Raw genomic sequence first — 66,326 nt, forward strand, 5'->3', positions numbered from 1 at the left:
GTGGGGGCTGGACCTGGAGGAGGGGACGGGGGCGAGAAGATGGGGCGCCAGCGAGAGCAGGGAGGCGGACCGCAGTGAGGTCCGAGGTGGGGCGACCGCTTCCAGGCGTTTCCCGGGCTCCCGCTCCCCGTGTTCCGCCCCCACCTCCACCCCCGCCCGCCAGGAGCGAGGCCAGCGGGGGGGGGGGGCGACCTCTAGGGGAGGCGGTCGCCGGCGGGTACCGGCCCGGGAAGGCAGAGCTCCCCCCCCCCGCGGGCGCGCCCGCCGCCAGGCCCGGCAGGGCGGGGCCTCCCGGCGACCCCTCCCCGACTCCGCCCCGGGCCGCGCCCGCTCCCCACGTGGCCGCCGGCTGGCGGGGCGGGGCGGCACCTCCTCTTCCGCGCGCCCCGCGGAGCGGGAGCCCAGCCCGAGCCCAGCCTACACCGAGCCCAGCCCGAGCCTGCGAAGCCCGCGGTGGGCCGGCAGCCGCGGCCCCTGGCCCGACCCGAGCGAGCGCCGCCGCGCCCCCGTCCGGTAAGTCCGCGCCTCCGCGCCCCCCAGGAGCCACAGGGGAAACTGAGTCCGAGCGAGGGGGCTCTTGGGGCCGGGGAGGGGGTGTTGGGGGAGCGCGGGGTGCACCCCAGGTGGCGGCACAGGGCGACGGGCTCCCGGCTCCCAGCTCCCGGCCGGCGCCCCGGAGCCCCCGGCCCCAGGGAGCAGCCCATCCCGGACTGCAGACCACCGCGCGGTCTAGACGCCTCCCGCTCGCAGTGGCCGCGGTGGTGGGCCGAGGGTCTGCGGGCCAACGCCCCGCCCGCTGCGGGCAGAATTTCCCCTCCCCGCGGCCGCCGCCACATCCTGACCATGAATCAGCCACAGTTGGGAAAATAAACTTCAACTTCGGGTCGGCAGCCCGGTAGCCCCGCGAGGTGCGCGCCGGCCTGGGGTCCCCCCTATGCTGTTGTGTCTGTAGCTGCCTGGGCGCAGGTGGGCGCACACGGAGCCCTGGCACCCCCACAGGCAGGCCTTGGGGGCACGAGCCCCCATCACTGCTCTGGGTGCCTCCTGGCCGGGCTCGTAAGCCTGGGAGTGGGAGGCTGGTTCTGTGCTCCTCCTTCCTGGGGAGGGGCCTGAGGAATGAGCATGACCTCGGGAAGGAATTGGGGTTACCAGCGGTGCCCCATCAGCCTCCAGCTGCCCTTGGGAGCTCAGGCAGGCAGGTCTGTGTGCCTGGCCTCCTGAGGCTCTGTAACCTAGGGCCCCAGGCCGCATGGTGGCTGGCCTCCGTTGTGACCACAGCGTTGGTGCCCTGTCCTACTGGCCACACCAGGAGTCCTGTGGGTGGGGATGGCCATGACCCTGTCTGGGTCATGCACACCCTCAGTGTAGCTGGAGTTGGGAACTTCCCTTCCCACCAGCCCCGCCTCCTGCTCCCTCAGGCATTGGGATCTGGGCAGGACACTTGCCTGCTCTGGGGCTCAGTTTCCCCATCTGCACCCTGAAGGATGGGGACAGTGGTTCAGGCATGGACCTCCTTCCTGTCACTCTCAGTGGAGAGGAAGAGACCCAAAGCAAATGCCTCAAACCCCTTCACAGTGCCACCCAGAGCAGGAAGTCCTGCGGGGGGGGGGGGGGGGGCTGCAGCCCTGGTGCATCAAATATCTGCATTTGGTGCCAGGTCTGAGGTCTGGGCCTCGCACTGCCCCCACTCCCTCAGCAGGGCAGCACCAACTCTTCATTTAAAAAGCCAAGTTGGGCAATAGCCCCCAGCTGACCCCGGCCCCACCTTCCGTCTCTCCCGAGGAGCGCGGGGCTGATGGACAGGTTCTCACGGCCAGCAGACAGGCCGAGGGGCCCTGCTGGGGAGAGGACCGGTGTGATCAGGTGGGCTGCCCTCCTGGGACCCACCCAGGCAGCCTGTCAGGTTGCACTGCTTTCCAGCAGAGTTGACTATCAGGTGAGGTTTGTGGGGGTGTGGGTAGATGTCGGAGCTAACTGCACGCGCCTCACATGCTGGGACCTGGGAGCTCCTAACCTTCCATACACTCTGTTCGCCTTTCATCAAAGTGCGGTGATTTTCCAGGCTGGAAGAGTTAGCAGGTTCCCGAGGGCGGGGGAGGGATGGAAGGCAGCCGGAAAATGTTGGGCACTGCCGGCGGGTACAGGGCACAACGTGGTTGCCCTGGCTCTGGACTAGGGCAGGGAGTGTTCTCCAGGGCACCCAGAGGAGGAACCGGAAGTCAAAGTCCCCCCACAGTCTGAGGGATGGGGCCTGACTCAGCTGCTTGGCTCCTTCCCGCACTGGTCTTGCACACAGCTGGTGTCTAGTAGTTGCATGGTTCAGGGCCCAGTGGACACAGTGGATTGGGAAAGGCATGTCCACCGCTATTTCAGGACAGTGGACAGAAGTGGGTCTAGGGGAGACAGGCCAAGATTGGAAGGTTGAGGCCAGGCAGGAGCCAGTCTCTTCAGGGCTGTCCCCGGACAGCGCCACGCCTGGGGGACCCTGGATGTCCAAGACGAGGAGGCTGGTTTCAACCTATTAGGAAGGAGTGCGTGTGAGGGGGTGAGCTCCCCATCACTGGAGGTGTGAGAGCAGGGTCTGACCTTGTGGCTGCCTACCAGCCTCACCCTAGTAAGGAGGGTCTTGCCTGCTTCACCTTTGAACCAGGATAGCCTGGTCCTGAGCTGGTGTGGGGTCTGTTCACAGGCCATCTACCCAGTGCGTAGAGAAAACTCCAAGAGGAAGGGCAGCTCTTTTGCGGTGACCGCCAACCTCCTCCCCAGCCAGGCAGGGAGAGAGGCGCATGGTGAGCCTGTCCTCCCAGGAGGGGCCGCTGCTATTTGTCTGCCCGACAGCACTCCCAAGGTGTGATTAAGGAGGGGACTGACTGGGTGTGCGGCTTCTCCGGGCCCCTTCTGCCAGGGGCACAGCAGCCTCCTGAGAGCGGCCCAGAGGCTGGCCTGTGCACGGCAGCATTGCCCAGCGCCCTGAGCAGGGTCTGTGTGCAGAAGGAGGGACTGAGCGAAGGAATGAATGAGCCAGCCTGCCACGTTCCCGCCCCATGGCCTCCCACCCTTGCGCCCACCGGTGAGGCATGGGTACTGTGATTATCATCTATTTCACAGAAGAGGAAACTGAGGCATGGGGCTGTCGGGCTGTAGAATCAGCGGTGACGCCTGGCAGGACGCATTTATGAAGCCTGTACTGCGCGCACCAGCCTCTGTGCTCACCTCACTGCTCCCGTGGGCCAGAGGGCGGCCATACAGGAAGTGCTTCCCCGGGGTCACGGCGAGACCTGGCCGGCCCCAGGGGAGCACCTGGAGGCCAAGGCTAGCCCCATGTCCCTCGTCACCACCACAGGACCCTCGGGGTCCCAGTACCACCACTCTGAGAATAGGAGAGCTTTGTCCTGGCCAAGCGGCAGCCCCCGGGCTCCCACCAGGGGAGGGGGCAGCACCGGGGCCCCCACCTGTATGACTCCAGGCAGCTGCCACAGGCCTGCCGAGCTGGACCCCTGGAGTCAGTGGGCCCTTCTGGCCATGGGGGGTGGTTACAGGTGCTGGGATGACTAGACCACACAGAGGCCTCTCCCCCGGGGCTACCTGCGGACAGAATTCCCTCTTCTGCCTGCCACCCGCCACGGCCACCCTCCCACCCAGCCCCATCTCATCCCTGCAGTTTTCCCTCACCAAAGCCCTGGTCGGGGCGCCCTCCCACCCCTGTGCTGCTGCAGCCCCCTCGACCACCCCTCTCCCTGCAAGCTGTGCCCACATGGGAAAAGAGGGCCTGGAAGGTGGGCAGAGGGCCCCCTGCTCCCATGAGGTTGGCCTGGGCCAACCCCACAGGGAAGGCAGAGTCCGACCGAGCAGGGGTGCATAGCCAGGGCCGCTGAGGGTCATTGGATAGAGCCTTCTGTGGTTGGGAGACCAGTCAGGAACCACACTTGGGGAGGTGGAGGCAGACTGTGCTTCCCATTTAGCAGATGGGGCCGCTGAGGCCTAACCTCCAAGCCTCGCCTCAAGGCTAACCCAGGGCCCAGTGGGTCAGGGCGGAGGATACCAGTTCCGGACACACACACGGAGCCCTGGGCATTGGCTTTCCTGCACTGCCCCCAGCACCCATCACGCCCAGCCGGGGCTTGCCACTGCATGCACACACACACACAGCCCGTGGGTCCCGGGTTTCTCTGCTCCTGAGCTCAGTCCTGGCCTTGTTGAGTGCTAGCAGACATGGGCGTGGCTGCCAGCGTGGGCCCTGGCCAGCTGTGTCAGAGGGCCTTAGTCTCCCCGTCTGTGCCTGGTCCCGGGTCCTCTCGGGCCCCAGGTGTGGCCTCAGCATGCAGCCTATTTCCCCCGCTGTCCGTGTCCCCATGCACGGGTCCCTATTTCAGCTCTAAGTACAGCTTGGCACACAACGGCAGGGAGGCCAAGGTCCGCTCTTCAGCCGGCCAGAGGTGGGGGGCGCTCCCTGTCCCCCTTCCCTGCCTGTCTCTACCTCCCCACATGCGCAGACTGAGTGCCTGAGAACAGGAGCCCCACGTGCCCAGATGGGATCCTGCCCTTTTGGAGGCGCCTACGGCCCTGCCTGGTGCTTCCGGGCTGCTGTGGAGGTAGGGGCAGAGGAAGTGGGGTGTGCAGGCCAGGCAGGCCCGGTGGCCAGCAGGTGGGACTGGCCCTGCAAACCCAGCAACCCTGGAGAACATCTTGGCCGTTTTAGGATGAGAAAACCGAGTCCTCGATGGGCCTGGCCCTAGGCAACTGGCAAGGGATGCCTCGGGCACCTCGTGCTGGACGCTGAGGGTCTTGCTCACTGCCGAACCAGGGGGTCCGGGGGCCGAGTGGGGGCTGCGTCCCAGCTCGATGTTGGCCCCTGGCAGCCTGGCTGAGGAGGGGGAGGAGGCGGCAGTGGACCAGTGGATGCGCAGGCAGTTGCGCATGTCCAGGGCCGGATTTACAGATGGTGTCCCATGGATCTGTCGGCGGGCTCAGGGGTTGGCATTGACATGCTTGTCCCCATTTGAGGACTGGAACCAGGGCCCCGGCAAGTCCTGTGGGTTGTCCGAGAGACACAGCCAGTCCCTGGCAGAGCCTGATCTCACCCAGAAGCTGAGCCATCCTCTGCCCCCAGGGCCCTAGCCACAGCCCCTGGCAGTGCCGGGTGGCCCCTCCCCCACTCTCAATCCAAGGCTTTGTTCTCCCTGCTCCTGGGTGGGCAGCCCCAGCTGGGGCATGGGACAGGGCCAGGGGCAGGGACTGCCAGGGCAGGCAGTGGGCAGTCTGCAGCCCAAAGCCTGAGGCACCCAGGGTCCTCCCAGGCTGGGAGAGGCCTTTCCCAAGGGCAGCAGGGAGACAAGGAGGGACACGGGACCTCCTGGAGGAGGCATCTCTGAGCTGCGTCTGATCTGGGGGGCACAACCCAGGAAGGAGGGGTTCTGGTGGCCAGCCTGAGGTCTTCGTGGGGTTCAGGGGAGGCCCTGCGGGTGGAAGCTGTGGCGAGGTGCCGGGCCCTGTGGTAGAACAGCCCCAGATTCAGACGCCGCCCTGCCACCTGGGGCCCGGGCAGTTCCTCACCTCCCTCACACCCAGCCACGGGTCTCTACCCATCACTCCCCGCAAGCCATCCCTGACAGAACTGGCTCAGCCACAGAAGGTGGCAACAGACGTCACTGTCGTCCTCAGCCACCGTGTCCTCGACCACTCCGTCCTCAGCCACCGCGTGCTGCTCTCCTGTGCTGGGGCAGGTGGGCACCAGACTCTGGACCCAAACCCTGAGAATGTCAGGGGTGGCCAGGCCCTCCAGGAAGTCCCCTGGCCCTGCTCTTCGCACAGCTGGGGAGATGAGGCCTGGCGACAGCAGGAGGCCAGGGCCGACCCAGTCCCTATGAGCCTTAGTGCAGGTGGAAGCGAAAGTTCAGCTTCCTGGCGCGGGTGCCTCCGCCCTTCCTGTCCTCCCTACCAGCAAGCCATCCACTGGGGCAGGCGGGACTCCCAGACCACCCCCAGCCCTTTCTCAGAAATGCAGACACACAGCGGGCCCAGGGCTGCCCTGCAAGCACCCTCCTCCCAGTGAGCAAGGGGGCAGGGTCAGCTCCCACGCCGCCCACCGCCCTCTAGCAGGCGTTTCCTGTCCGCCCAAGTCCGTCAGCCCTCTCTGCAGCTTTCTGCGGCTTCCACCCGCTTCTATTCCTAACCCAGGAGGGTGGGACCCGTGGAGGAGGCAAACAGGTCAGGCCTGGGCACTGTGTGTCTGACATGACTCCCACCTGTCCCCAGATCCTGGGGCACAGTGGCCCAAGCCCAGGCCCGGCCTCCCTGACCAGCGGCGTCGCCTGGCTCTCAGCGCTAGCCAGCCCAGCCCAGCCCCCTCCATCCCCCTCCACCCTGCGTAGCCTTAGTGCCACAGAGGAGACCAGCTGTCAGCTCTGCCCTGACTCCCTGGTGACCTGCATGGGGGCGGGCCCCCTCTGAACCCAGTTCCCCTCAGAGACTGTGGGCCTTTTCTATCACTATGCTCTTTCTCTCTAATTATGAAAATGACCACATTCACCCCAGATGCAACTTCTGTTAGCATTCAGGCGTGTGTTTGGTGGGACATGTTTGATGGCTGAAATCCTACTCAGTACGACTTACTGTCCTACTTCCTGTCTCTGTTTTTAATTCAGCACCACTGTGAGGGTCTTGGTGCCCACCTGCCCCCAAGCAGCCCCTCAGTCTTGTTGCTGGATGCACACACAGTGGGGTGGGGGGTGGGGTTCAGGTGAGGACTTGGGAGGCACAGGCCCTGCACTCCATCCTGGGACTGAGGGCAGCGGTGGGCTGGAGTGCTCCTTGGACAAGAGAGCGGCCAGGGGCCCGTGAGGACACCACCCCTTGGCCAAGGCCCTCCGCACTGTGTGCTTGTGGTTGGGTGGGCGGTGGGTAGGCACTAGGTTGTACCTCCTTCCCCAAGGCCCACTGTGCATTAGCCCCCGACCTGGGATGAGCCCATGGTGGGTGACCCACGCAAGGAGGGCTCACAGCCTTGTGGGGAGGGTCGTGCGTGCACTGGAGGCTCGAAAGGAGCCAAGGTGATGGAAGGGAGGGGGATGGGGGATCCGGGTAGGAATCAGCTCCAGCGGCTTCCCCCAGTCCTGCAGGGCCCGGGCTGCCCCTGAGCTCCAGGGAATCGCTGCTGGAAACACAATACAAGGGTTGCCAGGCAGTGGAAAAATTTGGAGCTAAAAATACAGTGTGGCAGCCCCTGCCTCCCAGTTCCGGAACCCCGCTCCTGCCATTGTACCCGCCTTCCCCAAGGAAGACAAGCTCACTCTTTGCACCCCGCCCCCGCGCCCTCTCTGGCTCTGGGCCCAGAAGCACCCCAGCCCTGTGGTGACGCTGGCAGGGCCGCCCTGAAGCTGCCTCCCTACAGCAGCCACCCCTCTCCTGGGTGCCCGTGTCCCCAGCCGGTGCCTTTCCTACCCCTCACTCCCACCGCTGGGTCCCCCAGCCCCTCCACCAGCCCTCGCAGCGATCAAGGAACGGAAGCCCAAACCCGCTCCTCAAGGGTGCCGAGCTCTGGCACTTAGTCCGGGCATCCCCACCCCACCACACTGTTCAAAGCCGGGGCGGGCGGTGGTGGGGGGGAGCCCATGCAGGGAACTCCCACCAGCCATGCCCAGGACCCAGCTTGGCGCCTGGTGCCCACCTCAGGAGGCCCTTCCTCTCTGGCTCAGTTTCTCCGTCTGCATGGCAGGGGCTGGATTCTGAGGTCAGGTGGGGGGGCAGCTTCAACCCTGCCCCCTGCCCGCCCCCCCAGGAACACACTCTGTTTGACAGGCGGCTGCCAAGCAGGGGCGGTGGCTTCCCATGAGTCAGCACAGCTGCCTGGGCATGTGGGTGCCCGGATAGAGGTGCCGGTACTGCTGCGCGGGGCTGGCCAGGCGTGGGCTGGGCGAGCTCAGGTGAGCAGCACAGCCCGGCCAGTGGGCTGACCCAGGAGAGCTCTGAGGGGAAAGCGTGGCCCCGCCGCAGCGGGAACCCCACTTTATTGGTAGAAAAAATGGAGCGCTGAAGAAGCATTGGGGAACATGCCACTCATGTCAGAGCCCCAGTGTCTTCCTCTGCAAAAGGTCCCTGCCCACCAGAGTTGCCCTGGTGCAGGGGGACGGCCTGCCCATGCGGGGCGCTTGGGGCTGCTGCAGCGCCCGACGGACAGGGTACGCCCGAGCCGCCAGGTACTTGGACCCTAGGAGAGGGTCGTGCTCTGTGGGTGGTGCCGGCTGCAAAAAAGGCTCTGCAAATGCAAATTCATGCGCTGGCCCCGCCCCCGGAAGGCTGGCCTCGCCCCCGTCGGGGGGAGCCGAGATCACATTCCTGCTCATGTGGCCCCGCCCCCGGAAGGCTGGCCCCGCCCTGTGATCGCATTCCTGAGCATGTGGCCCCGCCCCACCCTGGCCAGGCGGAGGCTGGGAGGGTCCCTGCGACCCCGCCCTGTCTAGGCGCCAGGCCAGGCTTGCCTCGGGACACTCAACCCGCGGGTTGGGCAGGGTTGGGAGGGCGGGCGCGGCGGCGGCCGGAGTTACAGCAGCCAGGAGCGCTCAGTCGGTGCGGGCCGGGTCCAGTTTATGCCCTGCGAACCCCAGCGCACCTGTCACTGTACAGACGGAGAGCAGAGGGGCAGCCCCTTCCCCAGGAGCACACAGCCAGTAAGCCCAGCAGTCTGGCTTCTGCCTCCCACGCGGTCCTGGGTATTGCCAGGAGGGGTCATTCCCCACGCTGTTCTCCTGACGCAGTACATGCCTGGTTCTGTCTGGGGCTCCCGGCAGGACCGTCCAACCACCCCCCGGGGGGGTGGAGGGGAGCAGGCAGAGGCCGTTTCCTCGGAGCCGCTGCTCGCAGGGACCGGGTCAGCACCACCGGCCCTTGACAGAGTCCCCAAGCAGACAGGCAGGCGAGTGGGAGCGCGTTATAGTTTCCATGTGCGTGTCCGCGGTCCTTGTCACCGTGGCCTCAGTGTTCTGTGGGTGGATGCCGCCTGCGCAGGTGGAGTGCGTCTGTACGTCCTCTCTGGGGTTGTTGCTGCGTGTGTGATACCATGTGCCTGTACAGGAGGCCTTCGTGCACGTGCGTCCCTGTTACGTGACGCGTGTCTGCTGTGCATGGGTGCCGCTCTGGCACGTGTGTGAGGCACACATGGAGGGGCATGACCAGCTTGTGAAACTCAGCTCCGGGGCACACAGCTTAGGACCCTTCGAGGGCAGGTAGACAGGGCTGATCACCTCCTGCAGGGGCCCCTACGTGGGGGGTCTCTCCGGGTCATGAGCCAGTGACCCAGGGAGGCCCGGGCAGTGTCGGGTGAGGTGCCTAGACCGAGCAGGCTGTCTCTGAGAGGTCGTTTTCTGCATCGAGGGACCCCGGGGGCTCTTGGCTAGAGAAGACACTTAAGACGCTGAAGGCCTGTCCTGGGAGAGTTCAGGCCCCAACCACTCAGCCTGTGCCAAGGAAGCAGGGACTTGGGCCAGCAGGACGGGGGTGGGGCGAGGAAGGGAGGGGCAGTCCTGGCTGCGTCTTTAGGCAGCACCCAGGGTGGGTGGCAGTGTGTGCGAAGGCCGCTCTGCTGTGCTCTTCATGGTGCCGGGAGCAGCCCCCTCCCCTGGCACCGGGAGGCTGCCCAAGAGGGACCGGAGCCACAGCTGGCAGCCGCACAGCTCAGCGGTCAGCAGTGATGAGAAGCCAGGAGAGTGTGAGGGGCAGCCCGAGGCAGGGCCTGGAATGGGTGGGCAGAGGCAGCCGGAAGGTCTTGCGCATCTGGGTGAGTCGACGGTGGGGGAGGGAGCAGGTGAAACCATGCAGTCACAGGGAGGGCTGACGGACACCCGACCCCCCGCAGGGATGCCCACACCCACTGCCTCTCGGGATGCCCCCAGTAGGCAGATGCCAGAGGTTCGGTGCAGGCAGGGTGGCTCACGCGGGACGAGTGGCATGGTGGGCCCAGAGCCGGTACACAAGCAGGCCAGAGCCTCTCCTCCCCTCAGCCAGGCCGCCTTCCTGGGGCACCCCACGGGCCTGCGTGGCAGTCAGCCAGGCAGGAGGATGAGGGCTGGGTGGGGGTCTGGATTCCTGGTGTGGACCCACTTCAAACAGAGGAGGAGCTGCTGGAATGCCAGACCATCCCATGCCGGGGGTGGGGGGAGCTCGGGGAGCACAAAGGAGGACACCCAAGACACTCACCAAGCAGAGGGGGAGCAGGGCCTCCGGGAACGCCAGCCGTGAGCCAGGCCAGGGACCTGAGTGCAGCCTCTGTCTCCTGTAGGACCTCAGATGGCCCCTGGGGTCTCCCCCTAATGTACTGGGTCCAGCAGTCCTGAGAGGGAGGCTGGGCTGGACAGCCAGCCTCTCTCTGGCCAGCCTCTGCGTGGGGTCCAGGCTCACTCCGTTCTGCCCTTTCCAACTCTGGGGGCTGGGCATGTGACCTGGCTTCTCTAGCTGCCACCTCCCTTTCGTCTTCTGTAACGTAGGGGCCTGGGGGGTCTGGGGTGGGCAGTGGCAGGGCCAGGCCCTGGGCGTGAGGCGCAGTGGTCCTGCCATGCTCTGCTTCTCGGGCTCCCTCTCAGCAGCTCCATGCCGTCCTTCTCACGCACTAAATACAAGACCCGAGCCATACATGGTCGCAGGAGAGCCTGGGCTGCCCCTGACCTTTGAGGCCAGTCCCCAGGGGCTGTGGCTGAGGACAGCGTCACTGCCGAGGGCCCCGAGGAGGGGGGTTTGGTGGGTGTGGCAAAGGCACAGAGGCCTGTCCTCTTTTGGGGAAAGGCACGTGTTGGGAGGCATTGTGGGTGGGGGGTCACACCTGTTGAGGCCGCATCCAGTAAAGTTCCACATGCCAAGGGCCTAGGGGGACATCCAGTCCTCTGCCCACACTGACTGACCCACTGAGGGCCTCAGAGGCCAGGGCCTGGCAGGGCTGCTTCCCCACAGGGCCCTGGCCTTGCTCGTGATGGGGGTGGGCTCCACGCCTGACCCTCAAGTCAGCCCCTTCCCCAGCCACACACCTGATGCCGTGGGCAGCCCACAAGAGCCCGGGATCTGGAATGGCCCCTCCCTGCTGTCCGTATCTGACCCTGTCCCCTGGGGGCAGGGGAAGTGTTTTGGGACAAGATAAGGGAACCCCAGAGATGCCACTTTTGTTGCATCGTCACTACTGAGTCAGTGGTGTTCCTGCCAGTGTAGCCTCCTCGAGGTCCTCGGGTGGACAGGGAGGCGGTGCTCCTGCCCACTCGGCGGCTGCGGCGGTTCATCAGGGATGCGTGTGAGGAGAAGTCCCTGGACGGTGGCTGCCCTGACCGGGCGAGGGCCCGGTGTCCCCGGGCAGGCCTTTTGGCAGGTGGGGAGAGACACGAGGCAGAGGACACCGCCTCCCCTCGCGGGTGAGGGGCTCACGCCCGTCTGCCTCTGGCCCCACAGTTCGGCAAGATGTCGGTGAAGGAGGGTGCGCAGCGCAAGTGGGCCGCGCTGAAGGAGAAGCTGGGGCCGCAGGACTCGGACCCCACGGAGGCCAACCTGGAGAGCGCGGATCCCGAGCTGTGCATCCGGCTGCTGCAGATGCCCTCCGTGGTCAACTACTCGGGCCTGCGCAAGCGCCTGGAGAGCAGTGACGGCAGCTGGATGGTGCAGTTCCTGGAGCAGAGCGGCCTGGACCTGCTGCTCGAGGCCCTGGCGCGCCTGTCCGGCCGCGGGGTGGCCCGCATTGCCGACGCCCTGCTGCAGCTCACCTGCATCAGCTGCGTGCGCGCCGTCATGAACTCGCAGCAGGGCATCGAGTACATCCTCAGCAACCAGGCCTACGTGCGCCAGCTCTCCCTGGGTGAGCCGCGGCCCGCTGCCGGGCGCCGGGCGGGCACCTGGCACGGACACCCCTGCGTAATTCCCTATGAGGCTCCGGGCACGGAGGTTAGAGGGCGGGCTGGGGTCACAGGAGAGAACTCAGCTGGGCAGCAGGGAGGGCTTCCTGGAGGAAGAACCAGGTTCCTGTTTGCCCCGAGTCTGAGACCTCCGGGTCACCTAGGAGCCATGGTCCTCCACCAGCTGCACCTAGTTGCCTCCTCTGTTCTGTGATTTGGCCTGGGCTTTCCGTCCAGCCCTGTGCTTGTTCGTGCCCCGCCCCCTTCCCCGTCACTGGCCTCCAGCGCCCCTCCCTCCCACCTGCCACCTTGGTCCATGCCCTGGCAGCCGGCCTCACCTGGGCCAAAAACACAAGTCCACCTGAGTAGCCCCGCTCACATTCTGCCTGGCTCCAAGCCAGCACTTGCACCTGGCGGTATCTCCCCTTTCCCCACACCCCCACCCCTGCCCGTTCTGTGCCCCACTCCCACCTCCTGCTCAGGCTGCTCTGTGCCTTTGTGCACCTGCTGACTCCTTAAGTTCTCACACACGGTCACCTCCTCCAGGAAGTCTCCCCAGGCTGCACCCAGTCAGTCTTCTCCCTTTGGGGGTGACCTCAGGTGGCCCTTCATGAGGGGTCACTGTGTCCCTTGCCCTCCAGGCCGTGCTGTTCAATGGTAGCAACAAGAGCTGAAGGAGGGGGCAGTGACAGTGGGTCGGCCGGTGGAGGTGGGCGAGAGCCTTTGTGGGTGAACGAGCCAGAGGCTACTCATGCCCGTCGTACGCACCCCGGACTGGGTGGTGCACCTGTGTGTTTGTGGCCTTTCAGTAAGGCCAGCTAAGGGACACCCCCAAAACTTCCCCAGCCCAGGGATGAGGTGGGAGGAGGGGGGCATGACAACAAGGAGGTGCCATGGGCTGTTTGGTGAAAACATGGGTCAGGCCGGGGGGCCATGCCAGTGTGGGCCTTGGGCCCAGAGCCGGCAGGGACCGCTCTCAGAACTAAGGCCCAGCCCAAGCACACCCTCCCTGCAGCATCTGCCTCTCTGGTCCTGGAGGGGGTGGGCGCCCGCAGAGGCCAGCCCCCGATGCGGCCAGTGCCCCGGTGCGGAGCGTCCCCTGGCGTCCACCTGGGGGCCCGGCTTGTCCGCGGGAGGGTGGGTTCCCGTCAGACAGGTGCAGGTGGGGAGGGGCTGCCAGGAGGAGGAGGAGCCCAGGCCTGGGATGCACCGTGGGCCCCGCTGAGACTCCCGGCCCGCCCTTGGCAGCTCTGGACACGTCCAACGTGATGGTCAAGAAGCAGGTGTTCGAGCTGCTGGCTGCGCTGTGCATCTACTCCCCCGAGGGCCACGTGCTGACCCTGGATGCCCTGGACCACTACAAGGTGAGCCTCGGGGGCGCCTGGGTGGGTGCAGGGCCCGGGACGCGTGCTGACCCCGCCCGCCCGCCCTGCAGACGGTGCGCAGCCAGCAGTACCGCTTCAGTGTCATCATGAGTGAGCTCTCCGACAGCGACAACGTGCCCTATGTCGTCACCCTGCTCAGCGTGATCAACGCCATCATCCTGGGCCCCGAGGACCTCCGCACCCGCGCCCAGCTGCGCGGGGAGTTCACTGGTAACCGCCCCTGGCCCGGCCCACACTGCCCCCTGCAGGGCCCCAGGGGAAGGCTCTGGGAGGCCGCCCCCACCAGCTCCCTTTGGTGGACTTGGGGCCCCTGCGGCCCCGGACAGGAGTCCTGCATGGCTCTCAGTGTGAGGCCCACCCCTCGGTTCCAGTCCTGCCAGTGGTGGCCATGACCATCTAGCGGGGACAGCCGTGTGTGCCCTCCAGAGTGTTCCTGGTACCTGTAGCAATGGCAGGGTCCCCCTCCTGCCCCACGGGCTGGGTGTGCTGGGGGGTGGGAATGAGCCCACGGAGAGAGCAGAGGGGAAGGCATGAGAAGACACAAGCGACCCGGGGTGGGGGGCTGACCCGCTGACCCCACTGTCCCTTCCCAGGGTTGCAGCTGCTGGACATTCTGACGCGGCTACGGTGAGTCCCCATCACTGTTCTCCAAAGCCGGGCTCACCCTTCCCTGGGGTCCAGATGGGCAATGGGCAGAGGGGACTTCCAGGAGTAGCCCCAGTGGGCCCGCCCTGCTCAACCCAGGTCCCGCTCACACTGCCTGTCGGCCACCCTGTAGAACGGCCCCCGCCCAGGGGCCTGGGTGTCGCCAGATACAATGCAGGACGCCTTGTTAAGTAGGAGTGTAGATAGACCACAAAGCGCTCTCTGGGTAAGTATATCTCAGAAACCGTACAGGACAGACTTATGCTACAGATTATTTGCGGTTTTTCCGAAATTCCAACGTATTTGGGTTCTGGGAGCCCAGGTAGCTGAGAACTGCCCTCCCAGGCCCCATCAGGACCACTGTCCTGGGTGGGGCCACGTGCCCAGCACAGCCCCGCACAGGGGCGTCTGTGCGGCCGTCCAGGGTGGGGCAGCGGCCTCAGCCCGCCCGGCCCCTCTCGCCCCAGGGACCTGGAGGACGCCGACCTGCTGATCCAGCTGGAGGCCTTCGAGGAGGCCAAGGCCGAGGACGAGGAGGAGCTTCTGCGCATCTGTGGGGGCGTCAACATGAACAGCCACCAAGACGTCTTCGCGTCTGTGTTCCACAAGGTGAGCGGGGCCGGAGCAAGCTTGCCGGGGACCGTCTCCAGGGGCAGGGGTGCAGGGCTCCGACACGCTGCCTTCCCCGCCCTGGGAGACCCACCCGACCGGATCTGGAGCCACATCAGGGAGCCGCGGGGGGTCCGGGCGTGGACTGGGAGGAGTCTGGAGCTGCAGCGGGCAGCCTGGGGGCCGTCTTCGCTGGCACAGGCACAGAGCCAAGGCCCGGGGACCCAGGAGGACAGCGTCCCAAAGACCAGGGCTGCCCAGAGGTAGCTGAGCTGTCCTGGGCCCCAGCAGGCCAGCTGCCTCAAATGGCCTGAGGGGCTCCGGGACCAGCAGGAGGCCAGGAGGCCGCGTTCTGGTCCAGCTCAGGCCCTCCCTGGCTGGGACCTCCTGTCCTTCACTGAACCCACGGCTCTCAGCCAGGGGACACGTGTCGCCGGAAACATTTGGACACATTTGGGGTGGTCTCAGTTGGGCAGGGGTTCTCCCGGCTTTGGGGGGGTGGAGACCAGGGATGCCGTGAGACATCCCACAGTGCACTGGGCAGCCCCCAGAGTGGAGAGTTGTCCAACCCCGAACGTCACCGGCGCGGCAGTCAGGGAGCCCCGCTCCGGCTCATCCGCAGTGCCCCTGCAAGGCACAGAGTGGTGACAGGGTGGACATTCCTGGCAGTCCGAAGCCCGCTGTGGTCAGCCTGCCCCAGGATGGGCTCGGCTGCTGACCCGTCCTTTCCCCCCCACCCAGGTGAGCTGCTCCCCAGCTTCCTCCCAGCTGCTGTCCGTGCTGCAGGGTCTCCTCTACCTGGACCCCACCCTCCCCTCCAGCCAGCTGCTCTGGGAGGCTCTGGAGAACCTGGTGCACCGGGCCGTGCTCCTGGCCAGTGATGGTGAGCAGGTGGGGCAGAGCGGGGGTGCCGTGCCCACAGCCCCCTCACTGACCCCAGCCTAGCGGACAGACAGTGGGGTCTTGGACCGTTGCGGGAGGGCTCCCGTCCTTGGCCTCTCCCCCACCCTGTGCCTGACGGCAGTGGCCATACCTTTCCCGCCACCCCACACCCATGTCCTCTGGCCCTGTGCCCTGACCCTGGACACCCCCGCCGCAGTCCAGGAATGCACCGTAGAGGAGATGGTGGAGCGGCTCCTGTCCGTCAAAGGGCGGCCACGCCCGAGTTCCCTGAACAAGGCCCACAAGAGTGTCCAGGCCGACCTAGGCCAGAGTTGGAAGGGCAGCATGCCCCAAAACAGTGGTGCCCCGAAGGCGGGTGTGGAGGACCAGCAGCCCGAGGCCAACCTCACCAGCCTGCACATCGTCGACGTCCAGAGCTCGAGCAGCATGGCCGCCCCCCAGCGGCAGGCGCCTACCCCAATCCCACCTGCACCCCCACTCCCTGGCTCCCCTGCAGGGCCTCCCCCACCGCCCCCACCACCCCCACCGCCCCCACCTCTCCCACTGCCAGGCCTGGGAGCCCCAGCACCCCCACCCCCTCCCCCACCCCCGCTGCCTGTCTCCAGTGGGGCCCTACCTCCCCCACCTCCCCCACTCCCAGGCATGGGGTGCCCCCCACCACCCCCACTGCCTGGCCCTCCTCCACCCCCACCCCTGCCGGGTCTCTCTGGCTCCTCTACGGTGGGTGGCGAGGAGGAGATCATTGTGGCCCATGTGACCCACAGCCTGGGTTCTGCCGGGGTCCCAAGCCACCGGCGCATAAACCCCCCCACTCTGCGCATGAAGAAGCTCAACTGGCAGAAGCTGCCGTCCAATGTGGCCCGAGGTGAGGACCCCCGGTCTCCGGGAGTGGCCGCTTCCCGAGGCCCGGGCTGGGCCCCGCTGGGTGAGTGGCCCACGATACCCGTAGCACAGGTGCTACGGCCTGGGCCTAGGCCCGGGGCCTCTGTGCCTGTGTCCCCCTGCCTACGGGCTGTTCAGTCTCTGCTCTGGGCTTAGGTCCTGGGTCATCTGGGCAGGGCTGGGGCGGGGGCAGGGCAGAGGCCCCTCTGAAGACCCTCCCCTCCCGCACGCACCCTTGTAAGCTGAGATGTACCGCTGATGCCACAGCCCCTGCACGGCCCGGGCCCCCAGGTGCTGGTGCCCAGTCGGAAAAGGTCGAGGCCGAGGCCTGCGAGAAGGCCGGGTCTCCCGCCAGCCTGGACACGTATGCGTGCACACGGTGTGACAGCAACCGGAGGGCTTCCTTTGCCGGGCCCGCCTGGCCCTGGCGTCCCAGGGCGTGCGTGAGCCTGACCGGGGCGCCTCCTCCACAGAGCACAGCTCCATGTGGGCCTCGCTGAGCAGCCTGGGTGCCGAGGCAGTGGAGCCCGACTTTCCCAGCATCGAGCGGCTCTTCTGCTTCCCCGAGGCCAAGCCCAAGGAGCATGTGGCCGCCCCGGCCAGGAAGGAGCCCAAGGAGGTGGGGCCCGGCCGTGGCCGGGGCGGGACAGGGGCCTCTGTGCTCTCTCAGTTACCAACACCAGGGCGGGGCTGTTCTCCAGATCACGTTTCTGGACTCCAAGAAGAGCCTGAACCTGAACATCTTCCTGAAGCAGTTTAGATGGTGAGCAGGCCCTCCCACTAAGCCGCCTTCCCCTCCCCTGTACCTCCCATCTTCGGCTCCGCAGTGCCCTCTGCAGGCCTCTCCTGGGAAGTGCGCCTCCCCCTTTGTGGACAGGTCATAGCTGCAGGCCGCCCCAAGCTGGGGGCCTTGGAGAGCCCCAGTCCCCACTCCCTGGGGAAGCTGAGGTCCAGACAGCAGCGGGCAGTGCTCCCGGCCCACGAGTCCTTCCCTGCTGCTGCTGGACACTGGTTCCTGCCAGGGAGCTCCCTGGGCACGCGTGTGCCTGCCTGCCTGGGTCCTGAGTAGCTCCCTGGAAGGAGGAGCAGACAGGGAGTGCGGTGTTCAGCCCCCAGCCTCATTACTGTGTGACCCCAGGCAGGTGGTTTGCCTTCTCTGTGCCCCGGCAGCTCAGGCCGCTGAGAAGCAGAGATGTCATGGGCTGAGGGCAGTCCCCAACTGGCAGGGTCCCCAGGAGCCCACCCCAGCCAAACCCTCTCTCCTGCAGCTCCAATGAGGACATCATTGCTATGATCCGGGCTGGGGACACCACCAGATTCGACGTGGAGGTTCTCAAGCAGCTCCTCAAGCTCCTTCCTGAAAAGCACGAGGTGAATGGGGAGGAACCTCGCCAGCCCTGCCCTGGGGCTCCCAGCAAGGGAACGAGGAGGGGACACAGGGACGCTCCAGCAAGGGAACGAGGAGGGGACACAGGGACGCTCGGTCCGGAGCCACACGGAGCTGTGCTGGACATGAGTCTGCCCTGGGGGCTCCCAGCAAGTGAACAAGGAGGGGACACAGGGACGCTCGGTCCAGAGCCACACGGAGCTGTGCTGGACATGAGTCTGCCCTGGGGCTCCCAGCAAGGGAACGAGGAGGGGACACAGGGACGCTCAGTCCAGAGCCACACACAGCTGTGCTGGACATGAGTCTGCCCTGGGGGCTCCCAGTAAGGGAACAAGGAGGGGACACAGGGACGCTCGGTCCAGAGCCACACACAGCTGTGCTGGACATGAGTGGACCTGGTGGGAGCAGGTGCACGCAGGTGCCCCGCAGTCCAGGGTGCTTCCTGGGGGGGGGATGGGAGCTGCAGTCCCACACGTGGGCCTCCTCCCTGCAGATCGAAAACCTGCGCTCCTTCACGGAGGATCGGGCCAAGCTGGCCAACGCCGACCAGTTCTACCTCCTCCTGCTGGGCGTTCCCTGGTGAGTGGGCGGCCCTCGGACCCCCAGGCCCAGACCTTGAGGAGGGAGTGGGGCTGTGCAGACTGTTTCCTCGGGACTCCTCGAGGAACACCGCACGTATCACTCACACGCCCCCTGCTCTGAGAGGGAGGGACACCCCACATGGGGACAATGGCCCTCCTCGACCCCACCAGGTGCTGGTCTGGAGTGCCCCTTCCCGGGCCCTACCCCAGTCCTGCTGAGTCGGCCTCTGGGACCTGGCCCAGGAACGTGCACGTCGAACACGGCCAGACCATGGGCCCCCGAGCCGCAGGCCCAGCACGGGTGAGGGGAGGCCCCGTCCCTGATCTCCTGCTCTGTCCCCAGCTACCAGCTGCGTGTGGAGTGCATGCTGCTGTGTGAGGGCACGGCCGTCGTGCTGGACATGGTGCAGCCCAAGGCCCGGCTGGTACTCGCTGCCTGCAACAGTGAGTGGGGGGCAAAGCCTGGGGCTGGAGGGCCCAGCACCCGGAGCGTGAGCGATCCCGTGGGCGCTGACCTTCCCCACCTCACCATAGACATGACCCTGCTATAAGACACTCACGGTGCATGTGCACTCATGTGTGCATCCACCGGCACGCGCACACGCAGACACAGGCAGGCACGCATACACAGCTACATGCATGCACATACACACGTGCACACACAGACACAGACCCCCACGCACGCAGGCACACGTGTGCACAGACATGAGCGTGCACACACAGGTACACGTGTGCACACACAGGCTCCCATGCACGCAGGCACACACGTGTACAGACATGAGCGTGCACGCACAGGTATACGTGTGCGCACACACAGGCCCCCATGCACACAGGCACACACGTGCACAGACATGAGTGTGCACGCACAGGTACACGTGTGTACACAGACACAGGGCCCCATGCACGCAGGCACACACGTGCGCAGACATGAGCGTGCACGCACAGGTACACGTGTGCACACACACAGGCTCCCATGCACACAGGCACACACGTGCGCAGACATGAACATGCATGCACAGGGACGTGCTCAGGGGCACACGTGTGTACACTCACCACTTTCTCCAGATGAGGGATGAGCAGGAATATAGCACAGCCCCGGGGCAGGGACGCACGCGGTGGACATCCACTCCCATCTCGGGCACAGAGCCAGGAGGGCCACCCTCCCTGAAGCCGCAAGGGTTGGTTAGCTGAGAACCAGGGAGGCCTCAGCTACAACCTTCTGGAAAGTTCCTCTCAGCAACGTCATCCGCAGAAAAGGGCAGTGGTCATCTGCTTCCGGGGTGGGGAGGGTGCAAGGAGTGCTCACATTGGCAGACCTGCACCCAGAGCCCCTGAACCTGTTCGTGGTGGGGGGTTCCAGTCACCTGCCCACCCCTGGACCGAGCCTGGGGGAGGGGAGTGAAGACCTCCACACCACAGCCTCAGACGCCTCGCAGCTCCCTCCCCTCCCTCAGCCCTGGCGCCCTCCCACAGGCCTGCTCACCAGCCACCAGCTGCCCATCTTCTGCCAGCTGATCCTGAAAATCGGAAACTTCCTCAACTACGTAAGCGGCCCCGCCCCAGCTCCCCCCACCCCCATGTCCACCCCCTCCCCACCAGGCAGCCGAGGCCTCACTCCCAACCCGGACCCGGACCCTCTAGGGCAGCCACACGGGGGACGCTGATGGCTTCAAGATCAGCACACTGCTGAAGCTCACGGAGACCAAGTCCCAGCAGAGCCGCGTGACCCTGCTGCACCACGTGCTGGAGGTGGGACCGCGCCCATCGCCCGAGGCTCGGCCATCCCTGGGGCCAGGGTGTGGCCACGGCGGCTCTCACCGGACATGTCCTGTTGCAGGAGGTGGAGAAGAGCCACCCAGACCTCCTGCAGCTGCCCCGGGACCTGGAGCAGCCCTCCCATGCAGCAGGGTAGGTGCCCCCTGCCCCCCCCCCCCCGCCTGGCCCCCACCGGCAAGCCCCCCACCTGCCTCGCCCACACCAGTGAGCCCCCCTCCCACCTGGCCACCCTGGCACCTCGACCACCCACCTCACCCACACCGGCGCCCCCGCTTCTGGTCCTGGCCAGTGAGGTGGCTGGGCCAGGCTGGGCCCCCAGGAACCACTGCCCCATAGAACACTCACTTTCACCTCAGAATAGGACCTTGGGTCCACTGTGGCCTGTCCTCACATGATTTACAGGAGGAGACAGGTCTAGGGGAGGTAGGGAGTGACATGGTCATGGTCACACCAGGGGCTAGGCTGACACCACCTCTTTACAAAGTTGAGCCTCACAACAGCCCGTGAGGAAGGCCGTGCCACTCCCATTGTACAGATGGGAAAACTGAGGCCCAGGCAAGTGGTGCTGCATCCATGGGGTCACTCAGCACAGAGGGGCAGCTCAGGGAGGGTAGCCTGGACCTTCCAACTCCAGGTACACACTACGGAAGGTTCTCAGGCCTGAGAGCCATGGATAGGCTGAGCCACTTGGGTCACTGTCCTGGCACTTCACCCCCAGCACCACCTGGCCATTCCCAGAGCTCTGATGTGCTTCTAGCAACTTGCGGGTGTGCCGTCCAGTGTCCCCCACTGTCCCCCTGGGTGTGCTGTCCACTGTCCCCCGCTGTCCCTGCAAGTGTGCCGTCCACTGTCCCCCTCTGTCCCTGAGGGTGGGCTGTCCACTGTCCCCCTCTGTCCCTGCGGGTGTGCCGTCCACTGTCCCCCACTGTCCCTGTGGGCGTGCCGTCCACTGTCCCCCACTGTCCCTGTGGGTGTGCCGTCCACTGTCCCCCGCTGTCACTGCGGGTGGGCCGTCCACTGTCCCCCGCTGTCACTGCGGGTGGGCCGTCCACTGTCCCCCACTGTCCCTGTGGGTGTGCCATCCACTGTCCACCATCCATTGTTCCTGCTGTCCCTGTGGGTGTGCCGTCCACTGTCCCCCTCTGTCCCTGAGGGTGGGCTGTCCACTGTCCCCCTCTGTCCCTGCAGGTGTGCCGTCCACTGTCCCCCGCTGTCACTGCGGGTGGGCCGTCCACTGTCCCCCACTGTCCCTGCGGGTGTGCCGTCCACTGTCCCCCGCTGTCCCTGAGGATGGGCCGTCCACTGTCCCCCTCTGTCCCTGCGGGTGTGTTGTCCACTGTCCCCCACTGTCTCTGTGGGTGTGCCGTCCACTGTCCCCCACTGTCCCTGTGGGTGTGCCGTCCACTGTCCACCATCCATTGTTCCTGCTGTCCCTGCGGGTATGCCGTCCACTGTCCACCATCCATGTTTCCTGCTGTCCCTGCGGGTGTGCCATCCACTGTCCACCGTCCAGTGCCCCCACTGGCCCAAGGGTGTGCAGACAAGGGGCTCTGCTGACCCCACAAGACGACATCAGCTGTCACCTGACCCTGCCTGGCTTGGCATGTTTTTCAGGATCAACCTTGAGCTCATCCGTTCTGAGTCCAGCACCAACCTGAAGAAGCTTCTGGAGATGGAGCGGAAGGTGTCGTCCTCCATCCCTGAGGTGCAGGAGCAGTACACCCAGCGCCTCCAGGCAAGCCGGGCCCGGGGTCTGGGCCGGGCAAGCAGCTGCTCGACGGTCTGGGGTGGGGGACCCCTTCCAGTGGGCTAGGCGAGTGAACCAGGCAGGGGCAGGAGAGCATGGGGGAGGACAGAGCCGGGGCAAGGCGCCCCGCAGGAGGGTAGCATACTGTCCCTGGTCCCAAGGTAGTCCCTGCAAGTGAGGGGCTTCCCCTGACCCCAGGGGCCGCAGTGCCCAGACCTCCTGGTCCTGCTCAGAAACCACCGCCCGTGGGAGCCGCTGCAGCTAGCCATCCCCCTCCTGCGGCCTGGGGACCCCTGCCCCCGGGGCTCCCGCTGGGCTGCGTCCCTGTGATGGCAGGCGGTGCCCACCCTGGAGCTCTCCCAGGGCTGTAACCACGCGGCCCTGCCCCCAGGCCAGCATCGAGGCCTCCCGGGCGCTAGATGAAGTGTTCCAGGCCATCGAGCAGAAGAAGCTAGAGCTGGCCAGTTACCTGTGTGAGGACGCTCAGCAGCTCTCGCTGGAGGACACGTTCAGCACCATGAAGACCTTCCGGGACCTCTTCATCCGTGCCCTGAAGGTGGGCTGGGCCCTTCACCCCGGCCGACCTCAGGCAGAGCAGCTGGAATTGCCCCTTAGTGGCAGGCTCCTGCCCTCCCTCGAGGGCTGGGGGTCACGGGCTCTGTGTCCCCCTTCCCCCGCGCAGGAGAACAAGGACTGGAAGGAGCAGGCGGCGAAGGCCGAGAGGAGGAAGCAGCAGCTGGCAGAGGAGGAGGCCCGGAGGCCGCGGGGCGAGGATGGGAAGCCCGGTGAGGCCAGGCCCGAGCTGGGGGCCCACAGAGAGCTGGGGGGGGTGGGCCTCCGTGGAGCCAGGTCAGCACGTCCTCCACGCTCGATCCCCGTCCTCGAAGCTCTTGTGGCATCACCCACCCCCTCCAGGTCGTCTCCTTCTCAGGGTCACCTGGGTGGGCTCCAGGGACCACAGGCAGCCTCTCTGAGGGTCTCTGGGGCTTCTCAGTCAGGAGGGGAGTCGGGAAGCAGGAGGAAGTGTGTGTCATCGATGCCCTGCTGGCCGACATCAGGAAGGGCTTCCAGCTGCGGAAGACGGCCCGTGGCCGAGGGGACGCAGAGGGGGGCAGCAAGGCGGCTGCCATGGACCCGCCGAAGGACAAGGCGCCTGGTGAGACCCTCTCCCGCTTCTCATTACCATTTCCCTCCTGCCATCCTGCTGCTGGCTACCTCCCCTCCTCCCAGAAGCCCTCTCTGACCTCATGGGAGAGCCCTCCCGGCTCCCTTGCTGCCTGAGAAATGGCACAGCCACGAGGTGGGGCTAGAGGGGCAGCTCACCCTTCTGGTGAGGCCAAGGGCTCCCTGCCACTGTGACAGTCCTCCCTGCAGCCCCCGGGCGGGCAGTGGGCCTTTGACACGCGTCCCTGGGGCTCAAGGCTGCTGAGGTGGTGGGAGAGGTAGGCACAGGGCCTGGGGGAAGGCCTCAGCGTGGCTGCCTGGAGTGGAGGGGCCTCTAGGGACAGGGATGAAATCAGCCCAGTGTCCCTTGCTCGGCCACACTGCGGGCCTGCTGCCTGGGCACCCACACTTGGAGGCCACCAGGGAAGGTTCCTGGGGCAGTGGGCTCCGCAGGGCTGGTGGCATTCGGGTAGAAGCTGGGATGGACGGAGACCCCCCACTCGGGCACATCCAAAGGGGGCGCCATCAGGATGGCCTGGGAGTCGGGCCTCGCCCTTAGCTGCCATGTCCTGTGTCCACAGCAGCCACCAGAGTCCCCACAGGAGGCACCGGCTGCCCCACCTCTGAGCCCCAGGGTCTCTCGGACGCCAGTGCCCCCAGTCCTCAGCCCACCGCAGACCCAGCAGAGGAGGGCGGGCCTGGGTCCCTGGAGAGGCGTTCTTCCTGGTACACTGATGCCAGCGATGTCCTGACCACAGAGGACCCCCAGAGCCCGCAGCCTTCTCAGGGCGCCTGGCCAGTGGTGCTGGGAGGCGCTCAGGCCCTGAAGCCTCTCATGCTCTCTGCTGACAAGCCCCCTGGGGCCACGGGGTTGAGCCAAGATGCTGAAGACCCCACAGCCCCTCGGGGCAGCTGCCTGGCCGAGGCCGACAGCACCGTGGAGGGGCCGCAGGAGGCAGCCGCCCACGGGCGCAGTGCCAACCTCCCCACCACAGGCCCTGTCGTGGCTGGGGACGGGGATGGGGACCAGGAGGACACAGCCCCAGATTCTGCGCTGGACACATCCTTGGACAGGTCCTTCTCTGAGGACACAGTCACGGACTCTTCGGGGTCCGGCACTCTCCCCAGGGCCCGGGGACAGGCCTCAAAGAGGACAGGCAGGCGAAGGAAGAAGCGCCCCTCCAGGAGCCAGGAAGGTAACTTGGGGCTCCCCTCCCATCATTCCTCATCCCCCCGAAGCAGGGGGCCCGGGTGGGCAAGTCACACGGGGCTTGGGGGCATTGGCGTGTGGTCAGAGCTCGTCCATCCCACAGCGGGGCCCCAAGCCTCTCGCTGCAGCCGGCCGTCCCCTCCTCTTCCCCCCAAGAGTGGGTGATTCCCGGGACACCCCACGTCCTGCAGGAGAGATGGCCACCCTTCCACACATGGGAGGAGCGGCTTGCGGGCGGCACTGCCCTTGTCCCCACGCCCCGACCCACCAACTCCCCTTGCCTGCCGTTCCCAGCAGGGAGTGGCAGCTGGGGCGGGTGTGGCCAGGGGCTGCCTGAGGCCCCGCCACGTTTGGCTCCGCGTCCACACAGCCCGAACGCCAGGCGGCCCGGCCCCAGCTCCGAGTTCAGGGTAGGTCAGGAACAAGCCGTTGAGTGCATTTCTCTTATTTGAAAGGAGAGGTTGTCCCTGACTCTGACGATAATAAAACAAAAAGGCTCTGTGTGATTCAGTAAGGTACGTACTCGTGCTGGCGCTCTGCACTAACGGTGGCTGCAGGCGCCGGGCCTCACCGGCCCCTCCTGGATGCTAACCTGGCTTCCTCCAGCCCGCCTGGGCCTGTCAGCAAGAATTGCCCTCCTCTGCCGCTGGTGGTGGGACCTGCCTGGCCCTCTGCCTTCCCCTCCGTGTCTGGAAGGGCGGGAGCCCTGCCTCGCTTAGCTGGGGTCTCCGCTGTGGCCAGGTGTGACCTCGGAGCTGTGCGCCAGGCAAATAGGCCTTGGGGGGGGCAAGACCACCTGGAGTGCTCTCAGGCCTCTGACGGTGGGGGCGGCTTGGCCTCCCAGGCCTGGCAGGACAGACAGAGGTTGCCCCTGTCCCAAGCAGTCCGGCTAACCTGGGGCTTTCTTGACTCCTAGCCCCCAGGGTGGCACCTTTGCTCTGAGACCTTCCACGGGGCACACCCCAGCCCTGCTCTGGCCCTGGCCAGGCCACACATGTCCCCGAGGAAGCAGTGAGGGACAGAGATGGTCCCAAGGGCCAGCTGCCAGGGAGAAGAGGGCCACAAGCCCTCTCCAAGGAATGGACAGACCTCCGCTCCCCAGTGGCCAGGTCCTGGGGACCATGAATGGGTCTGTAGGCACATCCCGGGTCAAGAGCACCAGGCCTCCCAGGACCCCGAGTATGGGCAGGGCCGTCATTGTTTCTCACGGGGCCCGAGAGGCTCACAGATGCAGGCAGAGAGGCCTGGGGTCCCGACTGCATTCTGGACATGGTGTGCAGATCCAGTTCGTTACGGCCCAGGGCCACCTGCACCCAGCTTGGTGCGGTGGCCGGTGCTGACCCTCGGGACTCGGGGCACAGAGGAAGCAAGGGCAGGAGTGAAGTCAGGTGCACCCCTCTTTACAGTTTGTCCTCGCTGTTGGGTACAGCCTTTTAGCCTCAGTTCCAGGGTTTGCTCCTGGGCTTGCTTTGTGAGCTTGGCTCCCTGGTGTGAAACACCAGCATACACTAGCACATGGGGCTGCAGCCATGTGTGGCCGCTGTCCAGGGAAAGATGAGTGTGCCCAGCTCGGCTCTGTGCTCCCGCAGGACCGCGCCTGCAGGGCGGCGGCTCCCCGTCCCTGCGCCCCGGCATCCCAGGGGCCAGGGCAGGAGGAAGGAATCCCACCCTCCTTGTCTCCTCCACCTGTTACTTGGAAAAACTTCAGCCTGACAGGGAATTAGCAAGTTCGTAACGAGCACACTACGCTTCACCCCGAGAGGGCAAGAACGTGCGAAAAATGGCAAAAATGTCAGCATTTGCTGCGTTGTTCTCAACTTACTAAAGGATTTGAAAGTTAGAGGCATGGTCCCCCCGGCCCCTGAACCTGGCCCGGCTGCTCTCCCCCCCGCAGGACGTTTCAGGGTCTGTCCCTGCAGCCCCAGGCCCCAGCAGGGCCCAGGCAGGGGCCCTGGGCAGGCCTGTCACACCTGCGCAGCTGTTGCTTTGAGTTGTTGCAACGGGGATCCCACCGGAACCACACACCCAGCCTCTGTCCGTCTTGTGCAGCCCTGGGTGTGGAAGGCACCTTCACTTCGGGGGTGCCCCACTGCCGCCCCCCACATGGATTCCAGATTGTGCCCCTCAAGAGGGGCTGGGGCCGTTCATCCCGCAGGTGGGGCTGGATGCCGATTACCTGCTTAAGGTGGTGATTGGGAGCCCCCCTGCTGTGTGGTGCCCTGGCCCCGCCTGCCCTGGGTCCTGGCACCCGGGGCGGGGGCCAGAAACCCTGCTCTGAACGACTTTTGACCTTTCTGCCTCTCAGTTTTGTGCACCATCTCTTTCAAGTCCTGTCCTCAAACCCGTCTGCTCAAGACCCACAGGGGCCTGGGGTGGCCATGGGGGCATGGGGAAGAGCAGAACAAGGGCCCCTCGACCAGAGGGCTTTGGTGGGCAGGGGGCCTGCAGGGCCAGGAAGGGGTGTGTGCAGGTGGCAGGAACTGTGGAGGTGGGGCCCTCCTGCTCTCGGGACCCACCGATCTGGAAAAAGACAAGTCAGGAGACATCCAGTGTAAGGGGCAGGTAGGGTAGCAATGAGGAAGCTCCAGGGAGAGGCAGCACTGGGGATTGAGGAGGGTAGACAGAATGGCAGGGGCCTGGGGGGAGAGAGCAGGGCCTTGGGGGGGGGAGCAGAGCCTGGGAGGGGAGAAAACAGGGCCTGGGGGGAGGGGGGAGAGCAGGGCCTTGGTGTGGGGGGAGAGAGCAGAGCCTGGGGGGGAGAGAGCAGGGCCTGGTGGGGGAGAGAGCAGAGCCTGGGGGGCGGGGGAGAGAGCAGGTCCTGGGAGGGGAGAGAGCAGGGCCTGGGAGGGGAGAGAGCAGGGCCTTGGGGGGGGGAGAGCAGGGCCTGGGGGGGGAGGAGAGCAGGGCCTGGGGGGGGAGCAGGGCCTTGGTGGTGGGGGAGAGAGCAGGGCCTTGGTGGGGGAGAGAGCAGGGCCTGGGCGGGGGGAGGAGAGCAGGCCCAGGGATCCAGCCTGGGCAGGTGGACAGGAGCCAGCTGGCTGGGGGTCATCCCAGCACCTTCTACCTGGAAGAGTCTTGCAACTCAAGAGCAAGGGCCTAGGATCAGAGTGGACCCGGGGAGACACAGCACAGGCCACCAGGCTGTGGTGACAGGACAGTAGGAGCCTGGGGACCCGAGGCAGGCTCTTGGCACTGTCCCCAGCAGGTCTGCTCCTAACGATGCCATTTCCTCTCGCTCCCCACAGGCCTCAGCCTTAAGCCCAAAGCCAAGTGATAGTGCCGGGCCGGCCCCCCCACCACCTTGGGCCTCTGGATGTGCTGCCGAGTGGGGCTCCCCCCGGGCCAGGCTGGAACTGGGCCCCTGGGAAACCAAAACTCTGTGCCTTACCCTCCAGGGAGGTGGGCCTCCCAGAGCTGCTTGGGGCATTCTGGCCGAGACCCCAGCAGGCACCAGGGCCCAGCCCCTGGCCCCCTCCTGGACAGCCCGCACGCCCCCAGCCCCCTTGTGGTCTGCTTCCTGAATGCCGATGCCCACGCCTGCACCCGCACGCACCCTAGCACCTGCCTGCAGGGGTGAGGGGCAGTGGCTGTGTCCCCGGGGTGCCTCTAAGCTTGCGCCCTGCCCTCCAGCCTCCTGGCACCCAGATGCTTCTGGGGACGGGCCCGTGCAGACCTCTCCCCCAAAGCCAGGGGAGCCAGGCAGAGCTGGAGCCCCCACACTCCCGCCCGCTGCCTCCTTACCAAGCCCCAGTCCCCTGCTCCCAGCTCTGCCTCTCAACCTGTTCAGCTGGGCTGGAGCCAAGTGGTTTTTAACTGAGGTATGATTGTTGGTGCGTTTCTGCTCTGCTGTGAGAGCTGAGTTGGGCATAGGTGGGTGGGCAGGTAGGACACAAGGGCCTGGGGTAGGGGCAGGCCGGCCAGCATCACCACAAACAGGCCACGGTCCCCCTGCTCAGCAAATGGGTGGGGGTCCCTGTGGAGCCGGCCCCCATCCCGGTACATCCAGCCCTTGCTGCCCCCACCGGGACTTGGCCACCTAGTCGCCAGAATGACCCACCCGGCCCCCCGCTGCTGCCGCCTCCTCCAGAGGGACCAGGCTCCACCCCCCACTGGGCTGAGAGGAGGCCGAGGACCCAGGCCTGGGGCTGCCCCCGCTCCCTGCCCCAGCCCTGCCCCAGGTGTGTGCTGCCGAGGCCGGCGTCTGGAGAGGCTCAGACCAATAAAGAAGGAAGAGCTGGCCCAGTGAGTGGCTGCGTGGTGTTCAGAAGCACGGGCAAACGTGGGTGACCCCTCACAGCATCTGTGCTGACATGGGTGGGCAGAGGCGGGCCCGCCTGCTCCCACAGAGCACCGGGGCGGAGCAGGTGCCGGACAGACCCCAGAGTGGGGGCAAGGTGAGCCAGAACGTCCACACAGAAATCCCACCCGCTGACTCTTCAGCGGACTTACAAGGCTTTCAAGCACCATGATCCAGTTCTAGAATATTCCATCATCCCCCCCAACGTTCCCTTAGCAGTCACTCCCCATGCCACCTCCCCCAGCCCCCAAATCTATTTTCTGTCTCCATAGATTTGCTTTTTGTGGACGTTTCCTATAAATGGAGTAATGCTACATGGCCTTTCGTGGCCGGCTTCTCCCACATAGCGTGTGTGTGAGATTCATGGTGTCGTAGTGCGTGTCGGGACTCCATTCCTTTGTGCGGCAGAGTGGTATTCCACCGTCTGGGTGGGCCTCGCCCTGCTTCTCCCGTCGACGGCCCCTCCGGGTGGTTGTGAGGCAAGGCTGCTGCAGATACCCGCAGCCGGTCTGCGTGCGGACGTGGGTTTTGGTTTCTCGTAGGCCGAGTTGGCAACTGTTTACGAAACCATGAGGCATCTTCCAAAGTGGCGGGAGTTTTGCACTCAAAGATGCGAGCATCCGTGCAGGCGTCTGAGGGGTCTGCGTCCGGGACCACGGCGCATGAGGTGCGCTGAGCCCACCCGCTCCCTGCGGGCCCGCCCCAGTCCCACAGTGAGCCCCCCAAGCTCGGTGACCTGTACTGCCACTACCCCGGTGACAGGCCCACGGCACACAGGCTGCCGCAGGGGGAACGTGTTCTAATTCAGGCGAGGCCGTGTGACAGGCTGGGCCCCAGCTGCTGGGCCAGGACAGGGCTGTTTATAGAAAAGCCCCACTCCCCCCAGGCCCGCTGGCTATTTATAGATCCGGGCTTGGGGGAGTTGGTGGCCCTGCCGGCCAGCGGCCAGCGTCTGGCACGCAGATCCCGTGTGAACCCCCATGGTGGCACCCGGAGACCCAGTCTCCCCCAGGAAGGGCCCCCAGCCAGCACCCCCTTCCGCGGAGGGACACACCACTGCCTGACGGGACTCCAGCACCTCCCCCGCCCCTCCGCGGCTCCCGTGGGCATTCCGAAGGCTCAGCCTCCTGTTTCTGGAAACAAGCAAACAACCCTTCCCACCTTCTTGCTCCCTTCTGCCACCATCCCGCCTTTTCCTCATCTACACAGCCAGCTTCTGTGCTCCAGCTTCTCTTCCACTGCCTTACTCCTGGAAACACCCAGGCCCCCTGGCCACAGCCCCCTCTGGCCCCCCAAGGTCTGCTCCCCTGGCCTGCCTTCGAAACATTCAGAGCCCAGAGTCTCAGGCCCTCCTGCCCCTGTTTGGCCACTTCCCATGGACTGGCGGAGGAGGATGCGGGGGGGGGGGCTGCTGTCACCCAGGAAGGCCAAGGACACAAGGCCTGCCTCGCACCCCACTGATCACCTGCCTTACGGTGTTTGCCCCACGGCAATGGTGGGAAAAAGGAACTGGTGGGGTCCCCATGTGAGAGAAGAGGGTCAGGACCCAGAGGGGTCAGAGCCAGGGTCCCTTTGGGAGCCCAGGGGAATGTAGGGAGGGAGCGGGAGGAGAGGGCTAAGGAGGGCGGGCAGCGCCATCCTCTGCTGGGACTCCCCATGAGTGACCTCTGTGTAACTACTCTCTTTCTCCATGGGAACTTCTGGTCCCCCAGTGGGAGCCCAAGAAGCCCAGGGACTCTCTGAGCCCTGGCCACCGGCTACTTGCTGGGCCCCAGATCCCTCTGTATCGAGACACTCCCCACTCCGGAGAGGGAGCAGGGGCTCCTGGCCCTGGAAGGAGAGGCCCATAGCGCACTCCTGTCCCCAGGGGTCCATCCCTGCCCCTTCTCCCAGTGGGGCTGGCCATGTCCAAAACCCGAGTCCGCACGGGATGGGAGGCTCCGAGTGGGCCTGATAGGAGCCCAGCAGACTGTTGCAAATCCTCTCTGGAAACCCAGTGCCTGCAGAGGTGGGCCAGGAAAGGGGTCTGCTGGGGGGGCCTCTTGGAGACCCTGGCTGTGCAGGGCTGGTGAGCATCCCTGGCTCTGCTGGCCAGGTGGCCTGCCATCAGGGGTCCTGTCTCCCCGGACTCTAGGGTCCTGCAGATCAAAGGCTGTGCCTCCCGGTGGAGCCTGCCAGCTGCTACAGGCAGGCATGTTGGTCCCGCCACTGCTTGTCCTATGCTGGACACTGAGCCCCTGAGAGTACAGGTGGGGGCGCGGGTGGGGGCGCTGGGGAAGGGGACACACTGTCCTCGCTCCCTGTGGCCACCAGAGCGCGTGCCTCGGTCCTGGATGGAGGTTCACCTCAGGGCAGGTGTCTGCCCCAAACCCCCAAAGACGCAGGAAGGGCCCCCAGCCCCTTCCCTCTCCCCTCCCCCACCCTGAAGACGGCCCCCAGAGTTTCTAAAACCCTGAGGACCCAGGCCTGGTGAGGACCAGTGGAGTGGGTACCCAGGTCCTCCTCGGAGCAGGGCAGCACAGGTGCCCCCCTTAGCGTTCACACGGGAGAGACCTGGCTGGCGGAGCACACCGTCTGTCCTTGGGCCCCTACCTCCAGAAGCAGGTGCCTGCGGCCCCGCTGGCACCCTGGTGGTGGCTGGGCGGGTGGGGGCGGGACCCGGCGGCCTGGAGGTCACCAAGAGGCGCCACCACGCCCGCCAGGCCCGCCCCCGGCCCGCCCCCTGCCCCGGGCCGCTCCTTTTAATGGCGCGACGGTGGGGCTCTCCCGTAGCCCAGCGCAGCAGAGGAGCCAGACCAACATGTCGGGGACCCGCGCCTCCAACGACCGGCCCCCCGGCTCGGGCGGCGTCAAGCGGGGTCGGCTGCAGCAGGAGGCGGCAGCAACCGGCTCCCGGGTGACCGTGGTGCTGGGCGCGCAGTGGGGGGACGAGGGCAAAGGCAAGGTGGTGGACCTGCTGGCCACGGACGCCGACATCATCAGCCGCTGCCAGGTGCGGGCCCTCCCCACCCACCTAGCAAATCCCCTCCTCCCCTGGGACCCAGGGCCCCTGTCCTCCCTCTCCTCCTGCTCCCCAACCTGGACACGCCTCTTGGGTACCTCCCCTTCCTGGACACCCTCCCCTGAGGCCACCCGACCCCTCTGCACGCACACACTCCCCTCCCCCGCTCCCTCCCCTGGGACCGCCTTCCCCACCCAGCCCCACCCCTCAAGGCAGGGGGCCAGGGAGGAGCTATAAATACCTATGCTGAGTTGGGGACACCGGATCTTCAGGGTGTGGGGTGGGGTGCGCCCTGGGTGTGACGCTGGGCCCTCCCGGTGTGGGGGTGGGGTGGGGCCCGCAGCTCCGGGCTGGTTTGAGACACCCTCCCCCCTCACTCTGTCTGGGTCTGGCTCGGGGCTGGCCACAGGGTGGCCCTGGGGTGCCAGCCAAGAGGAGGCAGAGGCAAGGGCAGGACAGTGGGCCAGGACCTGAAGGAAGACAGGCCAGGGGCAAGGAGGGTCCCCAGCCAGACTCAGGGGAGAGGAAGGGGCCACAGATGGCTGGCCAGGGTGACCCAGTGGCTGGCAGTGCCACCGGGGAGGCCAGACACAGGCTCTGTCCCCAAGGGCCCAGGGTGGCCACTGCCAGCTGAGGGCTGCCCTCAGCGCTGCTCCCTGGGGCCACCGCCCCTGTGCCAGGGCTGAGAGCCATGCTTGCTGCTTGAGCTGACTTAGAGCTCAGGGCACAAAGGGGCCAGCTTAAGGGTGCATGCTTTGGCCGTGCTGGGGTTTGGAGCCATGCCCAGGAATGCTGCCGCAAATGGGGAAGGGGCACCCCCTGAGCTCCTTGTCTGGTCTGTGGCCTCGTGTCCCAGCTCCTAGCCAGGAGGGCAAGGGAGGAGCACACCCCCAGGGAAGGAAATGGGCCCAACGCTTGGCTCAGGGAACACCTCAGCGCCATCTGGGCCACTCCTGTCCAATGCAGACAGTGGATTCCTGGAAGGTGTTCCTGGGATCCTGAGGGACCTCCCACCCCCTCTGCCCCGAGCCAGGCGAGCAAGCCCACTCCTGGCCCCAGACAGCCTCCAGGTGCCAGAGGCGGTCTCCAGGCACCCTGCTGCATGAGCTGGGGGCCCCTGTCACTCGGCAGCTGGGCACATGGTACCAGCGCCCTCCACGTATCCCGCACTCCGGTGAGCCTCACAAGTCTGTCTATGGCCCGTCTCCCTTCTGAAGAGCCTGGGGGGCTTTGCAGGCCCTCCTGGCTACGGAAATGGTTCTGGAGGGGGCCTTCCCTGCTCTGCCACCTGGGTCAGCAGGACAGGACCAGCCAAGCACAGAGCAGGCTGGAGCCCCGTCACCTGACCTGGGGGCTCACTGGGCACCCTCGCCCCTATGTCACTTCTCAGACTGAGATCAGATGCGTCTCCACCTGCAGGAGCCCTGGCTGACCTCACAGTGGGGATAACTGTGGGCTGTCCTGGGAGCCCAAGCGCCTCCCCCCATCCAGCCACCCGATAGTCTGGTGAAGCAGGGAAACAGGCCCAGAAAAGTTGAGGAATGAGAAGCAGTAGCACGTGTGGGCCCTCATGTGTGCCATGCACCCATCGAGACAGCACGGGGGTGTCAGGGAATGCACAGTGAGAGCCCCGCCCCAGCCCTAGGGAAGGCTGCCTCTTACCTACAGTGTGTATGTGTGAAGCTCAAAGTCACGGCTGCAGGTGCACGGAGCCAAACCCAGCCCTGACCCCAGGAGCTAGGCTGCGCATGGGAGCAAGGGGCCCCGGGAAGCAGACAGTGGGGCACGTACAGTGGGCGGGAGTCCCATCTGGGTGTCTGCCTGGAAGGGCTGAAGCCAGCCAGCCCCAGTGACCAGAAGGGTCACCTGGCCTGTCACTTGGGCCCAGGGCCGTCCTGAGTGGCAGCTGCCTCCCCCACAGCTGCCTGGCTCTGCTCTGCCTCTGCGGACCCTCCACGGTCAGCAGGCCTGTCTCCTCCCTTCTCCAACTCAGCATCCCTCTGAAGCCCTTTGTGGCCCTCAGCGGTCTGGGGCCCGGCCCACTTGCACCCCCACAGCTATCCTGGTTTCTTTCCCATCAATCATGTGGGGCCTGTGGTCAGCACCCCAGGACTCCCCCACTGCCTTCCCCACCGTCCAGGGTCTCGGGCTTGGGTCCCTCCTGCTGGTTTCTGTGCCATTTGGGGGGCAGCCTCCCCTTCTCACTGAACAGATCCCGCAGGTCCCACCTCCCATGCCATTCCCATGGCACCTCCAGCAGCCCTTTGTCTACCCCCAGTGTTCTGGCTCTTTGGGGGATGCTCTGGGGCACCTGGGATCGGGGCAAGGCCGGGAAGGCCTCCCTTTGCTCATAGCGGTGCAGTCTCTTTCTGGGCCATGTCACAGCACCCCTTAGACGGCTGCTGGACTCCAGAGGCGCCAGCGTCGCTGTTCTCTGCGCTGACTTTGCACGGGCTTTTGGGTCTTGAGCTCTGCCCACCTGTCTTAGGAGTCCTTACATGGCCACGGGGCTCTGCTCTTTTGCACCTGCCAGCGTCCTTCCCCATGCTCGACCCTCTCCCCAGCCTGGAGTCGGCCCAGGCCCACGGAGCCAGCTGCTCACACCCAACCCTTCCTCTGTTTCCAAAGTCACTCTGGCCAGAAGGCTCTGGGGCCCCCTGTCCAGGACGCCAAGGTTGGGATTTAAAATTCCCTCCTTTGCAACTGCAGTGAAAACGGTACTGGGGCTCCATGCATGGCCATGTTCACTTCTCGGGGCTGGGGGGAGGGAGGTGCCGTATCCAGCTGGGGCCATGTCCAGCCAGGTCATACCTCGGGAAGTGCCAGGGCCTCGAGCTGGTGGTGGAGAGCTATGGTGCTGTGCATGGTGGTCTCGCTCTTTGAGGGGCCGCATCCTGAGGCTGGGGTGGGTATCAGACGCTTCACCTTGAACCCCAGGCTGGTCAGGACCCTCCATGGGGCAAGGAGTGCCTGGTGCTGCTTCCCGAAACAGGCCTCCCTGCGGGTTTGCACCCTCTGATGGCCGTGGCTCCAGAGGGAGGGTGTCTGCAGCGTACACAGCGCTTACTGGCCGTGGGAGCATCTGCCCTGGGCGGCTGACACCTGCGTCCCCACCTGGAGCCCCTGAGCTCTCCCTCTCGCCCCAGTGCCACCCTGAGCAGAGGGCGACTTGGCATTGGGGCGAATGAGTGACTGCAGCAAACAGCAGCCGAGGTCAAGTGCCGCATAGGTGGGTGGACTTCAGGTCTCACCCCGACAGGCGGGGGGGGGGGGGGAGTCACCGGTGTCTCCACCCTGAGGGCAGGCCCCTGGCTGTATTTCGCACAGGACCCTCGTAAAGCAGGCTGCTCCTGCCGCCCAGGACCCAGACTCAGCCGGACCCCCACCGCACCCAGGGCTGGCCAGGAGCGGCTCCACCGCCTCTGAGAAGCTGCCCCCCGCCCCTGCTCGCCTCCCTGCTCCTTTTGTCCCCGTGTCTGGCACTCAGACCAGGGCTGGGGATGGACGAGGGCAGACGAGCCGGCCCCTCCCCGAGAGAGCCGGACTGGGGAGGTCAGCAGGCTGTGGCTGCAGGGATGGGGGTGGGGCTGTCAGAGAAACAAGATCAGGAATGTTGGGGAGGGGGGTCTGGAGCTCAGAGTCCTGGGGCCCCTCAAAGCTGATGGGGGTACTCCGTCACAGGACAGACAGCCAGGCTGGTTCCTCCCTGGGAACCAGGGCCGAGGGAACACTGTGGCCAAAGGAGCCGTCCAGAACAGCGTGGGGACCCATGTCGTTGGGGGGTTCAGAGGGAATGGGGGGGGCCTGGTAGGTCAGAGGTCAGGGGAAGGCCATCCACACCAAGGACATCAGGGTGCTCGGGACGGGGGCTGGTGCAAGGAGGGCAGGAACGGGACAGATGCTGGTGAGCGAGGGTGCACTCGTGGGAGACGAGGCATGCAGAACGCAGACTGTGATCCACGGCAGGGGGGCACACGGAGAGGCCCCTGGAGGAGGCGCTGCCACAGCCCTGGGGGACCCTGCTCGCTGCCCCCAATGCACACTCGCAGCCTACCCGGCCCCACCCCATTGCCTCCGAGGAGGGGGAGGCCCCTGACCAGCGAATGGACCTTCTGCGCCGGCCGAGCCCGCCCCTCATAGTCCCTAGGCCTGCGCCTGCGGGTCCCAGACCAGACTTGGGGACCGGGGGCCTGCCCTTCACAGGGCCCAGCTGCCTGCCTAGGGCTGCTGCAGAAGCAGGTCCCTCAGCCTGGCAACGGCCCCCAGGAGAGTCCAGGGGCTCCACAGAGGCCTCCTGGAGGGGAGGGGCCTGAGGGCGGCACAGAAGTGGGACCAGGAGGATGGTTCTCACAGGCTGTCTGTCCCCCAGGTTTTGGGGCCCAGTGGGGACATCAGAGCCGGCTCTCCGAGCCACACAAGCCTCGAGGCCCCAAGTAGGCTAGCTGAGGCTGCGTTCTCTAGATGCTGGGTGGGGACTGGGGAGGGGTTCTGCACTATGTGGCCCCCGGCCACTGCTCACACTCCAGCAATAGGCAACAGGCCACGTGTGTATCTAAGCCTGGGCAGCTCCCTGGGGAGGGCTCCCCGCTGGGCCTGGGCCTCACCTTCCCTGGTCCCAAGGAGAGCGGGCCCGCTGGACCCCTGCAGGGACAGGAGGAGTCAGAGCTGGCCAGGTTCCCGAGGGGGCCAGCTTTGGCCCTGGTCCTGTTCCTACGTCCAGGAGTGAGAGAGCCCACTTTCTTAGACCCCTGCCTCCAGGGAGCCAGCTGGCTGGGGCGTCCATGAGGTTCGGGCAGGGGTGGTAGGCATGGCTTCAGTGTCAGTGGAGGGTACGGAGCTGAGCCTGACCCAAGGCTCCAGCACAGAGGGAGGACCTGGAGGCAGGCAGAGCCCCCCAGTGGCCACACCAAGCCCTGCCTCTGTGCCCAGCTCCCGCCTGACTTGGCCTGTCCCCCAGGGGCACAAAGGTAGGGGGAGGCCGGCTCCAGGGAGCTGTGGAGCAGACAGTGAAACGGGTCTGGGAATCCCCCCAGGCTGCCCTGAGGTCCAGGACGGTCCTCACTCACTTTCCCAGGGCACAGAGCATGGGACCTCCAGCTTCTGCCATCCTAGGACAGGGAGGCTAAGAGACGCCCAAGAGGCACAGGCGGCCAGGCGGGGCCAGACGTTCACACCCGTGTCTCGCTGGGACCCTGGACAAGCTTCTCCCTCCAAGCGGTTTTCCAAGCCCGGCTAGAGCTGGCAAAGCTGCAGCCCCCAGCCCGACGGCCCCCTGGCCCAGCCCTCCTTGGGCCCACAGACGACAGCTGGCAATGGGGCTAAAGCCCAAGGAGGGCAGGTGGCATGTTCCTGCCCGCATGCCACCCAGGGGAGGACGGACTGGGGTCTCTCTGGGACAGTCACCCTGAACCTCTGCGGAGCTGCTGGGGCTGGCTCACACCCCTGGGAGTGGACCGTGGTCTGAGCCCTGGGCCCCACTCCTGGCCAGGGTCATTTGACGCCCACTGGCTGACGATGGCCCATGCCTGTTCCTAGGTGCCTGTGTTTACCCCAAACAGAGGTGGGGGCGTGCTCGACAGTGCTTCTGGTCTGCGTGTGTGTCCTCGGGCCAGCTGACGTTGGCACTGGGCACTGGGAGAGCAGGGGGAGGGAGGCGGGGTGTCCGGCCCAGCTGAGGCAGGCGGGAAGCCGCTGTGGGGGGGAGAACGTCTGCAGACAGGCAGCGGGCCTGCATTCCAGGCCAGCTTGAGTAGTGCCATACACTCCCTTCCCTTGGGACCCCAGGTCCCCCGTTGGCCAATGGAGACCAGACCTCCTGCGGTGGTGGCTGTGGTTCTGGGTATGAACGTGCATGCGGGTGTGTGTTGGGTGCCTGGGTGAGGGAAGTCAGCACACAGGTGCCAAGGTGAGGGCAGAGAGGGGGCGGTCTACCTCTGAGGCTGAGCCCACTGCCCACCCGGCCGTGTCCCCCCACCCGATGAGCGTCTACTCTCTTCATCTCCCTTCCCTCCAGCAGCCCTTCTGGGGTCCCTTTCCACGTCTCTCCGTGGCAGCCCACCCAGCTCACCTCCCACTACCGTTTCCGTCCTGAGCCCCCATGGCTGGTCTGTGCTGCCTGTCCACCCTTGCTCGTGGGGCAGCCCCCTAGGCGCCCAGGCCCCCACCTCCCCCTTTGTCCTTCCCATCTGCTCCCCACAGGACAGCCCGTCTGTTTCCACCATCATTCCCTCAGAGGCTGCGGGCAGTTCCCACAGACAACGACTGGGGAGTCCCAGGACAGCTCGGCCCCCACTGGCCACGGGGAGCTGGGGATGGGGGGCCCGGTAGTGCGGCAGGGCCGTCGGGGTGCACGTCTGGACTGCAGCAGCCCCAGGAGTCTGTCAGAGACGTCCTCCATGCCGTGTCAGGGGTGCCGGGAGCGGATCCACCAGCCTTTCCACGGGCACTCCAGACACTCAGTGCTCAGGTGTCTGGGGCCCTCTGTGGACCCGGCTTCTAGCAGGAACCTTCTGGGCAGCCGGTACAGCTTGCAGGGCTGAGCCCGGAGCGAAGGGATGTTGTGGAAGTCGGGGAGATGCATTAGGGCTCCAGGCCCACTACTTAATTTACCGATGCATGATGTGAGGTCCGGGAGGGAAAGCCCCTGGCCCCGGGTCTCTGGGGTCCGCCCCTCTCTGTCTCCAGGCGCCCTGCCACCTCCTGCCTGGGCTCTTTGGGTGGAGGAGACATAAATCTCATCCAGATGCACTGTAAGGAACAGGTGCTCCTGGGTGTGGAGGCAGGGGGAGGAGGCCGCCCTCATTCATCCCTGCCTGGGGTAGGCAAGACTAAGGCCGCTAAGAGCCAGCAGCCCAGCACCCCCCTCTTCGAGGTAGGAGGACAGTGGGGTGTGGCAGGGAGTGGGCCTTGGCCGTGGAGGGGCCCTACGGATAAGCCAGTGTTTCTGCGGGAGCTTGGGGCAGGAAGGTCGGGCTGGGCTGGGCCCAGGGCATGGGGCACCAGCCAGCCCGCATCCCCACCCAGGGGCAGCCCCAAGGTCCAGGGACGCACACTGGGGGCCCATCGTGCCCTCTGCTGGTGGGAACAGCAGGCCGGGCATCCCTCCTGGGGCTGAATCTCCTTGGGCTCCCCACAGCCCCCCTCTGCCAGCCCCAGCCCACCAACAGCAGGAGTTCCAAAAAGAAAGGACCCTGTCACCCAGGTGTCCCCCAGGACAGGGCTGCACTCCAAACCGTGTTTTCCTTTTTATTCTTAATGGGAGGCATAGGCCCAAAGGGAGTCGTCCCTGCTAAGGGGGCTAGGGGCACTGGCCCTCACCCAGGCCCAGATGACGGTGCTGCCTAGCCCCCCACCACCACTGTGGAGCATGGGCTGTGGGGGCCTGGGTTTGTGCTTCCTGAAAAGATTGGCCCCTCATCCCTGCTCCAGAGGGGCTCGTAGGTGGGGCCTGTGCCAAGCCAGCCTCCTTGGGGCATCGGCACGTGCCCACAAGATGGTCCTGGGCCAGGTGGGGAGGGTGGGACTAGCCCAGGCGAGGCCCCCTCCAAGCCAGCCCCCTGGTCAGGCCCCTGCACCTCATCCATGGCGTGGGTCACTAACCCAGCACACCCCAGACGCGCATCAGAGCCAACCACGGCACCAGAGGCCCAGGGTCCAAGCGGGGACAGCATCCCGTGCGCCCTGGAGGACACGACCACTGACCTAAGCCACTTGTGTTTGGAGCTGGTCCAGAGTGAGCTGGACAGGCCCTCCCAGGGTAGGTCCAAGGCCTGAGGCTGCTCACACTCAGTGGGGCTTCTGTTCCTAGGGGGGCAACAACGCTGGCCACACCGTGGTGGTGGACGGCAGGGAGTATGACTTCCACCTGTTGCCCAGTGGCATCATCAACACCAAGGCCGTGTCCTTCATCGGTGAGTGCCAGCAGCCTGGGGTCCGGCGTGCGTCAGCAGGACGGGCCTGGGGTGACGTCCAGCCCAGGGCCCCCCCGCATGTGGGGCTGGCCGTGGCAGGAGAGCTGGGCTGGCCCACGGGCCTGTCCTGGGAGCCTGTCCTGGGAGCCGCCCAGCCTGGGCCAGAGGGAGAGAGGGCGGAAGCCTCCGCGGAGCCGCGCGTGCGAGCCTGTTTGCCTGTGTGGGAGTGAACGTGTGTGGGTGTGGTATGTGAGCAAGCGTGCTGTGTGGATGGGCACGTGCAGGTGTGCAGGCAAGTGTATGTGTGTGTGTGTGCTCGAGCAGGGGCCAGACTCCTGCTGCATGGATGGAGGCCCAGCCTGCGGGCTCGCCTGCCTCCCCCTCCCCACAGCACCCCTGCCCTGGGGCTGGGGCCTTCCCTGCCCTTCCAGGTACCTCCGGCCTCCAGGACTATGGGGTCTCTTGCTCTGTCTCTGTCTCTCCTCTGTCTCCCCGTCCCTCCCTCCCTCCTGGCCTCCAGGCCTGACCGCCTGTCCTGCCCTCGGCTCTTAGCCTGAGCCTCCCCTGCCCAGAGCAGTTAGCAGAGCTGCCCGGCCAGGCAGCCTGACGCCCTCCTGCAGCGGCCAGGACTATTCCTCCGGCTCCCACCTCGATTTAGCACGACTACCCTCTGACTTACCTGCCCCCCCTCCGGCTGGGAAGCATGGCTGCAGCTGCGGGTGTGGGCCCAGTGAGCGCATAGGGCCGGGCAAAGGGAGGGTCGTGTCGGCTGAGGGGCTGTGTGCGGTCAGGCTGCGCAGGAGGACGGACTCAGGCCGCTCAGTGGGCGAGGACGGCGTGGCGACCACCCCCAGTTCACCCTGGGTGGGGGCCCGGGCTGGGGCTCTGCTGCAGCCTTCTCCAGGCCCAGCCTCGTCCGCTGGGCCCTGGGCCCCACTTGGCGGGAAACGAGGCCAAGGAGACCCTGCTCGGTGAGAGGTCTCCGGCCGGTGTCTGAGGAGCTGGGGTGAGTCAGGGCCAGCAGCCAGAGCCCGGGCTGGGTGGTCCCCGGGAGCACCGAGGGGGTCAGCTGGGTCAACCCAGCCGGCAGCGTGCTCAGCCAGGGGCGAACGTGCCAGAACTCACACAGCTGCCCCACGGCTTGCGACATTCCCGGGACCCTGCCATGTGGTCATTTCAGGACGCGCTGGCATTTAGGTGACCTTTTGTACTCGGCGTGGCTTGCACAGTCTGAGCCACTCCCATCTGGACCCATGTCCTGTCTCCCTTGGCCGAGCCTGTGCCACCGGCAGCCCTGGTGGGGACCGGGGCCGGGGGGCTCCTCCTGAGAAGACAGCAGGTGGCCCAGCCCCGCCACCTTCGGTCTAGCATTTTGCTTCAGCCTGGACCCCACACGACATGCTGTGTGACCTGGGGCAAGTCACCTTCCTTCTCTGGGCCTCAGCCTCTGCCGCTGTGGATCACAGTTCAGTTTTACATGGAAAGGGAAGGCACGGCTCCCCAGAGGCCCTGCTCGGGTTGGGGGCTACGTTTCTCCTGCTTTCCCATTTTCATGCCATTTTCATGCCAAATAAACTACACCAGCTTTAGTGGGATATAATTTACGGGCCACGAAATCCAACACAGTTCAGCTTGAGAGCCTCGTCCTCATCCCAAGAAGTCCCCTCTGCCAGTCTCCTCAAGCACTCCTCTGCTCTCGGCTCTGCAAACGCCTCCTGGTGCTTTCGTTTGGTTCGGACATTTCTTCTACTGTCATGAATACACACAGCATCAATTCACCATCTCAGCCGTTTCTAGGCATGGAGCTCAGGGGCACGCAGCACGTTCACACTGTCATACGCCCACCGCCACTGTCCGTCTCCAGAACTTTCCATCTCCCCAACCTGACACTCTGTCCCCATTCAGCACTAACCCGGTCCCCCTCCCCAGCCCTGGCGCCGCCCCTGCTGTCCCTGTGCATCTGGCTCCTCCAGGCACCTCCTATGAGTGGACTCACACGGGTGTGTGTCCCTTGGTGACCTGCCTGTGTCACTCAGCATAGTGTCCTCAAGGCCCACCCATCTGGCAGCAGGTGTCAGAATTCCCTTCGACGTAAGTCGCCGTGTCCGCTATGCGACCCAGTCCCCTGTGGTGTGTTACAGGCAACGGGGTGGTTGTCCACTTACCCGGCTTGTTTGAAGAAGCAGAAAAGAATGAGAAGAAAGGTAGGTCCGCACGCGCACCCTGGCCCAGGAAAGTCCTAGCAGCATGGTGACCAGCGCCTCCCGTGTGGGTTCCTGGGGGTATGGGGGGCGGTCAGTTTCCCCAGCTCGGCAGGCCCCCACCTGCCTCCTGCTGGCTCGGCCTGTGCAGAAAGCCAGGTCTGCCCTCAGGATGCAGAGAGAGGGGCAGCCCAAGGCCCCAAAGTCTGGCTGTGGGCCTCAGTGTTTATGAGGAGCTTTCATGACACTGGGGACGGGCGGCACCTGGAGGGTCACACTCAGGAAGTCTGGAAGGGGCCCTGGGACCTAGCATTTGATGAAGCCCGCCAGGACACCTAGATGTCCGGCCAGGATTGGGGACCGCTGGGCCGACCACACCTACAGGAAGAATGTGGTTCCTGAGGTTCCTGGAGGCAGGAGGCAGGCAGCGACCGAGGCCACCAGCCAGGGTGTCTGGGCAAGCTGCCCCCTGTGAAGGTTGTCTAGAGGTGGCATCCCTGAGACCTTGATGGGGTCCGAGGAGGAAACAGGCCTCAGCCTCAGGGCTCGAGTTGAGAACAGGAGCGAGAACAGCCAACCAGAACCTGACCCCAGGCATGAGCACCAGGAAGAGCCAGGACAGAGGCCCCTCAGGGAGAGGTGGGGGCGGCCCCTGGGGGTGAGATTCTGGGCCTTTAGCAGGGAGAGAGGCCATGAGGGGAGGACACACCCCACGTGACCTTTGTGGACTCTTGCCCTGGGTGGGAGCTGGGCCAGCTGCCCAGCCTTGGCCGCCTTGCCCACGACGGCTGACTGCCTACCGCGTGACCGCAGGTCTGAAGGACTGGGAGAAGAGGCTCGTCATCTCCGACCGCGCCCACCTTGGTAAGCATACCCGGGCTGGGCGCAGGGCTGGCACCACCTACCTGCCATGGGAACAGCCATCCCCCAGTGGCCCTCCTCCCCGGCATGCTGAGCCCACATAGCTCCATGAGGTCTTCTCCAAGAACTTCAAAGTGGGCAGTGGGTCAGAATCACGGTCCCCATTGGCAGATGGGAAAACTGAGGCCCAAAGGGACTCACGGTCACGTGTGAGTCTGTGCTGGGCAGAGGCAGATTCTAGTATGTCCCCTTTTAAATTGGACCACCTGTCCCGGGCAGCCCGGGCGTGGGCAGGACAGCCCCATAACCCCGTGTCTGTCTCTCGCTTGGGGACACTCACCTGGCCGCGCAGTGTTTGACTTTCACCAGGCGGTCGACGGGCTGCAGGAAGTGCAACGGCAGGCCCAGGAGGGGAAGAAGTGAGTATCTCCAGGGGCTTCTCTTGTCTGGGTGGCTTTTGAGTCTGGGAGCTCCGGGTGTGCCGAAAGGGGAACAGGGGCCCCTTGAAGCCACCACGACCACGGGCATCCCAGCCCAGCCTGACCACATGCACGAGCCACCCAACCCCTTGCCCCACTAGCATCCACGGCCGTTCCTTTGTCCTCCAAAGATATTTATGAGAATGTGCCAGGCACTGGTTCTCCAAGCCAGGACAGGGTGAAGCCACGGCCGTCCCGCCCCATCGAGGGATGTGCTCACTTGCCCCATGTGTGCACACACCCACGCACCCACACATGTGTGCACACTCAGACTCTGCACGCACACTCACACACAAGTGTGACAGGTGGCACGGCTGAGCAGGCCATTTACTGAGCCTGAGGCTGGGGCGGTGGCAGGCAGTGGGTACGGGGTGGGCACGGCCAGCGCGCCCAGCCCCCTGGAGCAGCAGCCAGCAGATGAGGATAGCAGCATCCTCAGTGCCCGGCCAGAGGGAAACTGGGGCCCGAAGCAGACAGGATGTCTCAGAGCCAAGGCGTGGAACGACGGGAGGGTTACGGCTGGCCCAGAACCCACTTGCGGGGGGGCCCCAGCCCCCGGATCCCTGACAGCCAGCCAGCGGGGGGGGGGGGGGCAGTGGGCTCTCGCAGCCCCCCAGACTGCTGAGGAGGGCCCCTCCCAGCTCGACCCTTGTTTGTAATAGGGGTGCACACAGGGGCCGGGGTGCCGGCCTGGAACCCTGAGCGTCCGGGCTCCGCACAGGCCCCCAGCTCACAGCGCCCTGTCTTCCAGTATCGGCACCACCAGGAAGGGGATCGGACCCGCCTACTCTTCCAAAGCTGCGCGCACGGGCCTCCGCGTCTGCGACCTCCTGTCGGACTTCGATGAGTTTTCTGCCAGGTACCTGAGCCACCCACAGCCTGGGGGGGGGGGGCTGTGTCTGGTGCCGAGGGCGCCGACACCCAGGCAGGGCAAGAGCTCGCGGTCACTGTCGCCCCCGCAGATTCAAGAACCTGGCCCGCCAGCACCAGTCCATGTTCCCCAGCCTGGAAGTGGACGTCGAAGGGCAACTCAAAAGGCTCAAGGTCGAGCAGGGGCGCGGGTGCGCGGGGGTGGGGGGTGCGACAGGGGCGCAGCAGGGTGGGAGGTGTGGCATGGTGCGGTGGGGGCGCTGCAGGGGGTGCAAGGGGGAGGAGGGCGCAGCGGGGGCGTGGTAAGCAGGCCTCACCAAAGCACGAGGCACGAGGGCCTTGTCAGACGCCCACAGAGCACTCAGGGAGCCACTGTCCCAGGCACGACTATGGCGTGGCTGGCTGTCCTGGGGACCACAGACCTCCAGGTCCCTAGCTTTCCCACAGGGGACATTTCCCAGGACGTGCTGGGGAAAGAGGCTGTCCCTGTCCTATTTGGGGTAACGGATAAAGATGGCCTTGCTGACTCATACAGGGACCTCAATTTAATCCCCTTTGAAGGCCTGTCTCCGAATACAGTCACGTTCTGAGATGAAGGGGGTCAGGACTTCAACAGCTGAACCCGGGCGGGGACACCCACAATTCAGCCCTTGGCTGCAGGAGGAGGCTAGTTCAAACCTCACAGACAAGATGGGGCTGAGGGTCGTTCCAGGTCCCAGGACAGGTGTACAGGACAGGAACCTTTTGGGAAAGGAACGTGCTGGAAGTGTCAGGCTGTCAGGAGGGGCCTGGCCCCACCGCAGCCTCCTCTTCCTCCCCCACAGGGCTTTGCTGAGCGGATCCGACCCATGGTCCGAGACGGTGTCTACTTTATGTACGAGGCGCTCCACGGCACCCCCAAAAAAATCCTCGTGGAAGGTGCCAATGCAGCCCTCCTTGATATTGACTTCGGTAGGTCCCCAGCCCGACTGATCCCAATGACCCCCACGTTCCTGCCTGCTGGGGACCAGGCTGGCTACTGACCGGATGTGGCAAGGCTGCCTTCCGCGGCCACACTGCCGCCCTGCCCATGACAAGGATCACGCCGCCCCTCATCTTCCTACTTCAGCTGGGAGGGGACGTGAGAGAGCTGACCTAGGCGGAAAGGGAGAGAGGCCAGAGGTGCGGCCAGGGCTCCCAGCGAGGCTTGGTAGAGCCAGTGTGTCCATGCGTGCGGGCCTTCTGTCCGTCCTGTCCCAACCCCCCACCCCCGCCACACCAGCACTGAGGCCACATGGTACAGGCAGGGGAGGCCCCACCATCCAAGCCAAGAGCAACCTTCTCCCTCTGTTCACCCCCAGACTCCTACATGGGCCACAGTGGCCTGTTGCACGGTGCCCACGTGGGTCACTTACCGGGATGGTCCCTGGGACCACCGGCTCTGGAGACCCCACCGAGGGGATGTGCAGGAGGCCGAACCACCCACTGCCCTCTGCCAAGCCGGAGTCCCGGGCCGAGGTGGTCTGCAGGGGTGGCAGGCAGCCCCTGACCGGCTCTGTCTTGCAGGGACCTACCCCTTTGTGACGTCATCCAACTGCACCGTGGGTGGCGTGTGCACGGGCCTGGGCATCCCCCCACAGAACATAGGCGAGGTCTACGGCGTGGTGAAAGCCTACACCACACGCGTGGGCATTGGCGCCTTCCCCACCGAGCAGATCAATGTGAGTCCCCTGCCCCAGCGGGACCCGGCGGGCGGACGCAGAGGCCGTGCTGGGCGCCCAGTGGTGGGCTGTGCGGAGACACACAGGGCAAGGGCAGAGGCAGGTATCCACAGGTGCACGCGAGGCGGTGCGCTCCAACAGCCCCGCCGCACACAAGCTCCCGTGGACCCCACTTTCCCGGGAAGCACCACAGGCAGGCGGAGTGCCTCACGGGCCCTCACAGCACCAGGCGGTGTGGCTCAGGGGTCCCGTCAGGATGCTGCTGCCGCCTTTTCTCCGCATAGCTTTGTGCCCTTGGCAGCCAGGGCCCAGGGCTCTGGTCCTGAGCAGGGGCGTGTGAGGCCAGCGTGGCAAGGGGAGGGGGAGGCAGCAGAGAGGAACGCGGAGCTCAGAAGCGGCCAGGCGCAGGCTCCCTTTCATGCCGCGGGGCACCTGCTCTGCTGTCACGCAGGAAATTGGAGACCTGCTACAGAGCCGTGGCCATGAGTGGGGGGTGACCACCGGCAGGAAGAGGCGCTGTGGCTGGTTGGACCTGATGATCCTCAGATATGCTCACATGCTCAACGGCTTTACCGCGTAAGCAGCCTTTCCAGCACGTTCGCTGTGTCGGGGTACAGGTCAGAGTCTCCCCTTCTGCTCAGCAGGGCCACAATGGTGGGTGCCGTCAGAGCCGGCCTGCCATCTGCTTCTGAGCGCGTGCGGGGACGGTGACCGCAGAGGGCCAGAGGGCGTCCAGGCAACTGCAGGAGGTTAAAGTCGTGCGTCTAGACAGGGAGAGTAAGCCCAGCACCAAGGGCCTCCACTGTAGTCCTCAGGGGCACGACACCTTCTTCACAGGACCTGGCCTGGCTTGGCCGGACCTGAGTGTGCAGATCTCCATTAGGTCTGCTGGGTGTGGGGCTGGGCGGTAGGAGGGACACACCATCCCCACTGGGGCTAGGTGCCGAAGAGCTGCGCTCTGAGTGCTGAGGTGCGGAGGTCGCAGCAAAGCAGAGCACAGGGTGGCATGGCCACCACGGGCGCAGGAAGCACAGAGAGACCCCCCCCCCAACGAGGGGGGAAGGAAAGGGACCGTGGAAGGAACAGTGCCTGTGCCAGGAAGAACTGTGGATCAACGCAGTCCCTGGGTGTCCCTGGGGCCACTGGCCACGAAGGAGGGCTGAGACCCTCCACGTGGCCCTGTCAGAGGGTCAGTAGGGCTGGCGCTGTGGGAACGGGGTCACATGGGGGCACCCAAGATAAGGAGACCTGGGCCAGGCAGCAGCCACGCTCCCGAGCCCGCTGCATGTTTCTGGGGCCACCGCGTCTGCATTTCCCGGCGACTGTAAATAACAGGGGAGAAGCGAGGGTGGAGGCCCAGCATGCCGGCAGCTTCTCCAGTGCCTCTCCATCTGCTGGTCTGGGGACAGGCTGGCCTTGACGAAACTGGACATCCTGGATGCCCTGGACGAGGTGAAAGTCGGCGTCTCGTACAAGCTGAACGGGAAGAGGATCCCCTATTTCCCAGGTATGGGGATGCGGAGACTTTAACGTCCGCTGCATGGGAAGGGGAGAAGGGAAGGGTCTGCAGACTGTGGGAACAGGTGGGAGCCCACCCCTGCTAACCCCAGACCCTGGGGGACACTTCGGCACTGCCAAGGCCCACCTCCTGGGCGCACTGGAAGCTCCGTGCAAACGTAAAGATGACTGTTTTACTTAAGAAAACATGGTTTTCAGGGGCGCCTGGGTAGCGCAGTCGTTAAAGCGTCTGCCTTCGGCTCAGGGCGTGATCCTGGCGTACCGGGATCGAGTCCCACATCGGGCTCCTCCGCTGTGAGCCTGCTTCTTCCTCTCCCACTCCCCCTGCTGTGTTCCCTCTCTCTCTGGCTGTCTCTCTGTCACATAAATAAATAAAATCTTAAAAAAAAAAAAAAAGAAAAGAAAACATGGTTTTCAGGTATTTAAGACCTAAGGGGTTTCTGCTCCCATGCGACCCTTTTTTTTAGAAAGTACACAGATTTTCTTGGATCTCACAGTTCCCATTCTGACCGCACTCCCCCCAGCGGCTTCCTCCCTGCAGCCATGGGGGAGCTGGCCTCATTCTCCTCTGAGCCCATGTGTAGACCCCCCAGTCCTCTTGGCCTGTGTCCCCTCGCCCTACTGACCCCTGACCTTTGAGAGGGCACAGCGGGGGTATGGCGTGACCCCAGGGGTCCAGGGCCCAGGGGAGCATGCAATGAGGACCCCTCGGTAGACAGCTTGTTCTGGCACCTTCCATCAATAAGGGATGGTTGGCATCTACTGTGAGCCACGTGCCAGGAGTCACGGAGTCCTGGCTGGACTTGCCCTGAGAATAGGACACAGAGATCCTTCAAGATCCCTTCATACTTCAGGGCTTAGAATTTCCAGGTTCGTAGAGGGGGCGCCTCGGGAACTCAGTCGGTTAAGCATCCAACTCTTAATTTGGGCTCGGGTCATGATCTCGGGATCGTTACAAGATTGAGCCCTGCGTTGGGCTCTGTGCTCAGGGCAGAGTCTGCTGGGGATTCTCTCTCTCCTCTGCCCCTCCCCTTGCACACTCGCTCTCTCCCTCTCTCTGTATATATATGGATAAATAAAATCTTAAAAAAAGAAAGAAAGAAAGAATTTCCAAACAGGGTCCACGGAATTCCTTGGCTGAGTCACCTGTGAACGTGCTAACAGAGCCCTTAGGAATTCCATGTCCAGGGAGGACGTGTCCCCTGGTCTAGAAGGGGTACAGCCAATGTCCAAGAACCACTCCCCCCCGCCCCACCGCTGACAAAACCAAACAGGGCCGCGTGCCCTGCCCCCGGCTGAGTTGCAGCAAGCAGGCCCCCGAATGGGTGATCCGAGCACCAGCATCTTCGGGACACAGGTCACCCCCCACCCTCTGTCTCCCCAGCGAACCAGGAGATACTGCAGAAGGTTGAGGTCGAGTATGAAACACTGCCTGGGTGGAAGGCGGACACCACGGGCGCCAGGAAGTGGGAGGACCTCCCCCCACAGGCCCAGAACTACGTCCGGTTCGTGGAGAATCACGTCGGAGTGGCAGGTGGGTGCCTGTGTCCCGGCCACCATCCCGCCCTCTGCCCCCAGCCCCCTGGGCTGAGCGGCCCTTTTCCCTTCCAGTGAAATGGGTTGGTGTTGGCAAATCAAGAGATTCAATGATCCAGCTGTTTTAGACAAAGAGAGCGCTGACCCAGTCGACTACAGCGGCCCCGTTCCCCATAGACAGCCAGAGTCAACGCCCGAAACGAAGAAGTAGGAAAACTATTTTCTGTACTTTTATATTTCTAAGCCTTCAGCTCAGCCACCGATGTCTACAGCGATCCAAACATCTGACAGCCAGAGTTGTGTACATTTTTTTTTTAATTCTGCTACTGAAAATGAGCCAAAGTGCTCCAAATGGAGAACTTTCATGGCACAGTCGTTGTCATATGGCTGTATGGCCGGCTGGAGCAGTTCAGTAATAAACAGATCCAGTAGCCACTGAATGGTGGCAATCAGTCCATGTCTGGTTCTGACTGTCCTTTCATTTTGACTTTCGTGGTGACAACAGTCCGGGTGGCACACATTCCCAGTACCACAAAGCCGAGTTGTTGGCTTGCTTAGATGGGCACCGGACTCGGCCCAGGCAGGAGAGACCACAGGCAGTCAGTGCTTCCCAAAAGGGAACCGTTACAGCAGCACCCCCTTAGCGCTAAGCCCCCCCTGCGCAGGGCGGAGGCAGCCCCCCAGCAGCCCCTCTTCACATCAGCTGCAGGCAGCTGCCTTCATCCCTCTGGAGGCCACGGGATTGAGTGTCACTTCTTACCTGGCCATAGCTGCCACGAGCTTACTGTGGTCTCCACTGGAAGCAGACTAGCCTCCTTGAACAACTCTTCAGAGTCTGGGGTAAATTTAGAAAAATAACCTGCCTTTCGATATCACTGGGGAGAGGGAAGGAATTAGATGGGGAGACCCAGAGTCTGTCAGGGTTAAGTCCCAGCCCTGTAACATGACACTGGCGTCTGGGCTCATGGAAATGGGTCGAGTGCCCACGGGGCTTGCTTTCCAAGGGCCACACGGGTCCAGTGGGCTCCAGTCCGGCTGGCTCACACCACAGAGATGCGAACCATGTGACAGCGTCTTTAGTGAGCAGACTCGATTCTGAAACTCCTGTGACTCCACGTACACTAGCGAACTGCTCCAAACGGTGCCCGGAACAGTCTAGAGTGATGCGAAAGAAGCCAGGAAAATGGGCTACGACCAGCTTCCCTGGGCCTTCCAGTCAGTGAGGAGCACAGCTGCTTGAAGGCAGGGGTGAGAAGCACCAGCAGAAACTGTTCTTTGAGTTTCCTTCCAAGCCGGCGAGAGGGATGGGAGGAGAGCCCCAAGCAGGGGTAGGTTCTTCCAGAAAGAGGTGCCACCCCCTCAATGACACTGGACCCCACACGCTTCTCATATGAGATGGCCCTCTGGCCGTGTCTTGCCACAGCAGAGATGCACGCCTTTGACAGTCAACTGGGACAGGCATTTTTCAAAAGAAAGAGAAATCATTTCGTTCTGCATAAAACGCTACAAGTGTGGCTTTGTAAGGCTAACCTGCACTTTAAATCAGCTGCAACAAAGGCTCTCAAACCTCTGTCTCGCAGTGGCTGCTAAATCCTTCACTCGAAGACAAGTTGTTGATTTTCTTCTACCTCTAGACAAAATCTTGAGGCAGCCGCGGGCAGTGTCCTCCGGGTGTCTGTAGCATTTTACAGAAAAGACCAACTTCCAGGGACGATGATTCTTCCCTGGCACCAGCTTCCTCACCAGGGCCGGCAGGGCAGGTGTCCTTCCCCTTTTGTGACATTTGTCCCACCAGGGGGAGGGACCCTACTGACTGTACTCAACACCACTCCAAGAGCCTAGTGCAGAGCTTGGCATTTGACAGGCTGAATTGCATCCCCCTTCGATTCCCATTTTGTCCCAATTTTCAGTACCTCGTAATGTGACTGTATTTGGAGGTAAGGTCTTGAGGGAGGTAATTAACTACTTCCTAGCACTGAGACATGACTGACATGGAACGCTGTGGGAGTTTACAGTGTTCAGTGTGACGATCGGATACACGCACAGAGCACAATCTCTACCACAAGGAGGTCAGTTACCACATTCCTCACCCCATCGTCTCGTTGCTGCTGTTATGCTGAGAACAGTTAGGTCTCCTCTCTCAGCAACCTCTGAGCAGCAGTGTTGTTAACCAGGGTCATCATGCCGCACAGCGGGTCCACCTCTGACCAGCATCTCCCCACTTCCCACCCAGCCCCATTCCACCGCAACCACCATCTGCTGTTTCTGGGAGTCTGACGATTTGAGAATGCACGTCTTAGTGAGATCGTCCAGTATCTGTCCTTCTCTGATTTACTCCACTTCGCATAACGCCCTCCAGGTTCCTGCATGTTCTGCAAACGTCCTTCCTTTTCCGTGGCTGAACGACAGTGCCCTGGATGCCCGCTCCGGCCGCACCGTCCTTCGGCGGTCATGCGGGCAGGACATCCGGGCAGGACGGCGGCGGGCAGCTCCGCGTCCTGGCCCCTGCGAAGAGGGCTGCACGATCTGACCCCACAGGGATCACGCCTCCTCCCTAGACTCACGAGTGGGGTTGCCCATCGGGCAGCGGTTCCGTTTTCGGGGGCTTGAAGCACGGAGGTCGCCTGGGGGCCCTCGCAAGAGGAGCCGAGGGCGCAGCGAGGCCCCGAGGGCCTCCCGCCCGCCCGCCGGCGACAGCGCGTGACCGCCGCAAGCCCGGCCGGGTGGACCAGCAGGTGGACACGAGGCCGGCTGGACCGCCACACACCCCCTTAACCCCACTTGGCGCATCCGGACACAAAGCCCCTAGAGAACGTCCCAAGACCCGCAGGGCTCCAGCCAAAACCCCGGCAGGTCCCCGCAGCGCGGACCTACTCAGCCCCCGGCGGCCCCTCGCTCCTCCGTCCCGCAGGCGGCCGGAAGTGACGTCTGTCCCGGACCCGCGGCTGGCACGGCCTTCCGCGCGTCCAGGCGACCGGACGGCACTGCCCACTTCCGTGAGGACTAGGATTCCCTCCCACTTAAAAGTTAGGAAAACGGGAATCGTCCTCCAACTCTGGTCACTTAAACAAGGGAATATAACCGGCTTCAACAGCTGTGTAGGGACCACCGTCTGCAAAAACCTGAGACACCGGTCCAGCCAGCGCCAGCTCGCCGAGCGCCCCCCCCACAACGTGGCCCCAGCCCATTCAGCCACGCCTCGTCCCGACTCCGGGTCGCCCTGGGCCTATCCCGCGGCGAGCCTCCCATAAGGCCCGCCCCCGGCGCGCCGGTTCCGCCTCCAATCTACGCTCGGCCTATCCCGCGCAGCGCCGCGCTCGAGCCCCGCCCCCCTCGTCCCGGGCCACTCCAGCGCGGCACCGCTTTCGAGCCCCGCCCCCTACCGTTGTCTTCCGCCTATCCCGCGCCGCTTCTCCTTCGAACCCCGCCCCACCCCCTTGCCCTCGGCCCATCCCTCGCTGGCTCGAATGTCGGCCCCGCCCTCTCCCTCGGCTTTTCCCGCGCGGCCGGGTCCAGCTCCCGCCCTCGCCCCCAGCCTATTCCGCGCCGCACCGCCTTCAAGCCCCGCCCCGCCCTCACCTCCTACCTATCCCGCGCCGCACTCGAGCCCCGCCCCTGCCCTCGCCCCTAGCCTATCCCGCGCCGCACCGCTTCCGAGCTCCGCCCCCGCCCTAGCCCCCGGCCTATCCCGCGCCGCGCCCCGTTGGCGCGCTGCTGTGACGCCACAGGTCGCGGCGAGACGCGCGGCTGAGCTGCGCCGCTCCCGGCCCGCGGCCATGCCCAAGCGGGGCTGTCCCTTCGCGGACGCGGCCCCGCTACAGCTGAAAGTCCGGGTTGGCCAAAGGGAGCTGAGCCGCGGCGTATGCGCCGAGCAGCACTCGCGGGAGATCTTCGGTGAGTGCGGGGTACCCTCCCGCCCGCGGGAGCCTGTGCCGGCCGTGTCCGCAGGCTGCGCGCCCAGGAGCTGAGAGGCCGCGGGAGCCGGCGTGAGCGCGCCCAGGCCCACCTGCGCTGGTCACAGCCCGCGAGAGGCCTGCCTGCCCGCGCTCCCGCCGGCGCACCGCGGGGACTGCGAGTTCGGCCAGGAGCTAAGCCTGCTCCGAGGACAGCCGGGTCTCAGGCCTCGCAGGGGGTCGGGGAGCGTCGCGTCCTGAGTGGAGTGACCGGGCGCCGGCGCCCATCCTAACCCTCGTGCTGCGCGGGAGGCCCTGCCTGCCGGGAGCTCCCTGGTCTAGTGGGGGACCCGCAGGGGAAGGGATCCCTAGCGGACACGGGTCTCGTGGGCCCGCGGAGTCTAAGCATGATCCTGCAGGCCGAGCAGGAGTCGGATAGGCGGGGGGCGGGGAGAAAGGAGAAAGGAATTCCAGGCAGAGGGGCAGAGTGTGCAAAGGCCAGGAAACAGGGCAGTGCAGTTGGGTTCAGGGTGACTGGAAGGTCCAGTTCAAGCTGAAATGTGAGGGCAGTGAGCTGCAGCAGGTCTTCTCGTCTGGCTTTGTGGCGCAGATGTTTACGTGCGTTCTCGGTCATCCCTGGAGTGGCTGATACGTGGAGGCGGCTCCGGAGTGGAGCTTACCTCACCTAGGGGTTTGGATCACAGTGTTTGTGCCTGCCGAGCACATAGTGTTTGTCATTGCTCGGAGCTGCTGTGCATGGGGCATGTGGGGAAGAGCCCCCTGGGAGACACCGGTTCTCTTCCTCCTGCTACCGCCCCCACCCCACAGCAGCTGTTCTGCCCTTTCCTTCCTTGCACACTTGGGTTGCAAGTGAAACTCTCTGAGGCCCTGCAAGTGCTAAAAGTGAGTGCAGCTGCGGGACGGTGGCGGGACTGCAAGTGCGCACCCTGTCGGGACGCTCAAAACCACTGTGCCAGCAGCAGAAGAATTTAAAACAAATGGGGACTAAGTCAGTCTAGTTCTTTACCCTCCCCCTTGACCGCCCTGGGCATTCCAGCCTGCAGTGTCACCTGACCTCTTTACCTTGCTTGGATGACAAGCTGTAGAAGACAAGCATTAACCGCAGCACAGGACACCCTCCCCCGTTCCATCCCAGGATAAGGCTCGGAGAGGGGCTGGAGGACGAGGAGCTGTCATCAGCCTCTCATTTGAGTTACCTGGTAACTGTTGTTCCTGTCACCGTCATCACACAGAGCCAGTAGCTTCTAAAATCTCCTCCCTGGCTCTGTGGAGACAAGGCAGAAAACCACAAAGCATTTTGGGGTCTGGAGTTGGGCATTTGAGCTTGTGAAAGCCCCTGGATGACTGACACATGCCCTGATGGAAAGCCACTGCCACGGGTGCTGAGCAGCCCATTCAGCTCTCAGGGTGGGGGTGTCCAGGGCCCACTGGGGTCTGGAAGGTTCTATGATACCTCTGTCAGGAGCCAGCTGCTGCCCTGTCTTTTGCCAGCAGCTCTGTAGTCGGTGAGGGGGGTATATACTGGCTGGGGTTGTAGGCTCAGCTCTGAGCCTCTGGCTTGAATTAGTGATCTGAAGTGCAAAGCTCTCTCTGTGCCCTGCTCAGCCAGCTTGCAGGGTGCTGGGGAGGAGAGAAACAGCAGTGAGGTGAGGCCACGTGTTCTGAGAGCCATGTGGAAGATCAGGAGAGGGAGCCTGGTTAGGGCTGCATGGTCCAGAATCTTCCTGGAGGAGGTGGCCACTGAGCCTGGGTGAGGAGGGGCAAGAAGCTAGAGTGGTCCTCAGCTTACCAGGGAGCAGCATGGGCTGGGGACGACTGGATGACAGAGCACAAAGGAGGCCTGGCCACAGCCAGCTTGAAGGACGAGGTGGCTGTGCAGGGCTTCCACACCACAGGGGTGTGAACACTGGGACTGATTTGTCTTCCCCAGAGAAAACCAAGCAACTCCTTTTTCGAGGGGCCCAGGCCTACATGGACCATTTGTGGGAGGAGAGCTGTGCCATCGTTGACCTGCCAGAGTCCCCGAAGCCTGGACCCACAGAGGCCCTCCGGGCTGCACGTGGACAGATGCTGATCGGACAAGACGGCCGACTGATTAGGAGCCAAGCCCAGGCCGCTGAAGCTGGTGAGTGAAGCCAACAGCAGGTGCTTTCCCAGCTGTGCACTAAGGGTGGATGTGACAAGTATGTTGCCCTTCATTCCTGACACTGTCTGCCTGGGGGCTTCTCCTTTCCCAGACAGGCAGGAGCTGGCCCCAGGGTCTGAGGAGCTGGTGAGCACCAGGAGGCCCTGACATCAGGAGGCTGCACCCCCAGCCGACGTCGGGGCCTGGGGTTGGAAACAGCTAGCTGAGGGACCAGGAAAGGAGTAGAAGCCCCCTTGGTGTCCTGCTTGCTCTCCACTTGCAGCGAGACATGGAGTCCCAGCCGGCTGGGAACCGCTGGTCAGGCCCCTAGTGGTATGCAGCTCAGACCACCTCCTTTGTTGCTGGCTAAAAGCCCAGGGCCTGGACTGGGGCCCAGAACTCTTTGTTAACCAGGGATACAGGGGCCACACTTTGAAACACCGGTGCTGGACACACAAGACAAAGGCCGTGAGAGTTCCGATACAATCCACCAAGGGAGGAATTGATCCTTCCAGTACCGACATCTAGATAGCAGGATAGAAGAAGTGCTTAACCTAGAGTCACAGAAACCACCCTCTAACATGCTCCTGGGCACCTGGGGTCTCCCTAGTGAACAAGGGTCTCCGGGCCGTGCTTTCTTGGAGGTTGTCAGGAGGGTCCAGTGGTAGATGCGTGCAGGGAGTCAGATCAGCCCTCTGTCCACAGGTCGGGGAGACGGTGGTCCCACAGCCTCCAGCACTTGAGATCCCCTGCGGGGCTGACAGGTGGCATTTCTTCCTCACAGACCCGTCCAGGGCAACGACCAGAGCCTGCTCCTCGTGTGTGCGAGCACTGGACGGGAAGGCGGTGTGTGGCCAGTGTGAGCGTGCCCTGTGCGGGCGGTGCGTGCACATCTGCTGCAGCTGTGGGGCTGTGGCCTGCGGCCTGTGCGCCCTTGTGGAGTAAGTGCTCGACCGTGGGTGCCCACGTAGGCGCATGAGCACCCCAGTCCAGTTGAGGGTCTTGTGGTTGGGAGAGTAGCCTGTCCGGCATTGCCCCTGGGGATGCGATGGTGCCGAGAACTGCTTCACCTGGTTGGAAGGTTTTCTTAAGGCTGGTGTTTCCTCAAGGGAACCCAGATCGCGTAGACTGCCAGTTCTGCCTTTGCCTGTGGCCTTCTGTTGTAACAACTTCATGAACTGACCTTTCAGGCTCTGACGTTAGGACCGTCTCACACGGTTTTTCCTGTTAGCTTGCTCGCCGTTGGAGGAAGCGGGTGGGAGCAGGTGCAGGGGTGGGTGTGGGTGTGGTTGTTTGCCAGACATGAAACGGAGTGTTGGCTTAGTCTGTGACTTGAGTGTGCATGTCTGCCTCCACTGGCTGAATCCCGTACCTCCTTGGGCGGCGCCAGGTACCCGTCCCACCCCAGCGGCCACTGTTGGCTGCCAGGTGGGGGTGTAAGACGAGGCCCCCACACAGACTCGAAGCTGGTTGTGTAAGCCTCAAACTAGCGTAGTCACTACAGTCTAAAGCCAACCGTGGAACACAGAAACCCAGCTCAGGTGGGCCAGCCAGCAGCCTGGCGTGAGCGGCACGAGGCGGGGTGGGCACCGGGAGCTCCCCTGCAGTCCAGCTTGGGGTTGTATGTTGGCCAGTTGTGCACGTGGAATACTCTTTCCTTTGCTTCTGCCGGCTTATTTTCCCCTTCCTGTTTCATTGCAGACTAAAGAGGGCTAGACCCCCGTGTCCTGAGGCCGTTGCACGTGGGGAGGGACCCAGCTTGGCAGCAGGGCAGGTTAAGGGAGAAAGAGAGTTGCCTGGAGCTCTCTTACCACCCGCCCGTGCGCGGAAACCTTCTCCTGTCAGGACAGTGTCCTCCTGGCCTTTGCTTCCTGCTTTTTCCCCAGCTACCTACAGAGTTCACCCTGTGATGGGGGTGCGGGGGGCGTCCATTTCTCAGACGCAACTGGGGGCTGGGCTCTCTGCTCCGTTTTACAAACAGGTCGCGCTCCAGGTCACAAGGCCGAAGTGGTATCCCCGGGTGTAGAAGTCAGCCTTGGCCTGTTGCCCCTTCCCCTTCAGGCATGGCCCCTCGGGTCCTGGTGCCGGGAGCCGCAGAGCTGGGTGCTGTGCCAGGGCTCTGCTTTCACTAGAACGCAGCCCAGCGGCCATCATCCTGCCCGGCCAGTCGTCCTCGACGAGTCCTGTGCTGTGGGCCCCGGGCTTAGCGTCTTCCCTGCCGCGTGGCAGGCAACTCTGCCTCTTGCTGGCACATTTTCTGTGTGTTCTGGAGCATGCTGCCAATTTCTTGTCCTTGCGGGGTCTCTCCTGATGAATCTCCCCTGCCATTCGCTGAACCACTGTGGCCCAGGAAATCCTAGTCAGATACTGGGAGGTTTCTGTACAGGGCAGGCTGCGGGTGGACCGTCGGCCGTCTCAGTCCGCTGGGGCTGCTGTGACACACCGTGCAGAGGCAGCATAGACAGCGCTTCTCGCGCTCTAGAGGCCAGAAGTCCAAGGTTGGGGTGTCGGGGTTGCTGACCACAGGTCCGGGGGTTGTGGGTGCACCTCACCATTCTCCCGGTGGCCTCGCCTGTGGGGTAAGGGCCCACCCATCTGCAGTGGGGCCTCATCTTAACTAGTTCTGTCTGCAGCTCACGGCCCCCCATCCCTAGATAAGGTCAAGGAACTGGGGGTCAGCACCACAACATATCAACCTAGGGGGGCACAACTGAGCCCCCCAAAACACTTCTTCTCTCTTCCCTGTGATGTTGCAGCTGCGGTGACGTTCACGAGACAGTGCTCTGTGCCAGCTGCGCCAGGTTCGAGGCCTGAGGGCCAGAGCGGACGACCGCCCTCCCGGATGGGCCGCACGGGTGCCGATGCTGAAGAACGGGGGCGGGGTGTCTAGTTTATATTTTGTACTGAGGGCAGAAGTGAATAAATCCCTTTATATTTGGACCAGAGGCCTTGCTCAGCAGTTCTGGGGCTGCAGCCTCCTGGGACATGTGTCCCACCAGGTGGCGTGCAGGCCCTCCGTGCCTGGCGCCCACACGCGGCAGCTCATGCTGTCCCTCCAAGCTTCAGGTGAGGTGTGTTCCTGCTCATCCCCATTTTATGGATGGGAAACGGGCATCCAAAGTCGGGTCCTTCACTTCTCTAGCCAGTGATGATGAGAGAAGATTTAGACCCAGGTCATCTGGCTCCACAGTGCAGGACCGTCGTGCCAGAGCAGCTTGGGACGTTGACGTCACGTCCCAAACTGTCCGTGAGATGGCACCGCTACCTGCCCTCATCTGGGTGTCCACTTGGTTTTTCAGGTGCGTCCATGGCCCGGGCTCCGGGTGACCTGACGGCCTCTGCTCTCCAGGAGTCGTGGCCAGCTGGGCAATGTCCCACTGCATTTGGGCAGTGCAGTTTGTGTGGCCTGAAGGGAGGGGAGTTGACAGGAGCTGCAGTAGGGTGGCCAGGAAGACAGAAGAAAAGGCGAGGAGAGGTTACACGCAAGCAGGCTGTGGGTCTCCCTCACCTGGTGCAAGAGTCCCCAGGACGTTCTCAGCATCCTATGTGTGGGCAGGGAAGTGTCCAGGGGACAGTGGGGCGTGATTCTCAGAGGACAGCAGGGTGGCAGGCTGGAGCCGGGCCCAGGCTGTGATTTACTGCCATGGGTGGAGCATAGAAACCACTGAAGTTCCGATGGGAGGGCCACGCACAGGCGAGGAGGCTGAAGAGCAGTCGGGGCCACGAACACTGGAGACAGCTGTCCATTGGCCATCCTCATCGTGGGACCGCCTCCTCTTGTCTGGCTGCCTGCAGAGGCCCTGGAGCCTCCTAGGTGTCCACCTGCAGGCTGCAACCCCAGTAAGCACAACGTCACACTGGTCGCTTGGGAAATGCAAATCAAAACCACAAGGAGATAGCAGCTCACACTGATGGCCATTATTAAGAAAACAAAACAAGCGTGGGCGAGGATGCAAGAAACTGGAAGCCTCGTGCACTGTTGGCAGGAGCGGAAGATGGCCGGCCGCTGCAGAAGACAGTGTGGTGGTTCCTCAAAAAGTGAAAAAGAGAACTGCTGTAGGATGCGGACATCCCTCTAGTGTGTGTGTTTTCACAAAAGAACTGAAAGCAGGAACACGAACAGACGTGTGCACCCCGTGTTTACTACGGTGTGAGTCACCGTGGTCAGCAGAGGGGGGCAGCCTGGGTGTTCGTCAGCCGGCTAGTGGCCCGTCTGTGCCGGGGGGTGGGTATCCAGCCTCGGGGTGGAAGGTGGTCCTGGCACGTGCTATGGACTGTCAGGACGTGGGACTCCGTGACCTGAGCTGGCACAGGAGGACCAAGCCTGCGTGATCCCACTCATGACGCCCCTCAAGGACTCTGGTCATAGACACGGTCGGGGAAGGGGTCAGTGTTTCCTGGGGACAGTTTCAGTTGGGAATATGGGTGGCGATGGTGAGGACTGCACAACAGCAGCGGGATGTACGTGGTGCCGCTGAGTGCAGGCTCATTGAGGTTGGGGGCGCGGCCAGCTAAGCCACCGACTCTTGGTTTCTGCTCAGGTCGTGACCTCGGGGTCCTAGGATTGAGCCCCACGTCAGGCTCCCTGCTCGGCGGGGAGTCTGCTTTTCCCCCTCCCTCTGCCGCTCCCCCCACCCCCTCTGTCTCTATCTCTCTCTCTCAAATAAGATCTTTTAAAAAATAAAAAAAAAATTAAAAAGGCATGTGGTTGGGGCACCGGGGCGGCTCAGTCGTTAAGCATCTGCCTTTGGCTCAGGTCATGATCTCAGAGTCCTGGGATCGAGCCCCACATTGGGCTCCCTGCTCAGCGGGGAGTCTGCTTCTCTCTCTGATCTTCATTCCTGTGCACGCACTCTCTCTCTAATAAATAAAATCTTAAAAAGGCATGTGGTGTCATTCTGCACAGTTGCACATGGACCTGTATTTAAAAAAAACAAGTGTCAGTTGACTCTTGAAAGCAGAAATCATAGCCTGTTTGGGGATTTTGACGTTTGTGGATGCAGAGCGTGGGGCAGGAGCACAGAGCTTGGGAATGGAGTGTGCCCTGTCCTGTCTTTGCAGGTGAGGCTCTGACAGCAGAAATACAAGGTGTGTACTGTCCATCCCAAAGCCACTGGGCTGGGGCCTTATGTGCAACTCAGCATCCCAGTGGGCCAGATCCTACAGCAGAAAAGGAGCATCAGTGGGAAAACTGGTAAAACAAGCCAATAAAGGAGAGAAGTTGGATGTTTGAAAAAAGTCATTTACTCCAAAATCGGGTGAGGAAAGACAAAAGAAGGAGCAAAGAACAAACGGACACAGAACAGCAAGAGGGTTTGCAAGCTCAGTCCCGCCCGCAGCCGCCTACAGTGTGAGCAGACCCAGCGCCTCAGTCAAGGCAGTAAAGGCCAGAGGTGGCCAGATTGTCCCAAGAGACAGCAAAAGAGCGAGACCCTCCTCTCTCGTCTACAGAAGTTCACCTTAGGTATAAAGACACAAAACCCAAAGGACGATGCACTGTCTCTGAGCAGATGTCCCTGGGCTGGCAGCTTCTGGAGAGCAGGACACACCCCACATCACCAGTCAGGCCCACAGCCTGTTCCCACACACCTGCCGCAAGGGTCGAGGGGGCAGTCCAGGTGCTGAGTGCAGGTTTCCACCCCGTTCCTCCAGAGGCCGCCGGGTGCTGGTAAGAGCAGGTGTGAGCCAGGAGAGGGTGGTCCGCCAGGATAGGTTGGCCTCCCAGGAGTTTTCTGTCCGAGGTGCCTATCTGCTTTGCGCACCCCACTGCCCCCACCTAGGTCAGGGCGTTCACTCATTCCTCAGCTCCCCCCACCTGAGATGGTGGTGTGTTGTGTCCATGCCCTTGATCTTGACCCCTCTCCTGGGACTAAAAGCATCTCGTCACCTGTGGGAAGGGATGGGCCCGCCTGACACTGACTCCAGGCTCTGGGCCCCTCCCCGGTTTCCACACCACACCTGCCACTTGAGCCACCGTTTGCTCAAAGTTTGAGGATAACGGAAGGGTATCACTGTATTTTCTATGGTGGACTTTTTTTTCTTGTCTGTGTTAAGGTATACATAAAATTCAACGATCGTAACCATTTTAAAGGGTACGGTTCAGTGGCAGTAAATACGTTCACCATCCACCGTCTCTGCAACTCTTCATCTTGCAACCCCGACTCCCCAGTCCACAGTACCGCCATCTACTTTCTCTCCCCGTGCATCCCACTCCTCAGGGCCCTCATGGGAGTGGAATCCTAGTGACTGGCCTGTTCCACTCAGCATCACGTCCTCAAGGTCCATCTGTGTCGTAGCAGAGCCAGAAGGCCCTTTCTGAAGGCTGGGTGATAGTCCTGTGAATGGGTGGGCCTCGTTTTGCTCATCCGTTCACCCACTGTGGACACTCGGGTTTCATCCGCAGTGTGGCCACTGAATCGTGCCGCAGTGAACACAGGTGACGGGATCTCTGCTTTCAGGCCTTCGGGTGCAGACCCAGACGTGGACTTGCTGGGCTATGTGGTTATCGTGTGTGATTTCTTGAGGAACCGCCATACTGTTCGCCCTCAGCGGCTGCTCCGTTCTGTGTTCGCACCGACAGCGCACAGGGTTCTGATTTGATGCCCCTTTTAACACGTGACAGCTGGACGTCTCTTACCTCCAAACACTTTAGTGGGTAGTGTTTGGTGTGTGTGTCTACGTGGTTCCAAAAAAGCTGTGTCCTCTTGTGACCGGGGGCTGCTCCAGATGTGCCCCCACCCCAGCCTCCAGGCCCATGCCCCAGCACCCATAAACGTCCGGCACCCTGGCCACACCTGCAGGAGTGAGTCCACGGGGGAGATGAGGAAGCCAAGGCTCCCAGACTTCCTCCACCGTGGCTTGCTGGGCAGGGGGCTCCTGCGCGCCGAGCAAGCGGCCACCAGCATCCACCAGGGGGCGCCGGCAGCGCGTCCCGCTGGGCGGCTGGGTCTCCGCTGCCTGCGCCCCTCCCCGCCGCAGTCCCAGACTCTGTGTGACCTCCCCCAGGGCTCCTGGGCTGTGAGGGGGTGACCTGGCTGGGCGTGTGGACAGCCTGGGCATCCCCCCGCTCCCTGAGCCCTGCCAGGGATGGCCGTCCTCCCTCGGGCAGGCCAATCAGGGCTCCCCCGCCACACACACCGACCAGCCCACATGCTCTTCACCTGCCACCCACCAAAACAAGCCACCGAGTTGAAAAGCAGTGTTTATTGAATTTGGAGGGAAAGTCTCATAATAGTAAAAATAGTAAAGTTGGATGTAAAAAGCGCCCTGGTGCAGCATGGCGTCTGGGTGCCCTGAAGGCCCCTCTGGAGGGCGCTGGGCGCATGGCGGGCCAGTGAAGCTGCTCCAAAGGACGAGTGCTACCTGGGGACACCATCGAAGTGAGACGGCCCGAAGGGACAAAAGGGTGGGAGGGAGGGGCTTTCTTGTCACTATGATTAAAAAACCCCAAAATGCATGTGAACAGCATAATACACAGCAACGGATTGCAACCTCCTTCCTCTGCCTCTCGGGCAAGCCCGGCCTGGCCTGCCCCAGGGAGGGGACCAGGCCAGCGTGCCATAACCAGGTTGCTGCTGGTGCCCCCAGGCTGGGCAGAGACAGCTGGCGGGAGGGACGGAGGGGCCACAGGCAGGGCGCACCCGGACCCCCAATTGCACGTGGCTGCATAAGGTCCTCAACCTTTTCCTATGTGAACCTAATCGTTCTGACGGCCAAGGCCATGTCTGGAGACCTAGATGAAATAAATTAAAAAAGCCTGCAGGCCACCTTTCCTTTGGCCCGGCTGACAGGGAGGGTGACCCCTTCACGGTGGGCCGCCTGGCCACGGCACGAAAGGTCTTCCCGTCCCAGCCCAGAGGAGCGGCATGGCTCCTCCCAAACACATCCGGAAAGAAAGACGGAACACAAATCGTCCTGCGGGGCGTCCTCCCCGTCCCCCGAAGCCGCCGTCAGGAGCGGCGCGGCCCGCTGGCCTTCCTCAGGCTGTGCCGCTGGCCGAGTAGGAGAACTGCGGGAAGTGGGGCCTCCGCTCGCTGTCCTCACCCTCCATGTTGTCACCTGCAGCCGGGTGGGTGGGACATTTGCTCAGACCCCAGCACTGGGAGCGGCTACTGTGCATCCAGAGAAGCTGAGGCAGGCCCCACGGCTTACCTCCCAGACCCTCTCACTGCCAGGGCCAAACGGCGCCCTCCCGCCCCCACCATCACCACCCTCCCACAAGGGAGCACTGCAGGCTTCTGGAGAGAAAGGAAGAAGCAGGCTTGGGGGTGGGCAGGGAGGTGGCCCCCTCACCTTGGTCGGGTGGCGTGATGGTGATCATCTGAGCCGTGAACTCCTCATCAAAATACCTGGTGTCTGTCTCTGATGTGACCTGGGGCTTGAAGGGTGGACTGAGCTGTAGGGGACAAAGGGGGGAGGGAGGCAGGTGACAGGCTGCACTCTGCATGGCCCCTAGGACCTGAGGCCTCCCCCCAAAGGAAATGCCTCCCGTCTCCAGGCTACATGGAGGCCATGGAACAGGGCTCCAGCAGGGAGACACACAAGGGAGGGTGGTGGCCTGGAGCCCTGCAGACGTGCCCCTCCCCCAGGGCAGACCGGGCCATGCTCACAGTGGCCCCCACAGCTGACCAGCTCTGCAGGGCCCTAGGGCCCCAGGCAGAAGGAGACAAGTCCATTCCCTTTTCTAGCCTACTTCACTTTCTTTCTGGTTCTCTTATGAACTAGGAAGGAGATGAAGAGGGATGCCACGGGACAGGATGGATAGGGTGGGCTCCCAGCCCCTTCCTCAGGTGCCACTCAGCCCAGCTGCCAGGGGCTTCCACTTTGATAATTTATGATAAAGGGACAGTCCCATCCCCACCAGGGCCAGCGAGTAGTAGTCCCATGCAGTGGCTTGGCGGGGGGAGGAGAGGACACAAGTAGCAGCCAGATAGTGCTGGAGTACGAGGTGAACTTGACAGGCTCCAAACCCACACAGGGCTCCCAGGGCCCTCCCTGCCCAACTTCCCACCAGAAGAGGAGACCAGGCCTTCTTCTCTGCAGAACAGGGAAGGGACAAGTCCTGAGCGCAAGGCCTGGCTGGCCTCATTTGCGGTGCAAGGACAAGAGCGCAGCCAGCGGAGTCAGGCTGCAGATGCGAGGCCTATAGTGTAGGGGACGGGCCCATGGAGGGAGGGCCCTACAGGCAAGCACTGCCCCTATCTACTCCAGGGCTGCCCCTCATGAGCTAGGAAGGTCTCTGGTCAAGGCTGGGCAGCAGCTGGGCTCTCGGCGGGCAGGGAAGTGGACAGGAGCTGGGCAGAGCGGGGGTTCCCCATCTTGCAGGCAGGACAGAGGCCCAGCCAGCAGCGTGTGGCTGGCAATGGGCATGCACGGGGAGGGCAGGATGGAAACCAGGTGGAAGTCTGTTCGGTGACAGGGTGCCCTGCACACCTTGGTACAGCCTTCCTGAGCCTGCTGGGCCACCCCACCAGTCTGGACCTGGCACTCCCACATCCCTCCAAGGGCAAAGGGCAGAGGGATGTATGCAGGCCTCACTCCTGGGAGGGCCTCCCTCCTGCACCAGACAAGCAGGTGCTGTGCCCCGGGCCTGCATAGCCCTGTGCGCTCCGACAGCAGGCCTGGGCTCTCCCTGCAGCAGGAGGCACTGAGGTCTGAGGGAGGGAGTGGGAGAGCGGGACTAGTGCCCCCACTGCACTGCCAGGCTTCAGCAGGCAGTGTCGGGCACACGGTGCCCTGTCTGGGGAGTCCATGCCTACGTAGCTCCTCCCGAGGCTTGGACGGAGGGAGGTCCGTGCACAGAGCTCAGGAGGAGATCCTGCAGTGCAGACCCTGTGAGCCTGGGGAAGGGCCGCGGGGAGAGGGCAGGGACAGTGATGGGTGTGGACGGGTGAGTGTACACACCTTCTTCTCATACACGTCCTGCCACACGATGCTAGCGAAGAAGCGGTGCTGCATGATCTCCTTGGCGTCGTCTGAGCCCCCTCCGAGCCTGCGGGAACATGGCAGGTGCTGCCACCAGCCCGGCTCAGGCCCCGGGCCCCCACCGGGCGCTCCTCCCGCTGGGGGTCTCCACGCAGTGGGGGGCAGTGCGGGGGGAGCACAGTGCGAGGGTGACCGCACGGTCCTGGGGCGCTGTGGGTGGTGCAGCCCCTCTGGGGGGCTGAGGACAGCACCGTGCCAAGGGCCATGCCCCGGCTCCTGCAGGACACTGGGGAAGACAGATGCTGCCGGCATGGAAGGGGTCTCACACCTTCCAAGCAAGTGAGAGAGGCTGCAAGGCTGGGGTCAAGATGCCCGTCTGGCCTCAGCCAGCCCTGGCAGAGGACGTCATACATCAGCCATCGCTGTGGCCTGGAAGCTGCATCACTGTCCCAAGGGGAAACTGGGGGATGGGGGCTTGTGTGGCTCACCTCTGCTTGGGGTCCTTCTTGAGCAGCCCCGAGAGCAGGGACTTGGCCTCAGGGCTGAGCGTGCGCGGGAAGCGGAGCTCCTCCATGAGGATGAGTTCGAAGAGCTTCTCGTGGTCCTGGTTGTAGAAGGGCAGCCGGCCACACAGCATCTCGTACATGACCACGCCCAGCCCCCACCAGTCCACCGCCCGGCCGTAGTCATTGTCCTCCAGCACCTGCGGGCACAGGGGCATGGGGTCACGGGCCGCCCGGGGCCATGGGGTCCCAGGACGCCCGGGGGATACAGTAGGGGCGCACCTCGGGGGCCAGGTACTCGGGCGTCCCGCAGAAGGTCTTCATGGTGGCCCCGTCCTTGATGCCCTCCTTGCACAGGCCAAAGTCCGTGATCTTGATGTGCCCGTCCTTATCCAGCATGAGGTTCTCCAGCTGTGGGGCGTGGCCTTCAGGTCAGCGCCAGCCTGCCCCACCACCCTGCAGCCCCTGCCGCTCCCACCCACCCACCTTGAGGTCGCGGTAAACCACGTTCTTCTCCGAGTGCAGGTAGTCCAAGGCAGACACGATCTCGGCACCGTAGAAGCGGGCCCGGTCCTCAGGGAACACGCGCTCCCGGGACAGGTGGAAGAAGAGCTGCGGGGCAGGGGTGTGAGGCAACGCGGGCCACAGGAAACTACCCCCCACCCCGTACCTGAGACCCTGCGGGCCGGGCACCACACAGCCCCTGCGCTGGGGAGCGGACACCCAAGGCTCAGGGAAGGCCAGCCCCACACGGGCCACACAGCCACCCTACCTCACCCCCGTTGGCGTACTCCATGACGAAGCAGAGGCGGTCGTGGGTCTGAAAGGAGTACTTCAGGGCCTACAAGGGAAGCAGAGCTGGTACCATGGGCCCTGGACCCAGCAGGAGCCCTGATGCCCACAGGCCATTCTTGAAGAATGTGCAACATGGGCTCTGTACCAAGTCTCAGGCCAGTTTGGACCACAGAAGCTGGCAGGTTCTGCTGACTTTGTGGAAGCTTTCCCTCCAGGCTCTGGGCCCCCAGGATGGGAGGCAGGGCAGCAGCTGGGAGAACCCTTGGCAAGGGGAGAACATGCCCAGGGCAGAGCTTCCCGGCCACCTTCCTACCTCACACCACAGGCAGCCTGGCTCTAAAAGGAAAGGCCCAATGACCGAGTCGTCCCCACAAGTGACTGATCCTGGAACTAACCTAGCAGCCAGGGATGAGCCCCGTTCATGGAAAACACGGGACAAGAGGCCAGCTACAGACCTCAGGCAGAGAGGACCGGCCACGCCACATGACCCCCTTCCCCGTGGAGAATCCCCAGGAGGGAGATGCCTTTGCCAGGGCAGAGGG

General features: G+C 64.0%; 4 protein-coding genes across 10 annotated transcripts in view; 3 read left to right on the plus strand and 1 right to left on the minus strand.

The window, feature by feature from the left end:
• Window positions 1-364: 364 nt before the first annotated feature.
• On the plus strand, window positions 365-28,789 carry INF2 (inverted formin 2). Of its 6 annotated transcripts, none has more exons than XM_045776193.2 (23): window positions 365-513; window positions 11,425-11,824; window positions 13,110-13,225; window positions 13,297-13,456; window positions 13,840-13,873; window positions 14,359-14,500; window positions 15,242-15,383; window positions 15,600-16,268; window positions 16,759-16,904; window positions 16,987-17,048; window positions 17,554-17,656; window positions 18,166-18,251; window positions 18,597-18,697; window positions 19,727-19,797; window positions 19,895-20,002; window positions 20,091-20,161; window positions 21,644-21,764; window positions 22,168-22,332; window positions 22,459-22,561; window positions 22,771-22,932; window positions 23,522-24,136; window positions 24,445-24,560; window positions 27,396-28,789. In XM_045776193.2, exons 2-23 carry the CDS (start codon window positions 11,434-11,436, stop codon window positions 27,669-27,671), a joined length of 3,960 nt encoding a protein of 1,319 aa, XP_045632149.2. In that variant the 5' UTR covers window positions 365-513; window positions 11,425-11,433; the 3' UTR covers window positions 27,672-28,789. The 6 variants fall into 6 exon arrangements, with proteins under 6 accessions (XP_045632149.2, XP_087712422.1, XP_045632148.2 ...); XM_087856296.1 differs by lacking the exon at window positions 365-513 and adding an exon at window positions 9,532-9,772; XM_045776192.2 differs by lacking the exon at window positions 365-513 and adding an exon at window positions 9,542-9,772 and having other exon boundaries at window positions 23,525-24,136.
• Window positions 28,790-31,180: 2,391 nt separating this feature from the next.
• Window positions 31,181-48,980, plus strand: ADSS1 (adenylosuccinate synthase 1). Its single transcript, XM_045776195.2, has 13 exons — window positions 31,181-31,439; window positions 39,256-39,358; window positions 41,500-41,562; window positions 42,373-42,423; window positions 42,773-42,839; window positions 43,651-43,758; window positions 43,862-43,943; window positions 44,594-44,720; window positions 45,315-45,469; window positions 45,921-46,045; window positions 46,879-46,976; window positions 48,372-48,521; window positions 48,599-48,980. The coding sequence occupies exons 1-13, from the start codon at window positions 31,248-31,250 to the stop codon at window positions 48,649-48,651; spliced, it is 1,374 nt and encodes a 457-aa protein (XP_045632151.1). The 5' UTR covers window positions 31,181-31,247; the 3' UTR covers window positions 48,652-48,980.
• Window positions 48,981-52,249: 3,269 nt separating this feature from the next.
• SIVA1 (SIVA1 apoptosis inducing factor) lies at window positions 52,250-57,502 on the plus strand. The gene is made up of 4 exons (XM_045776200.2): window positions 52,250-52,417; window positions 54,368-54,562; window positions 55,347-55,503; window positions 57,319-57,502. Exons 1-4 carry the CDS (start codon window positions 52,300-52,302, stop codon window positions 57,374-57,376), a joined length of 528 nt encoding a protein of 175 aa, XP_045632156.1. The 5' UTR covers window positions 52,250-52,299; the 3' UTR covers window positions 57,377-57,502.
• Window positions 57,503-61,750: 4,248 nt separating this feature from the next.
• AKT1 (AKT serine/threonine kinase 1) overlaps window positions 61,751-66,326 on the minus strand; it is a 21,405-nt gene continuing 16,829 nt past the window's right edge. For both annotated transcript variants that reach the window (XM_087856300.1, XM_087856299.1), the window contains 7 exons: window positions 65,762-65,830; window positions 65,476-65,601; window positions 65,272-65,400; window positions 64,975-65,189; window positions 64,466-64,553; window positions 62,855-62,957; window positions 61,751-62,620 (listed from right to left, as the gene is read on the minus strand). In XM_087856300.1, the coding sequence (XP_087712426.1) occupies window positions 62,541-62,620; window positions 62,855-62,957; window positions 64,466-64,553; window positions 64,975-65,189; window positions 65,272-65,400; window positions 65,476-65,601; window positions 65,762-65,830 (810 nt within the window). In that variant the 3' untranslated portion in view covers window positions 61,751-62,540. The remainder of the gene's footprint in view (window positions 62,621-62,854; window positions 62,958-64,465; window positions 64,554-64,974; window positions 65,190-65,271; window positions 65,401-65,475; window positions 65,602-65,761; window positions 65,831-66,326) is intronic.

The sequence above is a fragment of the Ursus americanus genome, chromosome 26, assembly GCF_024610735.1.
Source record: "Ursus americanus isolate L20-20 chromosome 26, mUrsAme1.1.p, whole genome shotgun sequence".
NCBI classification, from domain to species: domain Eukaryota; kingdom Metazoa; phylum Chordata; class Mammalia; order Carnivora; family Ursidae; genus Ursus; species Ursus americanus.

What these genes read in the sequence shown, in the direction of transcription:
- INF2 (XM_087856296.1), top strand. Translation starts at nt 9,686, where the DNA reads ATGAGAAGCCAGGAGAGTGTGAGGGGCAGCCCGAGGCAGGGCCTGGAA. An exon ending in CAGCCCTCCCATGCAGCAGG is followed by an intron (nt 20,162 to 21,643) that starts GTAGGTGCCCCC and finishes CATGTTTTTCAG; the next exon opens with GATCAACCTTGAGCTCATCC. An exon ending in CCCCTCCAGGAGCCAGGAAG is followed by an intron (nt 24,137 to 24,444) that starts GTAACTTGGGGC and finishes TGCCGTTCCCAG; the next exon opens with CAGGGAGTGGCAGCTGGGGC.
- ADSS1 (XM_045776195.2), top strand. Translation starts at nt 31,248, where the DNA reads ATGTCGGGGACCCGCGCCTCCAACGACCGGCCCCCCGGCTCGGGCGGC. An exon ending in ACATCATCAGCCGCTGCCAG is followed by an intron (nt 31,440 to 39,255) that starts GTGCGGGCCCTC and finishes TTCTGTTCCTAG; the next exon opens with GGGGGCAACAACGCTGGCCA. An exon ending in ATGCTCAACGGCTTTACCGC is followed by an intron (nt 46,046 to 46,878) that starts GTAAGCAGCCTT and finishes GTCTGGGGACAG; the next exon opens with GCTGGCCTTGACGAAACTGG.
- SIVA1 (XM_045776200.2), top strand. Translation starts at nt 52,300, where the DNA reads ATGCCCAAGCGGGGCTGTCCCTTCGCGGACGCGGCCCCGCTACAGCTG. An exon ending in GCACTCGCGGGAGATCTTCG is followed by an intron (nt 52,418 to 54,367) that starts GTGAGTGCGGGG and finishes TGTCTTCCCCAG; the next exon opens with AGAAAACCAAGCAACTCCTT. An exon ending in GGCCTGTGCGCCCTTGTGGA is followed by an intron (nt 55,504 to 57,318) that starts GTAAGTGCTCGA and finishes GTGATGTTGCAG; the next exon opens with CTGCGGTGACGTTCACGAGA.